General features: G+C 36.1%; 2 protein-coding genes and 1 pseudogene across 2 annotated transcripts; 1 reads left to right on the forward strand and 2 right to left on the reverse strand.

Annotated features, from left to right (window-relative positions):
* Positions 1-4,462: 4,462 nt before the first annotated feature.
* Positions 4,463-7,989, reverse strand: LOC143580987 (uncharacterized). Its single transcript, XM_077063878.1, has 2 exons — positions 6,386-7,989; positions 4,463-4,526 (listed from the first exon to the last, which is right to left on the reverse strand). The coding sequence occupies exons 1-2, from the start codon at positions 7,987-7,989 to the stop codon at positions 4,463-4,465; spliced, it is 1,668 nt and encodes a 555-aa protein (XP_076919993.1).
* A 1,404-nt stretch (positions 7,990-9,393) lies between these two features.
* LOC143580988 (S-type anion channel SLAH1 pseudogene) lies at positions 9,394-11,046 on the reverse strand (annotated as a pseudogene).
* Positions 11,047-39,278: 28,232 nt separating this feature from the next.
* Positions 39,279-39,872, forward strand: LOC143580989 (uncharacterized). Its single transcript, XM_077063880.1, has one exon. The coding sequence runs from the start codon at positions 39,279-39,281 to the stop codon at positions 39,870-39,872; it is 594 nt and encodes a 197-aa protein (XP_076919995.1).
* The last annotated feature ends 21,076 nt before the right edge of the window (positions 39,873-60,948 follow it).

Raw genomic sequence — 60,948 nt, forward strand, 5'->3', positions numbered from 1 at the left:
TTCAATTCCCCCTCCGGTCACTAGTCCACCATCATCAGAAATTCCGGTGACTTTGGGTATCCCTCCACCATATGCTCAAGACATTTCTCACATGTCATTTGCCTTTGATGCTTCGTTGTCAGATTCAGAGCGGATAGCGGCTCTAGAACGTGTAGTGGCTGACCAGTCAAGAATTAATCTCATTCAGACACAAGCTATTCAATGGCTGGTGGCTGAGAACCAAATTCAATCATCTCTTCTTGTTGAACATGGTAAACTTTTTGATACTCTTAAACAGTTCTTAGCATCTCAAGGGGAGACCAGTTGCAAAGGGAATGAAATGAGAACCAAGAGGAGAGAGGACAGAGATGATGATCTCAATGCATCGAAAGATGCAAGTGGTGAGCCGCCAAGAACTGAACAAACTCTTGGAGCTTCCACATCTCAGGGGGAATCTACTGATCCATCTGGCAGTGTAAGTGGTGAGACGGTTGTGGTGGATGATGAGGATGATATGGATGAAGATGTGTTTCCTCTTAGTGAGATTGAAAAGCTTGGTGAACAGATTGAAATTGACAGTGGCTTAGAGGAAGGTCAGATACCTGATGATAGTGTTGAACATGATATTCCGAGTGCTGGTCAAGAACGTGTGGGTCAAGATGATAATGTGTCGGGTGATTCTGAGTGGGAGGAACAGCCAAGGTGGAAAGAAGAATGTGCTCATTGGTTTATCAAGACAAAGAAGCCAGTGGTACCTACGATGTTCAAGAAGAGTTATAATATCAAGGGGTATGCTGAATCGAAAAAAAGTATTATCTGTTGGTTGTATGATGATCAGCTAAAAGTGTTTGTGGTGAAAAGATATGATGGGATTCGTATTTTGCTAACAAGTTGAGATCGTTCAATACGTTACCTGAGTGTGAAGTGAAGGATTTGGCTCGTTTAAGGTTGATTAATAGAAGTGGGGACAATTTTGCTAGTTGGGTTGGTAAAATATTGTGGAGTGAAGTTGTTAAGGAGAAAAAGTTTGAGTTGTTGAAGCCTCAAAAGGAGAAGTTGATTGAAGATACAGAACGGGGAATGCGGGCTGATGGCAAGCCCTGGATGGTGATGAAGTACAAACCGATTCGATGTATAAAAGAGGTTCCAATGAAGACTATGCCTCAAGATGTGTTGAAAGATCTTAAATGGTGGTATGTTGATTGCCAGACTGCTGAAGCCGTGATGGAAGATCAAGATAAACAGGAGATCTTAAGGGTGTATGATCCTATGCACTTGGTTAACTTGTCTCAAGCTGATTTGCAGGTACTAAACGAAAAGAAGATTTTTTATATTCCTGCTTGGAAAGATGAAGCAAAGAAATATCAAAGGGTGGTCTCAGTTTGTGTGAGACAAGGTGTACATGCTTGAATATGGAAGGTACGGCTTTTTGGATTACAAGACGAGGCGAAGGTGTAAGAGAAATGAAGCTACTGCCAAGGGGAATTCTGTTGGTGTATTATGCCAGTAGTTCATTTGTCTCGAGTCTATCGTGTCTGCAATCATTACGTTGCTTGTTATGTCTTGATGAACTAGTTAGTTTGGTTATTTGGTTTTGGCGAACTTATGTTCTGGCGAAGTTAGGGACAACTTCGCCTAGGGTGTTAGGCGAAGTTGTCGTATTATATAAACCTAACTTATGCCGTTCGAAAATAAATGGGTTTTTTGGGCAGATCTGTTTTGTAAGCTACAGCAAGTCTTTTGGTGTTAACATCTAATAACAAGTAACCTTTGTCCTACGTGTTACGTGTTTCTTTACGTGTCTCTCGATTAAATACTCGTATCGTATACGTAGGGGATTCCGCACCCTCGTGTTACGAGATACTCCTGTGTTGATCCGGCTGGGAACCTACATAATCTATTTTTCCGGGATATCCATTTTCTTCAAGGCTTCCATCTGGATAATGTTTACAGAGCTTCCCCCATCAACGAGTATCCTGCGTACAAAACAGTTAGCTATACATAAAGTAATTACCAAAACATCATGGTTGGGATCCACAAGGTCACATCTATCCTCATCATCGAAGGATATGATTCTTTGAGTTGTTAATGTGGAAGTTCGGAGAGGTCTTTCTCCGTTGTCCATCTTCGTTTCTTTGGAACGCTTCTTAGTTGCTGAATACAAGGTTCCACAGATGTCAGATCCTCCCGAGATGAAGGATACAACCTTAGCTCCAGGTGGTGGAGAAGGTGCCCTTTCAGGTATCTTGATAGGATCCTGACTCTTGTTCTTGTTTCTTCCCAACAGTTCTTTCAGGTATCCTTTGCTGAGAAGGTATCCTATTTCCTTCCGAAGTGCTATGCAATCTTCAGTGCGATGGCGAAAGTCTTCATGGAATGTACACCATTTTGACTTGTCTTTGCTGGATCCGGGTTTTTCGTTTTTCTTAGACCATCTAGACTTGTCACCTAAATCTTGCATGGCACAAATCACACCACCAATATCAAGGTTAAAGCAATATTCGGATATTTTAGGATACTCTTCGTCATCTTCGTCTTCTTCCACAGCGTTTATCTTGGGATTATCCTTCTTGGAATAAGGCTTCGGCCTAGAGAACTTTTGTGGAGAGTTTGGTTTCCTGTTGGTAGACTTATACTTCGGGATAACCAAGCTTCCATGAGCCTTTTTGTCATCCTCCAGCCGAATGTATCTAAATGCCCTGTTTCTGACTTCATCAAGATTCCTGCATGGAGTCATGATAAGGTCGTCATAGAAAGGAGAATCCTTCCTAAGTCCCATCTTGAAGGCTTCGACAGCAGCTGCCATGTCAAGGTTGGGGATTTCCAAAACTTCCCTGCTAAATCTGATTATGTAATCCCTTAAGGATTCATTGTTATGCTGAACAATTCTATATAAATCACCTGTCATTTTCTCAAAAGATCTACTACAAGAAAATTGATTATTAAACAAGTTAATCAAATGAGCAAAGGAAGTAATAGTATTGGAAGGAATACTTGATAACCATTTGAGGGCCGGCCCCGTCAGTGTTGAATCGAACCCCTTACATAGACAGGCTTCTTTGATTTCAACGGGGATAGGGTTGACCTCCATCCTCTCTCTGTATTGAACTACGTGTTCCTCAGGTTCCGTAGTGCCATCGTTCAGTTTCATGTTGGGCGTCTGGAATTTTCTGGGGATCTCCACGTCGCATATAGGCCAAGTGAACCTGGATAATCTGTGATGCCTATCGGAACTTCAGCTATGGGACGGATTATCCCCGGGATATTGGAAATCATATCCTTCATTTTCTGCAATTCCCTGGCTATATCGGGGGATATGCCCTTATCCTGCACAGATCCATGGTTAGTGTATAAATTAGAATTAAGTAAACTGTTACCGAGATCTTGGTTAGGTCTCTGGTATCCTGAGCCTTGACGGCTAGTTCCTCCATTGAGGGTATCCTCAGGATAAGGTGATGTATGCATAGGGATGTCATCTCCAACATGCACTTCAGAGGACACCAATGGAGATCCTGACGAGAATATGCCGGCTAGCATGGTTGAACGAGGCTGCATGTTGATGGATTTTGGCCTCGTTGGTATGGGTAACTCCGAGGATACCGAAGGATAAGTTCCCCAGTATCCTGACTGCTGCTGAAATGGAATCCTTGTCGATTGTGTCCCCAAGGATCCGGGATTCTGAAGGATAGATGATCCTGGAGAACCAAAGTCAAGAGCCCTGGGCATGATTGGAGTAGCCTCCTGCCCCGGCTTCTTCTTGATCCCTTCAATTTCCTTAAATAGCCTTGAGTTGGTTTTCTCTTGCTGCTCCATGTGAGTTTTGACCTGTTTCATCAAAGAAAAAATATCACTGTTAGAGATAACAGGATTTACTCGTGTAGAGGTTCCCAGGTACGGTAGAAGTTCTCCTTTGGGTTGAGTGTTCTTCTTCGGAACTGGTGGAGGTCCAAGGTTGATACTTGAAGCAATGGTGACCGGAGCAAAGATGGAGCTGGTTTTTGGTTGTGAGGCCATAACAAAGGGAATGAAAGTGACCAAGAACAAAGTGAATGATTTTTAAAGGGTTGAAGCACCGTTAGCCCCACGGTGGGCGCCAAATTGTTTTGGTCAAAAATTAACAACAGTGATATTACAACCAAATTAGTAAAATGGGACTAGATGCTTATAAAAATGGCTTGAACACAGAGATTTGTTGCGAGGAAAAAAATCGTTATCCTGAGGATAACAAGAAAAAACCCCGGGCGGTGAAAACTATCACCACCGGTTTATTAATAACAAAAATGGTTACAAGTGTGGAGCTAAAACTTGATCGTTATTACAGAGAATGCGAGTACTAGTAAGTCTCGTGTGTTCTAGTGTGTGTTTTGATCGAAGTTTGTAGCTCTATTTATAATAAAAATGCGTCTAACAATATCGCCTATAATTTAGGAAACAAGAGACCGGATCCAATTAGCCGTTAATTCTTCAATTTAACACGTTTTCCTTATCGGCCACGTTCTATTAACAGCAAGTCCGATTCTTCAGCTAATCTTGATAAGTCCTTTGACCTGGTAAACAAGGAAAGTAGCGAACAAGGTGTTAGTTGTATAACATATTTAGGATACCTATCATCTTGGAGGATACCGTGTTCTGAAGTTATCCTAAACATAGTGTTTGCTGAGGATACCAAAAATCCGAGCCCTAACACTTTCTAAGTGGTGTTAGAATGGCGTGTTTGTTGTATTGGTGTATATATTTTACGAGGACTAGTTACTTGCTAGTCTTCTTTTTCATTTTATTATAAGTTGGCAGTTAAAAAAATTTTAAAAAATACTAAATTTGGTAACAAACTGAAATAGATTTAATTTATAAAAACTCTATTATACAAAAACTGAAACATGAAGAATTTGGGTTAATGAAAAGTGGGCTAAAATTAGACTTGGGTCAACTTCTGATTGGCTAGTCTGATATCAGGCTATGGGTTGCCGGGCGTGGGTGGATCTATCGGGCTCTTTTTTTTTTTTACCGAAATTAATATACGTAAATTACCAAACTATAATTTGTTCTTCATTTGAGTATAGCAATGCGATTGTGAATTTAATATTACATTAAATTGGATTACATCGAAACAGAAGGCAAGCGGGCAACAAGCTGCGCCGCTACTCCTTTTTGAATCGCAAAACCCAATCTTTTAAAAACTATATTTGTTGATCTTGGAGTCATAACATTACTATGCATGACCCGCTGAACACGGGTAAGTAGCTCCACAGCTTCAGGCGCGAGGAAACCAAAAGTGTCAAAATCAAAAGGAATAAATACATGTTGGTTGTCAAGACACGCCTTTTCATGTTTTGCCACCTTACCTGAAGCAGCTTTTAATGCGGCTTGACCGACCACGAAACCACTACTCCCTAAGCCCACCAAAGGAGAAACCCCTGTTAAATCCACACACACATGTTTCCCTCCTATCCATCCGAACACCAAAATGTCAGCCGGTCGAAGAGATGATCTTCCCTCCGACGGGTCAGTCAGGAAATTCACAGGTGCTTCTTTCTTAACAGAAATTCCAGCTTGCCTGAATATATCAAAGAGCACATCCCTAACCAGATCGTGTCGGTACTTGAACCCTGGAAGCTCTTTACAGTGCACCGCGTGCTCCCCATATGAGTCTAAACACGCTTTACGACAAACAGGACATATCTCATCAACCGGAAATAGAGGAATCATAAGGCGATACTTAAGGATACTACGATACTCCACTGGAGACATATGCTGGCCTAACCCATCTATAGGGATAGCAAGAAGAAAATCTTGAGCATGTGGTGCTTGTAGACACTCAAAAATGGCTTTTTGTCTGCTTGTCATGTTAAAGTGTGACTCCATGTCGTGAACAATTTTACTAAAAAGAGTGCTCGCCAATGCATGCTGGGCTTTAGAGGGGGCGGTCTCTTTGTTAGAGAAACTGCTAAAACGGAAGCTTGGAATCATATCACGAAGACAAGCCAGAGCACAAGAATAATCAGAATCCATCCCACATATACCACTGTCTCGCAAAATGTGATCCTGAAGCACCCACGATTGGGCTCTCGAGGCCACAAACGCATAAGAGGAAGCCTCTACTGCCGAATACAACCCCAAACCCCCATTCTTAATGGGTAAGGAAGCAAGTCGCCATTGGAGGTCTCCAAAGAAAGGACCTCCACAAACTACAATGTCCTCGATCGCCTCACGCAATCCCTTGTCAAAAAACACAGCTGCCTCCATCATGTGTACAGGTTGGCATGTTCTCAAACCGAAGAAAAGTTTAGCAATACCCATACATGATCGAAGCAAAAGTAACTCACTCTGCGGGTCACCAAGTTTTGGGAGAAGACGCATCAAATCAACAGCATTAGTAGCTCTCTTATTTGCCAAACCCTTAATAAACCCGGTGTCTTTACTAACAGCTCCCCCAAGAAGCTTCACCCCTAATAATGGTCTCCCGTTGTCAGCAGGGAATAAACCATCACGAGACTTCGTACCATCACAAGAAGGCCAAAATAGCTCAGTTTTCTTAATATTCAGTTCAAGACCCAAAGTTGGACCCGTCACCTTAATGATATCCAGCACTTTAGCCACCTCCATTGAATCTCCAATGACTGTCCCATCATCAAGATACCAGGCATGAAGAAGAAGCTTGCAATTGTCTCGAATCTGATGCACAAGGGGGTGTAAAACCAAGGAAAAAAGGAGTGGTCCCAATGGGTCTCCTTGTTGAACCCATGTGGTGGACCAAATATTATCATCCCCAAGATATAGTTTTGATGGCTGCCCATATAAAAATTCCACCCACAAGGAAATAGAATGGCATCTGATCCTTACCTCATGAAGTAAAGCTGATCTATCCACCATATTAAATGCATTAGAAAAATCAACTGTAAGTATTGCAAGAGACCCATCAGTGTGGCGCTCACTCAATACCCTGTTGGCGCTATGTAATATGGCCTCCGCACCACCCGACACAATAACCCCAAACTGGAAATCATTAAGGTATTTGGTCATTTCTTTGCCAACCCCTTTCATAGCCACCTTAGAAACCAAACGCCTCCATATAGTACCCACTGCAATAGGTCGGATCCCGTTGTCGGGTTTTAAAAGCGGTGTAAGAGGAGCAGACGCGACAAACTCTGCCAAAGTAGACGGACATCTCCCTCCTAACCATAAATTAACCACTGCAGTGATAGCACATATGAGGTCAGTGGCAATAGCCGACCCTTCTCCACAAAGAGCATCCAAAATATGTTGCGCTCTCAAACCGTCCCTCCCACACGAAGTTCCTTTGGGAAACGATTTAATGCAACCAAGGACACTATCAACCTCTGCCACAAGAGGAGGCTCGGAATAAGTCATGTTCGGCATAGCCGGCGGCTTCTTGTACGGGTGTTTAGCTTCTAAAGCTTTTGTGGTATCAGAATTGTAAGGTGCAACACCAGATGAGCATAACACCTTTACTGCAGCAGTAAAGTGACCATCCGCAACTTTTCGAAGACACTGTTTAACGTTATTGTTGACAAGATCCCCCTCCTTTTGAATATCCATGTCACCTTGGCCTAAGGACCTCAAACTAGAACCATTTAACAGATTTTTAATTAACATGGTAATACCGTCAACTTTCCCCCATGTGGCTAAAGAACTCATTATTGAATGATGTTGCATGGCTTTCCTATTCCCGGACCTGCTTTCGTGCCTATTTTTGGGTCTGAACACCTGTAAAGTGCAACGAGGAAGAAGTAACAGCCTAACCCACGCATCAACAGAATCTGGTTGAGCAACCACTTTATAGAGTGTTGTTTTCAAAGCTTGCGAAAAGGCCATCCGACAACTATGAGGGATACTCTTGACGGTAACGATAGGTGCCTTAAGTACACGATCAAGGAGGGAGACATCCAACACGAAGGACTCATGAACAGTTGTCTCGGGGCCCTTGATAAAAGGTTTCGAAATCCCAATAATGTGTGTATCCGAGTCAATTGCATGATCGTTAAACTTCATTTTAGTTTTGGAAGATGAAGATTTCGTAAGAAATAATTTTACAGTAATATGAAAAGATGTAGGGGTATTCTTCATTTTAGTTTTGGAAGATGAAGATTTCGTAAGAAATAATTTTACAGTAATATGAAAAGATGTAGGGGTATTCTTTTAGGGTATGTTTGGTTGGAGGTAATAGAATGAAGGGGGAATAGAATGCGAGAAGGAATGGAATGAACAAGGGAATGAAATGGATCATTACCATTTTTTTTCCTTGTTTGGTTAACCTATAGGAATGAAATCAATTATTAATTTTTATTGTTTGGTATCCAAAAAAATTGTAGAAATGAAATAGAAATAATAAAAACACTTCTATCTCAAAATACTTTTTAACCTAAAAAAAAAATAAAATAAAAAAAATAACCCTACAATGGCGACGGCGGTAGCTCCGGCGACAAAAATGGTGGCGGTGGTGGTGTCGGCGGAGTTGGTGGTGGTGCCGATGGTGATGGTGATGGTGGTTGTTAGGTGGTGGTGGTGTTGGAAAGGTAGGGTGAATGAGGAATGAAATGAAAAAAAAGGAGGGTGGGAATGAATGATTTTGATGGAATGGGATTCCATGTGTAATGGATGATTTCATTCCATTGAGCAACCAAACACCAGTTTTTTCATTCCCACGTAATGAATCATTTCATTCCTACTGTCATTCTTGCATACCAAACGCTACCTTAGCATTTGGGTTTATTCTTAGCTTGTATCTCGCTAGAAAATGTGATTTTAGAATGTTAGCGATCAAGAGCAACATATTTGTTTGCAGAAATATTGAGATGGTGAGGTTAAGAGACATCTGATTCAGTTTTTACAAACAAGTTTGCTTATTCTGCAAGTGAATCCGTGTTGATGGAAAATGTTAAAAATAATACATGGTTAGCGTGACTCAATGGGCACATGACATGACAATAATCAAACCATCTAGTGGACACGTATGAGTGACCGATAATTTGCAATATGGGAATATCCATACTATCGTACATATGTTCATATATTTTTGAAAGTTTCACAAACCTAGCCACATTTTGTCATTACTAAAAGTTGTAATCAACATTCCACTTTGATTTTGTTTTTCAAGCAGTAATATTTTTTTTAAAAGGCGATTTGTTATTAATAAAGCCCTTATAGCAAGAAGCTAGAAACTATATATGCATAAAAATTAGCCAACACCAAGAAGTTGATAAGTTTTGGGTTTAAGTATCTCAGATATTCTCCATTTTAAAAAAAAAAGCATATTAAGTCTATTTATCATAATTTTTTAAATTATTTATTATTTATTGCATCATCAATTCTTAAATCCGGTCCGATAAGTTTGTGGTTCAATGTCTGGTGAGCTAACTCCATCAAAGAAGGAACCAACACTTAGAAATACTCATTTTAACATGCAGTTTCAGACCCTGAATCATTAGAGAATTTGAGAATCGGGTTGTTGAGAAGCACGTCAACCTTCAACGCGGAGAAAAGTAACAGGAACAAGAAAACAAGCACTGAAATTGCCGATAAAGCTGTTGCCATTGATGTTGCTATGAGTGACTTCACTTGTTGAGCATATGCTGTGGAAGCCAGAGCAAGAAAGGTAAGTGGGAAGGAGAAAGCCCACCATGCCACACTAAACTCTTTCACTGATTTTTTAAAAAGCATCGGGCGGCTAGCCTATTTCATTCAACAACAATACATCACAAATTAGAATCAAAAAGAAACATTTAACCGGCAAGAGCTGATAGAATCAACACATTCACCTTCTACTTTACAAAAATAAACATGTATACTCGTCTACCACGTGTACATGGGAGTGTGGAATACGCTGGCCACATGATCAACCTAGGAACGTGCCACGTTACTATTTAGACAAAAATGCTTGCGGCCAAACAACTCTTTCAGGAAAAATACCAGCCAATGTTACGGCTAGATGTTATTAATTGTTTCGTCATTAGTTTTTTCGCCTAAAATGCACATGTGACATAATTCTAGGGAGTCCACGTTCCCCCAAGTTTCAGACTACAAAGTACACGGGGCAAAAATTACATGTTTATTTATGAAACTGAAAGTCAAAAATGTTAATTTTATCAACTTTGACCCTTTAAATGGTCATTTGATGATTACCACATATACTAATAATACATATCCTACCATAGGAACTCAGACAAACTTACCAAGGATGTAAACAGAAATAATGATAGAAAAAAGAGCATCTTGCATTGGATATCAAAGCTTCCATTAATGGATTTCCAAGCTAAGGCTGCCATGCTCGGGGTGGCCACAAATTGGAAGAAAACTGGTCTGAGCCTGGGTGGGAGGTGATTACGGCCCGACAACCGCTGATAAAGGGTAATAAAAACCACCATATAATGAGCAAGTCCCAAAGTAAATAAGCAAGTACCAGTTTCTCTCCACCCCATTTTAATGGCTGCATGGGCTCCTACAAAATTCCCTATCACTGATAGTTGGCTTGTAGGATTAGCCACCATCGACAGAAACCTCTTTTCGGTCGTGAACCATTGCCCGTACACCTTAACATCAAGCCCTACCACAGGAATTATAAGCAGCCACCATACATATGCATATGAGTATTTATTTTGAAAAATGAATGATGGGGTTGATTGAAGTAGTAAGAGCCATGATATCCAAGGTGCGAAAAGGTAATTTACTCCCACATGGTGTTTGAATTCGGCCTTCACCATGTTGAAGTAGAAAATGCACCGCATGGTATAGAGGCTAGAGAGGCACACCAATACACCAAGTGACAGACACCATATGAGGATGAAAGCAGTGGATGGTAACTTGATGAACAAGTTATCAAAAGTTGATGAGATGGCTCTTTTTTCACTTAATGTTTTCCATAGCAAAGCTTGCCCACCAAGGGATATGCAAATCCTAAAGTAGCTTGCATTTATATTAGCTATAATTGACGGTTTTGAGGTTTTTTCTTGATTCTTAACAATTGATTGCTCCATGGGTTGTTCGTGGTGTTTGATGCTTGGAGGAGCGATGACGATATCCAATATTGATTCGGGTTGAACCATTGTTGGACTTGTGGTGTGTCTAATTGTTATATTAGTAGATAAAAGCCACACGGCTTTCTTATATAGGACATGGATTGAATTTAGTAACAGTGAAACTTTACTAGAACAAATCTTGAAACAGATAATATTCTTTTAGTGGGAGTCTGAAATAGACCCAATAAAAACGGGTAATCTGACATCCAAGCCCCACCTGGTTAGTGCTCAAAAGCAAAATCACTTTGCACCACTCAATCTCTCACCTCAATCTCTTCAATATATCTTTACATACATATAGTTTATTGATATAAAGGTAAGTTGTGTGTGTTTGTGCATGCATGCTCAGAAATCCTCTTTGTTATGTCAAGGATAAGGCAACATTAATTAGGTTTTATTCCACAAATGCAACAAGATTTTGTGCAAAATTATCACCAAGAAAAAAAGTATTTTTTTTGAGCAAATGGTTCAATAGTAGGATAACTATATATCATGATATATAAAACAAGATTTAGAACAGGAAGATACATTACTAAAACAACTTTTACAAAATAATAATAATAATAATAATAATAATAATAATAATTATATCAAGGAGGACGACATCATGATGCATGCCGAGTTCATAGTAACGGGAACACAGGCGACAAATCTTGGGATGAATTGTGATATGCAAGACCTGTTGATTGAATTAAAATTTATTCACTAACTTTAAGAAGACATTTAATATTGAAACAAGGGCTAGTGAAAAAGAAATTATGTCATTGAAGGAATTGGTAAAGTAAAGTTAGAAATTGCGGATTTGATGAAACCCTAACCAGTCATTAATCAAGTATAAAAGGTTGTGTTTACATTGTAGGGTCAATATTATATATTGTTTTTAGGATTGTATATGTCGTTTTAGTTTGCATTTAGTTGGTGTAGTACGTACTCGGTACGTTTAGTTTGCACGTTTATTTTGTATGTATTGGAGAAATGGGGACCCTATAAAAGGGCCACTTACCCATTTCTCCACCTTTTTAACTCTTTCACAATTCAAGAAAGAAAACTTTTAGGAAATAAACTTTCTCTCTCCGTCTTCTTCCTTCTTTCTAGCAAATAAACCAAACAAACTAAGATTCGAGATCCGAGTGTCGTTGGTGATTTCAGCTAACCAACAACACGGATTGATCAGAGTCAAGTCTTGAGATCCATCTAGAGGACCTACAAGTGGTATCAGAGCTTTTGGCTCGACTTTTTGTGGTTTTCGGGTAAAACTTTTCGGATTTTGATCTTAGTTTTTGTTGGATTTGAGGTTGATTTCGTGTTACTCACCTATTTTGGAGTTCCTTACACCTTAGAAATACACGAAAATCACCAAATCTAAGTTTTTAGTGTTTTAAATTTTTGTGTCTGAGCTCAGATTCGGCTTAAAAACTCAGATCTAGGTCGATTTATTGATTTTTAGATTAAAGTTTTTTTGACTTTTTGGAAGTTTGGGTGTTATATTCTCAAAAAAAAAATCGCATCGGATACTGTAGCAGTCGCTTCCAAGGTACTGTAGCAATCGCCCGAGTACTGTAGCAGTCGCATCGCCGAGGCACTGTAGCAACTCATGCGAAACACTGTAGCAACTCATGCGAAAACACTGTAGCATGCGAACAATGTAGCAACTCGGTACTGTAGCAACTCATGCGAAAAAAAGGATTTCGCATGCACTGTAGCAACTCGGTACTGTAGCAAAAAAAAAAATTCTCTTTCTCTACAAAAAAAAAAGAAAAGAAAAAGAAAATAAAATTGGAACAAGTGCTGCCGGTAAAAGCAGTCATGCATGTCCTTTCATTCCCGACACATCACCAGCTGATGAGGTAAATCACAATCTTTGTTCTCAAGCATGCATCAACAAAGTCACATACTCTATATATCATCAAGATGAAGTTTTGAAAGAAAATGCAAAACTTCGTTAGTTAAATGCTGAATATGTAAAAGCTGACAAGATCTACGTTGAAAAAATTAAAACTCACCATGATGATGTGGCAAATCTTAAACTTAAGATTTTTATAAAGGAGCATGATGTTATCTATTATAAAAATATAATTTCTGAACTAAAAGAGGAAATTGAGAATTTGAAACTTGATGCTTCTGACAAAAAGGAAAAGGAAAAGAAAGTTGAAAGATTTGAAGCATCATCTGAGAAATTGGATTAGAGCCCAGAGAAGTATTAAAGTTAAAGCGGGGCTAGGATATGATTATTCAGCAGTACCTCCACCGATGAATGATAATTACACTAGTTTGCCCCACTTTAGCTATAATACTTTTCCAGACAAGGAAATGGAATACGGGGTTGGTAGAATACCAAAGCCTGTGAAATTTATTCCTGCTGCCTCTCAAACTGCTGCTCCAGTCCCATCATCTGATAAATCTGACATCAATGCGTCTTGTGTAGCAGGTGATGTAAATGGTGGTGAATGTGGGACGGTTGACCTAGGTTGTAAGCTAAAAAGAAAGTTAGAACCACGTTTTGAATCATGTGTGGATCTAACCAAAACTATTAACAATCCAGTTTGTAATAAAGTTTGTGAATCCACGTTGGGAAGTTTAAAGTCATGGTCAAATTATGTATTTTGTGAAAATTTAAGTGATGATAGTCGTACAAACGTTTGCAATGAAAATGAATGTCCTTCTTCTGACTCAGATTATGAAACCATTTGTGATGAAACTTTTGTTGAAAAATGTGTCAATAAAAGTAGACCTGTTGAGGTGAACATATCAAGTTGTTCATCATCAACTTGTGAGACTGAGAATAATTCAAGTCAAAGCAAAGTTTTTGAAAATGAAAAGGCAAGTACTTCTTGTAAATATGTTCCACCAAATAAATGATCATTTTCTCAAACAACCAATCAATTTAGAAATCCTCAGCCATACAACTTCTGTGACAACAACTACTATGGTCATTATCAACAAAATTTTGTTGATCCATATTACACAAATGTGTTTTATAATCATGTTCCTTTCCAAGGATCACCTTTCCCACCACACCAACCACATTATAGTTCAGATGAGTTTTTTGGCACTCCCAGGAGAAAGTGTTGTTTTGTGTGTGGTCACTCATCTCACCTTGCAAGACATTGCAAGCACTGGTTCAAGCAATAGCTTGATATTCAAAGGCGGCTTAGTCAGTCCCCAAAAGGAGCTTTTAGTAGCCCTGATTCAAGGACTGATCAAGCTGATAGTGAACCCAGTGAAATGGATGTGAGATCTAAAGTAAATAAAGTAAAACACAAAAAGAAACCTTTTTGGAAAACCAAGAAGGATAAAATCAAAAAGGATCCTAAGACTGTAAAGTTTGAGGATTCATCAAAAACAGTTTCAAAATCAAGAAAAGAAAAGTCCAAAATTTCCAAAACCAAGGAACAAGTTTTTACTTGGATTCCTAGGGACTGTTCTTCATCAAGTGAGGATCCAACAAGAAATAAATGGTTTTCAGGAAATAAAATCAAGTTTGGTCGGTTTACGGTTGACCTTCCCGGGACAAAAGTGTGTCGGGAACCCATGTCTATTTAAACGCGTAGTGCTTGCAGGGTCAATCAAAGAGGACTATCAATAGTATTAGGTACCTAGATAGTGATTGCACCCGACATATGATGGGAGACGAACCCTTGATATTTGATGCTAAACCATTCGATGGTGTGTTCGATTCTTTCATAAGCGACATGGGAGGACAAACTTCAAGGAAGGGAAGCCTTGTTTAAATGGTTCAACAACAACTTTTCAAGCGTTTCTCAACTAACCTCGTTCAACTACTTCTCTCTCAAGTGATGGATCTAGCATCAGCTGTTGGATCTCGGTTTGAATCTCTTCAACTTTGTTATATAATGTGATAATGGATGCTTAAGATAGTCCATCTGACAACAACTTTGCTGACCTTTTCACTAAAGCCATCGATCATACCCGATTTGAATTTCTGGTCGAATCGTTCGGCATGATCAATTTTGATTAAAACAACCTATCTATCTTTTTGTATATAAAATTGTAAATATTTTTCAAATATATCACAATTTTAGAGGGAGAAAATTGAGTTAAGTTTAACTCACCAAAAAGATTTACAGTTTGCTTTCAAGAAAAACTAAAACGAGTCATTTGACTTAACAAAAAGATTTTACTCCTATTAAAGAAAATTTTCAAAAATTCAAAAAGTATTATCCCGCTTAGAGGGAGCTTCTTCGTAGAGGGAGTCGGATATTTAAAATTTTCAAATTTTGAGAAATTGATCCGACCATTGGAAAATGATAGTACATTGATATGCAATGATCCTAGCGCATGAAAAGAGTAGATCAAAAGTCTACAAAATCACTCACAGATGTGTAGATAGGCTTGACAAACAAACAAGTGTCGGGTGATATAAACCTAAATTTCTGCCGGTACTAGTGGATATACAATTATGAAGCGGTTGCATGATTCCGTGAAGTCATATTCATGAAGGCAAAAAATGTAATTATACATGTCATACCCAAGCCTCTCTTTACCTGATCATAGTTGTCTTATGAAATATGTGTCAATTTTTAATTTTTCTCTGAGTCAAGAAAAGAAAAAGAAAAACGGAAAAACAAAAGAAAAAATCAAGACAAAGAGTCGAAAAAGAGTCTATCTTAGGATTTTAATTCTGCTTTATTTCTTCATTTATTTTGATTCAAGCCTTGGACTTTCTCTGTTTGTAGTCATACAAGATCTGATTGTTAAGGCCCTGAATCTTCTGCTTTATTTTAATCTTTCTAGTTTGAGTCAAGTGTGCAAAGCACATAGTGTCAGGTGTACAAAGTCAAAGGTGTCAAGTCTGTTAATAAGAGTACTGTGATCAAATAAGAAAGGTTTAAGTCAAGTTGAGGTGATATGTTAACACAAAGTAAGCCCGAGATATGATGGAATAAGTAACATGTCTGATTAAGTGGAGACCACATAAGCACCGTGCCTAATTGTACTTTAAACGTATCACTTTGGCATCAAAACACTTGTCAAGTTAAACAAACGGACAATATCTACAGTCGGTGATAAAATTGTGACATGATAATATCAAAATGGAAACACGATCTAGGGCTTTGCAAATCAATATGATTCCATGTTGTGATCTTTCTCACAAAAATATTAAAATCATTAGAAAATTTTGTAAATATTTTTGATATATAATATTAATTTCATCTTTACTCACATCTTATTTTTGTTTTATTTTATGTTTCAACTTCAAAATATTATGTATATATTTTCGTTATTTTAAAATATTAAAAATGCCAAAAAGATTTTAAGTTTTTATTGTGTTTGTATATATTTTATTAAACCTTTGTTTTATTCAAAATCATGTGTTTTATTGTCAATGTCGTCCATGCAAAGTTTGTTCGAAACCTGGGACTTAAATAAATCACTTACAGTTGAGAGACTGAAATTGGGAGGGTCTGTGAACAAATTCTTCTTTGACCCTCGAGAGGGTCTGTGAACGAATCTTATTCGTTCTAAGTTTTGTGCAGTTATACATGGACAGGTAGATCAAGATCAAGTCTGCTTGGAGTTGCAGATGTTGAAGCACTTAAAAGAAAACGAGAATGTGAAAGTTGGTGGTTGAACCTAAAAAGGAACTGATTGTATCTGAAGACAAGGAAAGAAACCAGTCGGCTCAAGAAAGTCAACAAAAGAAAATTAAATGTCGAGCCTCCCGCATCTGATGTTTCTAAAATTTTCTGTTGCCGATCCTTCCCAGAAAATAAGATAAGAACGGAAATAAAGATTTGTCCAAGATCCAATCTGGTTCAAGCTACAGGATCAAGACAAGTACTAGTTTTAAGAAATAAAGACGAAGTAAAGAACTTGACGAAGGTTCCTCAACATACTCAATCTTAGAGGGAGATTGTAGGGCCAATATTATATATTGTTTTTAGGATTGTATATGTTGTTTTAGTTTGTATTTAGTCGATGTAGTACGTACTCGATACGTTTATTTTGTATGTATTGGATAAATAGGGACCCTATAAAAGGGCCACTTATCCATTTCTCCACCTTTTTAACTCTTTCACAATTCAAGAAAGAAAACTTTTGGGAAATAAACTCTCTCCATCTTCTTCTTCCTTTCTAGCAAATAAACCAAACAAACTAAGATCCGAAATCCGAGTGTCGTTGGTGATTTCCGCTAACCAACAACACGGATTGATCCGATTCAAGTCTTGAGATCCATCTAGAGGACCTACATACATCGATACAGAAACAAACAAGCCACCCTATTTCCCTATTTTAATGTGAAACATGTTGAGTTTAGATCATTTATTAAAGCAAGGATACGAAGTTGTGATGGATCATTTTATGTGACGTCTTATAATTAATATATATAGATTGCTTCCATTAGATCGATGAGACAAGTTTCTTGGTGCCATTTATTCCCTATAAAGTCAATACCCAGATTTTGTATCATGAACCCGTTCAGATATAAGTAGTGGTAGGAAGGATTCGCTTGAAAAAGATGTCAATTTTAGACCAGAAATAAGAATACCTGAGCAGAACAGTCTGTGCCCCACAGTCCAATTAGTAGTGCACAACTGCACACCTTCTTAGGGTTGATGATGAGTGGATTTTGCATTTCATCCCTCTTTTCGTTTCCTTTTAATCAAATTAAAGGAAAGTCGTTATTTCGAAAAAAGGGCATTTACATATATCTCTTTCCTAAGTTCACTTATTACATATTTACCCAACCTTAAAAATCAATTACATATATCCTCTTTCTAAACCATATTTATTACATATTTATCCATTTCATTAAATTAACTAATTAAATGATAATTTACCCTTAATAAACTAGTTAAAAAACTATTTATCATTGCTATTTCTTCTTATTGTTGTCGTTTTCAAGCTCGGGCAAAGTAGAAGGGTTTATAACAGAAATATTTATTAAGGGTCCCCGACATTTTAGTTCGCTTAGGGCCTCCAAAAGTGTTGGACCGGCCTTGACTCCACTTAAATTAGCACAAACCTTTTTGAACTAAATTTGGTCAATAAAGTCAAAACGTGATTTAACTCAAGCCTTTGAATATAAATAATCTGAATAGTTAATTAAGAACCGGCCATTGGGCTCGCAGTCGCACTGAAACCAGGTCATGTGAAACAATATTGAGAAAAAAGGTTATTATGTACTTTTTGTGTTTAGAAATTAAAATTGCGATACATTTTCAAGTTTAATTAATCAGAAAATTAAGCATTTTGTAAGGCCAAAAAGTTATGACTTGTGATATCAAATTACGAAACCCATTATATATTCACGGTCAAGTTAATAATTAAAGTGGGCGAGAATTTCGGACACGAAATGAGAACGTTGGGCACGCGTTTAGCTTCAACGGGGGGAAAGCTTCTAGAATGTTTTTGTTTTAGCTATAAATAGGACTTGTATTGTTAGTTTATGTGTGTGTAGTGTGTTTGTATGGTGAAATCACCCACCCAAGGGGAGCTCACCTTGGGTGGGGTCGGTTCGTTTGTCATATATGTAATCTTTTGCAACCGATAACGAGGTCGTTCACTACTTATTATCTTTATTTGTTTTTTGTTCGATCGTTTGATTTACCGCACCCGTCTCGAGCGTTTATCAAGAACAAAGCCGTTTGTTGTCGGATCCGGCGGTTTCGGGACCTACACATTTTTAATCTAAGATAGGCAGCGACAATGTTTTGGTCGAGCCATGTTTCCTTATGTTGTTGTTGTCATCGTCATTGTTTGGGATTTATTCGTAGTCAACATTGTTTCTTAGTTCTTATTCGTCACATATGTTCTATTCACAGTTCCTGAATATATGTTCTAGTGCTTTGTAAACCAACATCATGAGCCATTCTCCAATGGCGGGCCACAATCAGTTTCCTCAAGCTCGGGCTCAGGCTTTCTTTGTTGCTCTAGTTAAACCTAACGTGAAACAATCTGCTTCATGACCCAATTTGACTGTAAAGATTGCGGAAGAGCACATGGCGTTACTTGGCGGGAAGCTAACTTCATCAAGTTTGGTGCAAGAGGATATTCATCAAGAGAACTGGGAGAACCAACTTTGCTTCGAATCCAAACAAGAAAAGGCATGATTTTGGATTAGTTATCAATGAGGTTTTGTAATTGCAATCAGATTTGTTCAGTAGAGGAAAATTCCATTACACATCAAATGATTACAATGAAGTGGCAGGTAAGCGGGCAACAAGCTGCGCCACAACCCCCTTTTGGATAGCAAACCCAATCCTACTTAAAACAAAATTTTGATTCTTATGAGCCGATAAATTGCTATGCATGACTTTTTGAACTCTGTTTAGAAGGTTCACGGCATCTGGAGCTAAGTAACCAAAAGTGTCAAAGGCAAAGGGGATAAACACATGTTGATTCTCCAAACAAGCTTTCTCGTGTTTAACAACCTTACCCGAGGCCGCCTTCAATGCTGCCTGAAAGGCAACAAACCCATTGTCCCATAGCCCAACAAGGGGGGAGACCCTATGAGATCCACACAAGCGTGTTTCCCCTTACCCACCCAAAAATCAGAATATCGGCCGGTCGTAACGTAGATCTTCCTTCAAGAGGATCCGTAAGAAAGTTTATGAGAGCCTCCTTTTTAGCTGAAATTCCGGCCCGTTTAAGAACATCGCATAGAACATCCCTCACCAAATCATGTCTGTATTTAAACCCAGGTAACTCTTTGCAATGAATTGCGTGCTCGCCAAAAGAATCCAAACAGACCTTGTGGCAAACTAGGCATGGCTCATCTACCGGGAACAAAGGAATCATTAGCCGATACTTAAGGATGGTCCGGTACTCCAAAGCCGACATATGTTGGTCCAGTCCTTCAATAGGGATAACACTTAAGAAATCTTGAGCCCGTGGAGATCGAAGGCACTCAAACACCGCTTTTTGACGAGGAGATAAATCAAACTTCACTTCCAAACTCTGAATGATTCCACTATAAAGGGCACTCGCCAAAGCATGTTGGGCTTTAGGTGGGGCGGTGTCTTTATTAGAGAAACCGCTAATATTAAAATCAGGAAGTGAAATATGCAACCGATCTATCGCGCTCCCATAATCGGAGTCAAACCCATCAATACCATAATCTCGAAGAACGTGGTCTTGCAATTTCCAAGATTGTGCCCTCGAGGCCACAAACGCATATGTAGATACGTCTGAAGCTGAACATAAACCCAAACCTCCAAAACGAGTCGGAAGTGATGCCAACCGCCATTGAAAATCTCCAAAGAAGGCACCACCACAAACCACGATGTCCTCAACCGCCCCCCAAAGGCCATTGTCAAAAACAGAAACAGCTTCCCCTACATACTCGGGCTGACACGTTCTGAGGCCGAACAACAACTTACCTACTCCCATACATGATCGAAGCAAAAGGAGCTCGCATTTTGACATTTTGCTAGGGAATGCCTTGAACCTAAGATGACTGATCAGGGAGTAAATTAAAAGAATGTGGATGTGGAGGTTGAAGAAATTAACTCAAGAACATATATAAGAGTAACAAGCCATTAACTTATGCATTCAGAGCCTAGATTGGTCTCGCAGCAGACAACAATTGGTTATGATTGGAGTGACCAACTTCAAGAGTGGAAGATCAAAAGGAATCATGCACACAGCATACATGGCTGAGAGTTCCGATACACCACCCGAGATAAGTGAACATCTCTGCTCTAAAGCTTGTATTGCTGAAGTTACCAAATATAGAAGTCAAAGAAGTCAAGCTGTTAAAATACTTTAACCAAGAATTTCTAAAAGCAGAGAAGGTTGATAAAGATAAAACTGAAGCAGAACAAAAGGCTGTTTCAAAATTAAAACTGATGTTAAGTGATAATTAAAGAATGTCTTTATCAGGATGCCAATAGGAGAATTGATGAAATTACATTGAAACTCAATGCTACAACCACACTGAATTAGCACTTGGCATTGAAAAAATTGAGATTTCTTAAATAGTGGTTAATGGCATGCATTATCAATTCTCAAATTCAAAAGAAAAACAATAGAGGCATCGGGTGTAATGATATTCCACCACCTATTAATCACAATTGCACAAAATTGCATCATCTTAATTAAAGTGATGTGGGTATGGTGTGTCTGGTGGGTTATATATCAACCGAAACCAGCTTGAGAAATAGAAGTTTCTAAAACAAAAGTGTCACTAGCCTTTGGAATTACACATGTGTGCTGATCATGCAAATGCCTATCGTGCATTTGAGTATTTAATAGAGTCGTGCATATGTGGATTTATGAGACCAAATCTTTAGGAAGTCTCCGCTATACTCTTTTAGTTTGCTATCCTTTCCTATTGTAGTTCTATTTAAACATTGTCAAGCTTCAATAAAATGTCAAGCATTCGCGTATTCTTTAGCGAGTGTGTGATCCTGATAACCTAACATCACTATGTCTATGAAATTTCAATTGCACACAACTAGACCAGGTGAATTAGCACGTATGCTCAAATGTTTATAGGCACGCGGACACGCGATGCTAGATGACAATCATGAAACATGGTAATGCCCTAAGGCCCCGTTGCGTCTGCTTTACTCCTGGTTGGCAAATGGTCATTCCACACGGTGTAACTTTTAATAAGTTACATCCTCTTCGCACTAATTAGGTCGGAGATCATTTAATAATCTAGCTTGTTTTGGAGATCACTATACGTACTTTTTTTGTTTAGACATCCGAACTTGATTTATAGCATGTAGGATTTACATATTTCACAGGATGAAAAGATACAAATCAGCATAATTATTTTGATAAAGTTGACTCAAGTGATAGTTTATATTTATAAAGAAAATAATTAAATCGTTTTATGAAAAAAAAACAGCCACAAGACTTACAGATGAGCAAGTTATATGTAATTACATATCAACAATAAATAGAATGAATATCTATTCTTAACAATTGCATCTAACTTTGCAACTTTTTTCCCTTTACGCATAACTGCACATCCCGTAAGTGCATGAACTCCTTCTCTTGCATCTATTGTTGCACCCTCCACAATGTCTCTTATCTTTCATCAGGTTTACACATTTCCCGTTGCAGCAAAGCTCTTGGTGCTTGCATTTTCTCCCACAAAGCCCACAATTTTGATTATCAGTTTTAACATTGACACATTTCTTCTTGCAACAGTCTGGACCCGGGCTTCCTTTGGCTCGACATAGTCTTGGGTTCTTGTTGCATTTCATCAAACCCCTCGAGTGTTGAGCAAGGAATCGACTTGCACCTCTTAGTGAACCAGTAGCAGGAATAAGATCTTTGTCATCGTCTTTGATGGGTGTTGCAGAAAGATTAATGGCTAAAGCCATTAGAATGATCAAGGTTATCAAGATTTTCTTTATGCTAGTACTCATGGTATTTTAGAGAGAATAATTTGATATGTGTAGTGAATAAATGTTTGAATGGAGTTATGGATATTGAGACCAACTCGTGGTGCATGTATATAGGGGGAAATATGACTTACCTAGTTTGAAAATTGTGGCTGGTCAAGTATTAAAAAAGTTATGCTTTGGGATGGTATTTTTGTAGCAAAGGCTCCACTAATAATAGTCAATAATTTTGACCTTGGATGGTATTTCATATTCATAAGTTTTCAAAATAGGAATGAATTAAAAAACACAAGTTGCATACGGTTGACATCTGATTATCGGAATGTGAATTGAATGTGATTTGTGTTTCTTAATTCTAAAAGCACTCCTTAGGTGTGGATATGGGTACTGTTATGCTCTTAAGTCTTAACAAATACTGATTAGTTTTTTAGGGTGGTTATTCGCTTGTTTCTTAAAAAGAGACCCAGTGTTATGGTTATGGATGGGTGCGCCATTACCATCCACATCAGCAACCACCGCCATGGCCACCAGTACCATGGTTTAACGAAGACCCCCCCCCCCCCCCTCACCCTCTCTTTCCCCTTGGAGCGCTACCCACCCCTTCACACCCCTCTGTTTCGGGCCCTCTAAAGTTATGAGTTGACTTTGGCGCTGGTGGGTTACAAAGGTGTTCCAATAATAACTTAACTTTAACACAGTTAACTTTCCTTAAATACCAGCATCACAAATATTGAATTAAATATTACCCGATGTCACGTTACACTAGTAACATTTTAGACCCAAACGTAGAATGGTGTTTTCTTAATTTTATGTTAATTATTGGCCCACCTTTTGTAAATTATTCTAAAGGGTCGCCTTTAAAAATCAATTAGAATCATTCACTTTCATATTGAAAAACACGGTTTCCATAGGACAAAACAATAATACACTGCAAGATATATATATTGTCAAGAAAAATAGTTACAGGAGCACTTAGTTTCTATTATTTTGACTTCTATCTATGGAAGTCAGGGCGACTTTCTAAAATAGATGTGTATTAATTAGGCAATATGATTTAGTCATGTGAAGCTGCATCTGATTTAAACTAGCAACTAATTGAAAATAAAATTTATCAATTCTGAAAGTGGAGTTTTCAAATATTAATCTACATTGATCCAAAATAGTCGTTGAAAAAACAAAATATTACTCTATATGATACCAGTGATCCGAAAATTAATGTTAGTTGAATATATAACCTCCAGGTAAAAGTTGAGGTAAAGGTTGAGAGATATCATCAACATAAAACAAATATGGGTTCGAACAAGAATCACATCAACACTGGGAACCACTGGAACCTACAAGTTGAATATATTACCCGATGAAATTGTTTGCAGTATTTAAACATTTTGTCGCAACTTCGCAATATATTTTACTGTTAAAAAGACCGTAAAATCACATGAAAGTAATATTCTTTACAATTATGCCAAGAAAGTTACATTGTTTACAATTAATTTAAACACTCGGTGACAGTGTTTGCAATATCCAAGCAACTTCAATGGCTTCATTAACAAGGACACCGCCCCTACCAAAACCTAACAGGTATTAGCGGGTGCCCTTTTTAGAAAAAAATGTCCGGGACATGGAAGGACGTGTTTCCATGACCAGTAGGCAAAAAAGTTGTGTTTAAGTGTCTACCAACACCACATGCTCATGATTTTCTTTTTACTATCCCTATAGATGGGTTAAACCAACATATGTCGTCAATGGGGTATCTTATCGCCTCATGATCGATTCTTCTATTTCCGGATGATGAGATATGTCTTGTTTGTCGCAAGGCATATTTGGACTTCTTTGGGGAGTATGCGGTACATTGAAGACCGTAAGATCATTTCCGCTAATGTATTATCGATTTGAGCATTTTCAATATGTTGGTCTTCCATGAAAAAACATGTGGTGACCTTGTTAACCACATAATCCACATTATAGTTGCAAATGCAGGCAGCTGCCTAGCCGTATGGTAGCAAGAGCTATTACATGAACTAGTTCATGAATAACATGGAAGAACAATGATCTTTTGTGATAGCAATTTAATCATTAATTTGACAAAGAACCGAGGGTGTCATTGTGATAAGTAGCCTGTAGAGTAGGCAAATCTCCAAAGAATAATAAGGAAGAAGATAAATACTTGGGACAATTTTCTCTGCTTTCTATTAATGAAAAACAAGTGTTAAAATAGGAACAATGCATGAATAATGGAAACGTGAATGCATGAGCACTAACTAAACATGGGCCACTACTTCCTAAATGCATGCAACTAATAAGGAAAATGCAACAACCACTAATCCACTAATTTAATATGTAGTTATTTCTCTTCGACTGATTCATGGGTTGATCCGGAAGACTTAATGTGTCTTGGGTCCGAGCCGATTGCGAAGTATGTCGGGTCAGAGATGGATCCGGGATCGCATCACATTGCCGTGGTAAACATATTGACAGAAGGTTTCACTACATTTGAAATCTAATTGAGGATCTCAACAAGAAGAGCTCAAATCATGTTGTACACAAGAACAACTGGCTAATATTTTCATAAAGACGTTGGACAATATCATTTTGGTTATCTTCCATCAACACTTGGAATTTTGATGTTATGAATTAAGGGGAGGTGCTGCAATATTAAATATTCGTAGCCAAAAGTAAACATTGGAATTATGTGGTCAGACGTCATGTGAGTCGTTGGAATCGCACATGTTTGCCGAGTCATGCAGACGTCTATCATGCATTTGAGTATTTAATAGACTCATGCATATGCGGTTTTATGGAACCGAATCTTTAAGAAGTGTCCGCCTTTCTCTTTTCGTTAGTTATATATCGCTCAATTATTTCGTTTCCTATTGTAGTTCAATTTTAACGTTGTCAAGTTTCAATAAAAAGTCAAGCATTCTCGTATTCTTTTATAAGTGTGATCCTAATAACCTAACATCACTATGTCCATGAAATTTTGGTTGCACACAACGAGACCAGGGAATTAGCACGTATGGTCAAGTGTTTCTAAGCACGCGGTAACCTAGATGACGCATGGGAATGCCTTAAGGCCTCAGACTCTAGTTTAAGTCGGGTTGGCAAATGGCCATTCCTCACACTGTGTAACTTTTTATTAGTTACAGCCTCTTGGTATCAAGAATAGTAATCAATACATCCCAATAATCAATTCAAGAACCATAGCTAGTAAAAGATGAAGAAATTCTCTCCATAAGTTAAACCTTGCATATATTTGTAATTAATGTATTTCTAGAATTAGCTTTCAGTTCTTGTAATTAATATATTCTTGTCATGGCAAAACGTCCTTCCATGTCCGGATAATTTTAGAAATATACAATTGGAGAAATTCTTGATTATATATTCTGACAAGAATATAATATGGCAAAACGTCCTTCCATCTAATATTGTGGTTGTTAATAACCACGATTGTCTATTACAATTTTAGAAGAAGAATATAATCAAACGCACTTTATCTATGACAATAAGACATGTATATACAAGAAATGAAAGCTAGGAATACATTAATTACAAATATATGCAAGATTTAACTTATGGAGAGAATTATTCTTGGATTAATTCTTGGGATTGTATTGATTAAAATTCTTGATACTTGGCACTAATGTCGGAGATGATTTAATACTCCAGCTAGCTAGTTTTGGAGCTCACTATACGTATTTTTTGTGTAGACATTTGATTTTTTTTGTGAGTGTGTGTGTGTGTGTAGGAAGTAGGTGTTACATTAATTCACATGATGAAAAGAAACAAATCAGCATCATTAACAGAATTATTTCGGATATAGGTTACTCAAATAAAAACTTTTTATAAATAAAGAACATAATTAAATGGTTAAATAAAAATACAGCCACAGACATACACATGAGCAAGTTATATGTAATTACATATCAACTTTGCAACAATAAATAGAATGAATATCTGTTCTTAGCATTTGCATTTAACTTGGCAACCTTTTTCTCTTAAGCATAACTGCACATCCCATAAGTGCATGAACTCCCCCTCTTGCATCTATTGTTGCACCCTCCACAATGTCTCTTATCCGTCTTTGGGTTTACACATTTCCCCTTGCAGCAAATCTCTTGGTGCTTGCATTTTCTCCCACAAAGCCCACAATTTTGGTTATCAGTTTTAACATTGACACATTTCTTCCTGCAACAGTCTGGACCAGGGCTGCCTTTGGCCCGACATAGTCTTGGGTTCTTGTTGCATTTCATCAAGCCCCTCGAGTGTTGAGCAAGGAACCGGCTTGTCCCTCTTAGTGAACCAGAAGTAGGAGTAAGATCTTCGTCATCGTCTTCAATGGATGTTGCAGAAAGGTTAATGGCTAAAGCCAATAGAATAATGAAGGTTATCAAGATTTTCTTTATGCTGGTATTCATGGTGTTTAGAGAGAAAAATATGGGATGTGTAGTGAATAAATGTTCAGATTGAGTTATGGATATTGAGATTAACTTGTAGTGCATGTATATATAGGGGGGAAATGTGAGTTGAAAATTGTGGCTGGTCATAAGTCTTATGTATTAAAAAAAATTAGGCTTTTGGATGGTATTTTTTTGTAACAAAGGCTCCACTAAAAATAGTCAATAATTTGACCTAGGATGGTATTTCCTATTCATAAGTTTTCAAAATAGGAATAAATTAATAAACACAAGTTGCATACGGGTTGACATCCGATTATTGGAATGTGATTTGTGTTTCTTAATTCCAAAAGTACTGCTTAGGTGTGGACATGGTACTGTTATTTTCTGAACAAATTCTCATTAGTTGTTTTAGGAGTGGTTATCCGTACGTTTCTTAAAAAGATTATAAGAGTGCATTGTTACCATATCTTAACTCTTAGATATTCAGTGAACTTTATTAACGTGTCAAGCGGGTTTGTTTATTAAAAAAAAGGAGTATGTATCTTACTCATCCAGAGACATCAAGAAAAGTTACGGTCTTAAGGAAGATGAACAACCTATTACGTACGGGTCGATTATGTATAACTTCTCAGTCACAAAATATTGGTGATTCATTCCTAAAACTTTTTGGGGTCATCATGTTACAATCTTATTGTAGCTAGCTAGTTTCGTGCTGTAAAGCATAATAACTTAGCCATCTTCAGAAACAGAATTCCTATCGGGGGTAATGGTGATAAGTCACCATGATTGTTATAGGTTTGTCGTCCCATCTTACCATAATTTTTTTTTTGGTACTTTATAAGTTCCGATTTCATGATGGTCTATAAGTATTCTTGTTTGAAAATAGATGGTGTCCACCCACCATCATATATGCAAATACTAGTTTTAGAGCCAGTGTCATACACGGGATAATTCAAATTATAAAATTATAAGTAAAACAAATAATTATATAGCATATATGAAAAAAATATATTACATCTATACTTGTATCTATACAATGTGTACATAAATTGATTTTATTTATATAACAAAATAATTTTTTTAAATGAACTTAATAAAAAAATGTCTGTGCAAAAACGTACCCGAGAATGCTTCTTTCTATTGAAAAATTCGTTCTCGGTGTCATATATGTATAATTGAAAGAATTTTGGTTATGAACCAATTTCAGAAATAAGACTTCTCATACGATAGTAGTTCTAACCATTCAGCCTAAATATAAAAGGAGCGTTACCTTTATTGATATATTTATCAATTTACCACCCATCAAAGGAAAGTAGAACTTTAAATTGTAACAATGGATGTTCTTTAAGAACTATGTTTTTCTGAGCTACACCATGAAAAAGATTTTGATAAGTTTCAAAGAGTTTCTCGACTTTGTCATAATGACAACATAAAAAATAGCATGTTAACCAATTCAATTTTGTGAATATTTTGTTTCATTTGAGCATAATTTTGCATGACATGTTTCCCATACAACGTTCTGATCATAATTGAAGAAAAAATTAATGCTGACATAAATATTTCAAATTTGATAAAAGTTAAGCATTAATAGGTATGGGGGTGGCATGTCGAAAGTGTTCGTAATATTTTCTTAAATTTTAATAGTTTAGGGAAAAATAGTCAGTTTGCCAAATCCCGAACCTTTTGATTAATTCAAAAAATGCCCTTAAAAATAAATTTGAAACCCGAATCATGTTTAAAATTCTAATTTTTATACTTTTGACATTTTAAAGTCAATACTTTAAACCCATAACAAATTTGATGAAAAATCTATTTTGCATTCTCAAACTTTTAAAAATACTCAAAAATTTTCGTTTTTGACCCATAACAAATTTTGACTCAAATTTAGTTGACTTGTACCAAACAATCTATTTACCAACTTTTGGCCCATAAATCAAATTTAAGTTCCACAAAAAAACCCGAAACAACTTCATTTGAGAGACATGATTTGTTGTTGATTTTTAAAATTCACCAAGTATTTTGAAATATATAGTAAAATAATATGTTAATATTTATGTTTATAAAAATATATAGATATTATATAAATATAGTGTAAAGGAAAAATAAATAATTATTGATTTATTACATATATTAGGGTATATTAGGTTTGGAGGGAAAAAATTGTAAGAATTAACCAAAACATGACAAGTGTCCACATTTATTTTACTTTATTAGAATAGGTAGATATTTCATAAACAGAAAGTTTACTATTGTTAATAGTTACTCTATAGATCCATGGTTACCAAAGGACCAAAGATTAATAAACTATTAGGATTAATATATTGTCAAGAAATATAGTTGCAGGAGCACTTAGTTTCTATTACTTTGACTTCTATTTTTGGAAAGGAAGACTTGGTCGTGTGAAATTGCATCTGATTTAAATAAATCGTAACTGAATTAAACTGATCAATTCTGAAAGTTGGTATTTAGTATTCAAATAATACGTATAATTCAAATATATATTGTGTTTATATATTTTATATTATTTATAGAAAGCTTGTATCGAACCAACGCATGTCCAAACAACACATGTTGCCCCTCGCTCCCTCATGTCATCGCAAACAATATTTATGCTTTTGAAGGTGTGTTTGAAGTCCAAAACCCTCGGAATTGGGTTCAATTTAGAGAATTCTGAAATAGGTTCAAATGTTTGGTCTTGTTATAGCTCAACACTCCACGGATTTCGTTATGGAAGCGATCATATATCTCTCAGATCTCAAGAGCTAGTGCTTTCAAAATTGTGGTTCAAAAGCTGGATTAGACACTATACCAGAGGTTGGTCAAGTGGGTTGGTCGAAACCTAGAGATTGGTCAAGCGGTGAATCGGAGTTTCAGAAGCCACTCGATTCATAGCTTGGTGCATGGATAGATTAGATTATCAGCATCCACACACAAGTTTAAATGCTGGTCAAGAGTTTTGATTGGAATTCAGTGGTGATCAAGAGCAACAATGACTTGATTTTAAGTGTTAACAGTAATTTTAAAATTCACATCTTACATAGCTCTTAATGCCATGAGATCGAATTCATAGTCTCTTAGGAAGGCTAGTCTCTTTGTTTTCCACATTAATGTATTATAAGTGTGTTTGTTTTGAGTATTGGATAGTCATTTCTCAATTATAATGGTCAATTAGTTAGGGGGTGGGGATTTGACACCATCATACATATATTCTTTTCAAAAGATGAAAACTCGTATGAGACGACTATATAAATTTACAATATTTTTTTCCATGTCTAGTTATATTGTAATTTGGTTGTCAGTTTTCTAATCATGTAACTTTCCCCTGTTTTGCTATTTGTTTCTTTTTCTTTCCGCTTGTCTTTTTACGTATTTGCCACTATAATGTCATTAAAACATGCATATAATATGTATTGCATATATGTATTATAACTACACAAATGATCTAACATCTTGTCCCAATTTTCAAATGCATTACGTATATGCAGTATAAAGAAATATGTTCAAATACAGTATCATTACTCTGTTCAGCAATATATAAGTGCAATATAACTAAAAGCTATATAGTGGGATGCACCATTAATGTATTACATATGCATAATATTCCAATAATCACGTAAATTAGCCGATTACTATCGTTGAATGACAATATATGCACAAATCCCTCATAATTGGAACTTATTATACGCCTAATCGACAATATAAATGCAAATCGTGCATATTCAACTAAACATAAACCTAACCAGCACTCAAAATACGCCTAATTGACACCAGATACATTCATCGAACAGTTGGAGTGCATCCCAAATGAAACAATAAATTAAGCCTATAATAATTAGGCACATACCAAAATTGAACAATTAAATATAAATATAACTAAAACGAGTTCATTTACACATATGTATTATCACTAAACGTATACAATTACATTAAAATTACTACATCAAACATTACACATATGCAGTATAACTAAAAATATACAGATTATGCACTGTAACTAAAAATATGTAGTAAAATATACATGGATACATCAACATTATTTGGTCCAAACATATTACACATATGTAATACAACTAAGCATATACACTTATATTAAAATTACTACTTTCAACACTACATATACGCAACATAACATAAATATGTTTTAAAATACATCGTGTATGTATTGCATAAATCTAACGCACCAGTATTGCGTATATGCAATACATCAACATTGTTATTACCAAAACGTGTTCAATTAGACATTTCATCAAACAGTTGGAGGGCATACCGAATCAAACGATAATCATGCCTATAATGATCAGTTGCACACCAAAATTGAACAACCATATATACAATACTAAAACAAGTTCATTTACACATGCGTATTATAACTAAACGCATACAATTACATTAATATTACTACGTTCAGCATTACATATGTGTAGTATAATTAAATATATGCAGTGAAATACATCATTTATGTACTACATATATGTAATATTCGACTGATAACCACAATATATGAGCTGATATCAACATACGCATTGTTATTGACTTTCTTATATAATTACTACGTTATATTGTTCTTCAATTGAAGGAGAAAAACAAAAATTGGGACTATCGGTGTGATTCCCGAATTGAATCATAGAATGTGTGAAATCAACTATTACAATCACTTACCTGATGGAGTTCTTAGTCTATGTGCTTGATTTCGCAATCGATTTGCTTGATTGTGCAGCCAATTCGACGATCTGCAAATGAAACCCAAGATTGAAAGAAAGAGGCGAATGACAAGGGTTAGGGGAGCAAGAATTGAGAGGAAACAGGTGATAATAATGAGACTATTTTACCCTTCTTCATTAAAAACCCACTTTCTTTTCTTTTTTTCCACTTCTTTTATTTTTATCCATCGATCAAGTAAAATCAATTGTTCTAATGGAGTTCTCTAGTTTTCTCTATAAAATGAGTTTTCTCTTGATCCCACCCCTATATATATATATATATATATATATATATATATATATATATATATATATGAGAAGTATAGAATGAAAACCCATTTAAGTTGTGAAAACCCGTGAAAACTCTATGTAACATCGTTTTTTTTGTTTTGTTTTGTTTTTTTTTTTGCACATATAATATATGTTGTTACATTTAATACAAAATATCGAAAAATAAAAAAAAAAATTGTTTTGCTATTTTTTAACATTTTTTTACTAATTTTATATATGTTTTCAGGAGAGAGAAAATGTTATATTTAGTTTTACATTTTTTATTAACTTTAATTATAAATCACAAGTTTCAAACTTTAATTAAAAACATGTAATTGAGAATGGGTTTCTAGAGTTTTCACAACTCAAGTGGATTTTTATTTTAACCTTATCATATATAGGATTAGGTTCATTTCAGAAGTATTTTTATTGCGAGAAGTCATTTCAACCAATCAAAATTTTCCTTTTTATTTTATCTTTAAATTATATAAAAGGGTATACTAGTAATTTGTGCAAGGGTTTTATTTTGGTAACTATAAAATGTTGGAGGATGTTTCAAATTATATTATTTATTTTTCTTTGTTTATATAAATTCAAAAAACTTTCAAATTACTAATTCATTAGACCATTTCCACAATCCTAAATTTCAAGCACCACCGTCACTAACAATATTCTAATATTCGACAAAAGTCAATTTTTTTCTAATTTTTTTGTTTCTTTTAAATCTTAACAATTAATCATTGTTTTTATTTATGATTTTCAGACAAAAAAAATGCAAAATCAATTGTATTTCATGTATTTCATCGATATCCATTTTTTCTATTTGCACAATTTTATTAATAAAAATCTATAACAAACCTAAATAAATCATATAGGATGAAAATTTGTATTGTTCTCTTCTATATTCTCTAAAATGAACCAAAAACCTTTAAATAAGTCTACATAGACCATACTAAAAATCTCTACAACCTAACTTCATACAACAAATCTATAAAAAAAATATATATATATACATATTACCAAAATAAGCATACACAATAAACAAACCACATACACAAGCTCAGTAAACCTAACAATAAATAGACTTTATACACAACCATAGACACCTCTACACAACAGTCTCGTTAACCCTACACGGAAAACAAACTGCATACATCTACACAAGCAACAAGCCTAAACATAAAATAATTTGTAGATTACCTAAATAAGCATACATAATAATATACACGAAGCTCAATAAACCTACACAACACACAACCTGCATACACAACAACAATAGTCACCCCAATATAATAGTAAATTACTTACACAATAGTCCCATTAACACTGCATATAACACAAACTAAATACACCTACACATAAAACAATCTGCATATTGCCTAAATAAGCATACACAATAAACAAACCACATACACAAGAAGCTCTGTAAACCTACACAGTAAACAACATACATATAGAACAACCACAGTCGGCCCTACATAGTAACAAATTACTTACACAACATGCTCATTAATCGTACACGAAAAAAAAAATTGCATACGCGTCTACACAGGAAATGAACCTACACATAAAACAATCTACACATTAGCTAAATAAGCATACACAATAAACAAATCACATACACAAGAAGCTCTAAAATCAATTTTATATGTATATAAAAACCCTATATTTGTCCAAACAATTGTCTCTCCATAATAAAGACAATGAATAATAATAGAATCCATGTATGTAACTATTTTATATGAGATAATAAATAGAACAGTAGACATACCTTGATTTAAAAAAGTCAAAATCCTTAATTTTTGCAGTTGACAAATACTATGAATATTTGTTATGATTAAAGCATAAAATGGGGGAATAAATGAATGAATTGAGATATAATTTAATAAGCCTAAACCCAAAAGTTACATATACCCTTTTTAATGTAGAGCATATTAAACTTTTGTCTTACTAATTACTGCATTACCACTTTTATTGTGTACCCTTGATTAAACACAATCAAAGGTCTAGATCTACGTCTCGCACTTCTCGCTATAATTTCACTTCTCGCATGATCCATCCTCATCCTATATATATATATATATATATATATATATATTACCATATTATTATATATATATTAAATAGAGGATTTGTTTTGTGAGTAGGTTTTACTATTCATTCTTAGTGTGAGACAAAAACACTATTCCATTCTTAGTAATTTTATTGGTTCAGAACGCTACCTGTAAGTAATATATTGATCCACTAATGTTTTATTATTCTTTTGTCACGTTACAAGGAATATGCGTACGGTATAATTGTCGCCAACCACAATCACCGTATTTGGTTTGGCACCGACGAAAAACCACCACACCACGACACCGCCGCCAGCAACAAGTAGAAGCAAGAAGAAGCAAACTTGGTGGTGGTGCGGTGGTGAGAGAGTAGAAACGAATTAATGAGAGTGTATTGCTTTAAATCTCATCACAAGAATTTGAAGTGGAAGACTATTAGTTAAATTATTCGATTTTTTTACATTTGAATACACATTTTCATGAAATTAACTTACTCTGAAACTAAAATTCTAATGTTGAACTTTGATCTTTATAATATTTCTAGAAATACTAGTTTTATGTTAATTTAGATAATTTATGTAAATAAATAATTCGAATGAATGGGTTAATTTATGTTTTACGTGTCATTCTAAATTTTTATAAGTAAACGTGCATCCATAGTTCGACCTTGAGGTGTACATTTTGTTTGGTTTTTAGTCCAGTCATAACGTACGGATTGCAAAAACTAGTTATTATATAAAAATAGAAACAACGTACGGATTGCAAAAACTAGTTATTATATAAAAATAGAAACAAGTCAATAGTAAAACTCATTCTTTCTTTTGACACTTGATCATTTTCTTTTGGACTTTGTTTTTTAAAGCCACACGTTTTCCAACAGAACCTAAAGTTTGGTTTGCCACCAATTAACCTCCTCAATTTTCCAACCCAAGAATCAAATGTAACAGCAAGTTTCTTGTGTTTTGCGTTAAGACTAGCATTACAATCTTTTAATATATTAAATACGTAACATCCAACTTTTACCTACAGACAAATCCTTGGTATTTTATCACGGAAATTGATTCCTAGCGTAATCCATTGGGATACTACGAAAATATATCGTAGGTAAAACGTTTACACCAGGTTAACGACACATTTTACCAACGGTGGTATTTGTAGCGTCGAGATCATTCACGTTGAACTTGAGACCAATTATTTTTGCAAGAGTATATCATGCGATCAAAACTATTTGAGATTAATTTTTGGACAAGATTGTTAGTAACCAATATTGGGACCGGAACTATTCACGATCGAACTCTTTACTGTCAAATTGTTAACAACCGGAATTGCATCCAAAACTATTGCGACCGAAATCATTACCAGCTTATTTTGCAACCTTGGATTTTTGTGACCGATTTAGCAACCAACAAGTGACCAAGTAAGTTTCATTTCAAACTTTTGAGCATCTATGTATTGTATAGCTAGTTTCCTAGTTTCTTTTTTCTTTCTTTCTTTTACTGAATGGCAAATTAATTTGCTTTCTAGGACACCAACCCAAGATCTTTTCTTTTGATGATTAAGAAACTGTCGCCAACACCAGACTTCAAACCACAAAACAAATATGTATAGTTAAAATTAATGCCTTTTTTTAATGTTCTTTACTATTTATAATTTCAATACTTAGAATCAATCAAATAACTTTAGTCAATTATATATTATTATATTTATAAATTTTTACGATACTTACATGAAATGAAGAAATCCAAACACACAAACTAAATAGGTTCGAAATAACCTAACATGCATAAGGTTATATAAATATCCATACATTCCTACGATATCATGTTTTCCAAAGAAAAATTAATATATGCTTAAGTTGAGAAACTTTTTGCTATATATGTCCCTTCACAGAAGTTAATCTTATATCTAACTTATTTATATCTATTATGACTGATTACAAAAAATAATAAGCAATGTGAGTGTCATATGGTAAATTCCACACTCTCGTGTGACGCTTAGACACTTGCTAATTATGCACAACAAATTAAGCCATTGATTCGAGCGAATTTTAAGAAGGGAGCACCGAACACTACTAATTGTATGAGTGTTATTAGGGTGAGAGTAGAACTGTTATTGGGTTAGCTTGTTTTCATAGTCTTGTTTAGTGTAAATAAAGATGTATATATGGTTGTGTATTTTGGTTTGGTCTTTGTTCTTTATAATATTGGAAAGAGTCGTTAGAGTTTCTCAAAATATCCGTGTTTATCGTGTCTGAGATACAGTTATGGGCCAGCATGCGCCCTTTTACCATCCATCTTCACTCGAAGAGCTCTAGTTAAAGAGAAACTCATGCAAATCTTAGAATCTACAATAATTAATTAAATTGCACTTGAAATTGATGAACTTGTCATATAAAAGTGTAACTTGTATGAAACTTTAACTATATCCCCGATACCCTTAATTTAGTTTGTTGAAACATATGTAATCTTCAATGTTATTAAAATTTTAGACCGAGTATTTACATCCTCATATATTGTCACGCACGTACTAAATATTGTTGGAGATGATAATTAAGTTTATGATCTCGTATATGATATACATGCTCTTTATAAGTTTTAACTTGATTTATAGCTTATATATATAGTAATTGTTACATGCAAATAATAAATAAACCTGCATCGTTAAGCTTATTTTGGAAAAAGTTTTCATGAAAAAATAAGTTTTTATTTGTAACGAAAAAATTAAATGGTATACATTTATATACACCCACAGGACACGCTAGCAACGTATACGTAGTTAGTAATTACATATCAACTTTGCAACAACAAATTGAATGAATTTCTCTTTGTGACATCTGCATTTAACTTGGCAACTTTTACGCATAACTGCATATCCCGTAAGTGCAAGAATTCCCTCTCTTGCATCTATTGTTGCACCCTCCACAATGTCTCTTATCCGTCTTTGGGTTTACACATTTCCCCTTGCAGCAAATCTCTTGGTGCTTGCATCTTTTCCCACAAATGCCACAATTTTGGTTATCAGTTTTAACATTGACACATTTCTTCTTGCAACAGTCTGGACCAGGGCTGCCTTTAGCTCGACATAGTCTTGGGTTCTTGTTGCATTTCACTAAGCCCCTCGAGTGTTGAGCAAGAAACCGACTTGCCCCTCTTAGTGAACCGAAAGTAGTAATAAGATCTTCGTCGTTGTCTTTGATTGGTGTTGCGGAAAGATTAATGGCTAAAGCCATTAGAATGATCAGGGTTATCAAGATTTTCTTTATGCTAATATTCATGATGTTTTAGAGAGAAAAATATGAGATGTAAATGTAGTGAATAAATGTTGAATGGAGTTATGGATGAGATTATTGGTAGTGCATGCACGTATACATAGGGAGAATGAGTCTGATAAAGTTTGAAAATTGTGGCTGGTCATAGGAGTCTTGGTATTAAAAAAGTTAGGCTTTCGGATGGAACTTTTATAGCAAAGGCTCCACTAAAAAAAAAATAGTCAATAATTTTGACCTTAGGATGGTATTTTCCTATTCATAAGTTTTCAAAAGAGAAATAAATTGTTAAAACACAATTTGCATACAGGTTGACATCCGGTTATCGATCAGAATAGTGTTTCTTAATTCTGAAAGTACTGCTTACTGCTTAGTTGTGGAAGGGGTACGTGTTGTGTTTTGATTAGTTTCTTTAGTAGTTACAATATTCTCATCCTACTTCCTATCTCCTAACTAAAAATTACACTAAAACTCACTTTATTTTCTTTCTCTATTTCAATTAAATAATACTTTTTATACTTTTTATTATTACATTTTCTCTTTCCTTCACTCACAACCACTCTCAAAATATATTAAAAAATTATAGGAGATGAACAGTAACTTTTCAAATATACAGAAAAATCACTACTTTTTCTAAAATATAAAAACTTTTCACCCACAACACCCTGAATCACTATCTAAATTATAAAAATACCCCTCACATAATATGAGGGGTTGGATGAGAATGCTCTTATATATGCATGTTTTTAATATAAGAAAACTTGTAATTTATCTTACGCGTAACGCCGGGCAGATTATATCTATTTATGTACTCGTCGCAGCAATGCGTTAATGTCGATTGGTACGGGTTAAGTTCATTAAGATACTGACACCTAATTAAAAAAATTACCTTGTCACGCATGAAACAATAAATTGACATATTAAAATGGTCGTAAAGGTAACATCACTAAATTTGCCACACGCGTTGCGCCGATAATTTGGTCGGTAAAACCTGGATATTTTAGCGGCGAGCCAACGTGAATTCGTTCGGTATTGGTTGCATTCGTTATGGTACCGGAACTAAATCTAAAAAAATTAAGTTCGTCAAATTAGCATATTTAAAATAAAAGAAACCCGAAAAACGTAGTGGCACTCGTATAACTTATTACAAACTTTTTTTAAACATATTTAAAAAAAATGTTTATCATATCGGTAAAAACCCGAGAACCCAAGCATTGAAGCGGCAAGTTAATGCATATTCAGTCGGTATCGGTTATGTTTGTAACGATGCCATAATTAAACAAAAAAAGTCGAAATAACCTATAAAAAGACTAACATATACAAATATTTAAATATTTAAAAACGACGTTTATTCAGTCGGCAAAACACGGGCGTTCTTAAACCCAAGCATGTCGGTGCCCGGCGTTGCGGTGGTGTGCTGACACGAATATGGTCAGTTTTGGCTATGTTTGTTATGATACAAGAACTAAAACAAAAAGGCAGGTAGGCTTTGGTAAAACCCGATCATGTCGGTCCTGAGCGTTGCCACAGTGGGTCGGTAAACCCAAACGTTAGTCATGGGCTCGTGGATGTTACGGTGGTGAGTCGTCATGAATAATCGTTTAATTATCGAATTTGATAGAAAAAAACAAAGAAAAGAATAAAAGAAAAAAAATATAAACTACTTGGCTAGCCCAACGAGACAATTAATGCCATGTGGACCAATGGTCCCACAGCACCAAATTTCACTTAAAAATATACCGGTAACAAAATTAGTCGTGTTGTGGTTATGTAACGACACGAATTCAGTCGGTATTGGTTAAGTTTGTTATGATACCGACACTAAATTCAAAAATTCCAAACGCATGACATGAATTCAGTCAACACTGGTTAGGTTCATTACCAGCATAAAACCAAAAACTAAATAACATCACTCATATAGTTTTTTATTATAATATTTTGGTTCGGAAATACGATCCCAAAATATACTTTCGATATCTATGTCAAAATTCAACTTTATCTTATAAGACAACAGCACTTTTACACTACCGATACATTAGTTAACTAGTTTTTAACAACTTTTGACAACTTTAAGACCTCTTTATAAAATAATGAATTCATTAACTCAAAAGTGGTCTATGATAGCGTTCCGTTCGTACCTTGATTTCTATGTAAAGGAATTCACCTTTATTAAAAACCCTTTATTGAAAACTAGAGTAATAATTATTACAACTATTGTTTTCGTTGCTACAGATTTGTCAAAATGTGCAACTTGGGGATGGTATGGAAAAGTCATGCTGGTCCATTAATGATTTAAGTGATTTTTCTGTGGCCGGACTGAAACAGAAGATCCATGAGTTAACCCGTACGACTCCAAACTACAAGTTCGTGTGGAATAATTGGCTCCCGAGAAAGGTAGGAATATTGGCTTGGAGGATTGAGTTGGAGAGGATACCGGTAATGACATTGTTGGCCAAGAGAAACATTGATGTGGGTTTGATTTCTTGTCCGGCTTGCGGCGATATGGATGAGACGGTTGAACACCTTTTCATGTCTTGTGGGGTGGCACAACTAGTTTGGCAGGCGGTTTCGTCTTGGTGTAAGATTCCAAGCATCCTTGCTCTCAACATTCATGATCTTTTGGATGGGTACAAACTTACTAATTTTCCAAAGCGTAAAGTGAAGATGTTTCATGCCATTTGTTTAGGGTCGACTTGGTGTCTTTGGAATACAAGAAATGATAAGGTGTTTAATGGCAAACCGATTATGGTGGAAAGCATAGTGGGTGAAATCAAGACGCTTGGTTACCTTTGGATGAAACATAGATCGGGTGGAACTTCATTATTGTGGGAGGATTGGTATAGGTTTGATGTGTAACCAGGTTGGGCAAGAATAAACGTTTTCGGGTGTATGGTTTGTTTCGGGGGTGGTTGTGTCTAGCTTCTTGCTAGGCTAGTGGTTTTTTGTATCGTTGCTTTTCTATATTAATGGTTATCTTCGTTTGTCTTTTCAGAAAAAAAAAATAAATATAACTTATCGTTTAGTTCTTCAATGACGACACAAATATCGTTTGTGTTTTCCTTATATGGGTAGCCAGTCCTATCGATCAACCTTCCACAAGCAAATTACCTGTGAACACACAAAAACACATCGGTTTATTAGCAATTGGCAAGTAAGTTAATCACCAAAGAATGATATGCAAATCTTGTAACATATCGCGCAAAAACTGACACCGGTGTAATTGATGAAATTTCCCTCACATGGTATGCTGTTTCCGACGTAGCTTATGCTGGCTACTACATTGCAGCCCACGTTTCCTTTTTATTCATTTAAATCCGCTCATTCTATCTTGGGGTTCTTATACATGTTTCTAACTAAAAACTTAAAACTGAAGAAGTGAGATGCGTAATTTGATTCACAACACAACATCATTATACTATTACCAATTAACTGATCAATTTATTTATTTTTATCCACGCGTACTACACAACGCTACACTACGTTTTATAAGGCAAACTTACTTTAACGGGTCAAAACAGCTCGTAGTCTCGTACTCTTCTTTTAAGTCATAAAAATCAAAATATGATCTAAATGGGCCAAAGGGATCCAAATCCACTTTATAAAATTATGATAATCAAAACATAATAATAAGTCACATACCTTCTTAAAATAATTGTAAGGTTAACTTACCTTTGCCGTTCGAAACTTGATAACTTATTCACCAACTTGTTTCATTGGATTCCAAGCTTTAGAATACCTAGCTTGTATGAAAATCAACATGTAATCATCAGGATACATAGATGCAACCTTTGAAATCTAACAATGTATCCTGTTAAAAACAACGCCACACGCGTATTTATTATTCAACAAGATCTAACATGATCAATTTATCCATTTGACCCGTTTGTACAAAGTATGTACAAGGTCATTATTTAACGATTTCAATACTTGAACACAATCCAATATGTACAACAAACCATTAGCAATTATTATTTCAAACTTAAAACAAAGGTATCCAAACATTTGACATGAATAAATATTTTATTAAACTTTTTTTTGTGTAGATATATTCAGTGTCGCGTGATTGTCGACTGATTTAACCCACTAAAAGACCATATCTTTCTTTGTTTAAAATTCTGCTGAAACTAGACTCATCAAGGTTTTCAAATATAAAGATACACCTTAATCGAATATTCGGTTGATTTCATATGAAATTCCAAAGATAGTCAAAATTCTGCACAGTTTTGAAAATTCGGCATCAAAACCGTACGACTCGACTTAATCTTTAGCCTTTTTAATCTAACAAAAGACCACTTTTAACATCCAATTATCATCAGCATATATCAAGTTACTATTTCCCATTATTGTAAACTTATTTGGGCGTTAATTCACCTAAAGAATCAACCTTTATAATCAAGTTTAAATCATGGAAATCATTAAGTGATTTTCACTACTTATATGGTTGTGACATTCAACCAACAACTCATGTGCATGTGCATACTTCATTAGGCATGTTAACATTTTTATTTTTGGATTTTTAATCATCCAACCAAGAAAGTACTAATGAGAATTAAGTAATCAAACGAAAATCATACAATTTCATTAATTTCTTCTAGTTGAGGCATTTTCACTAACACCTTATAAGCATGCATCTTATCGATCTTCTACAAATCATGATCATACAAGTGCCAAATAGCAATGAGATTATCATTTCACAATCACCAACTCATCGAAATTCTCCATAACTTAACAGGAGCTCATATTTTTATTCTAAAAGTCAACCCTATCATAAAATTCCAGAGTCAAGTAGAGATTTGGTAAATATAATCACGAAAAGACAAAAGGGATTCATAATTAGACAATTTTCAACAATAACTGCAAATTGAAATCTCTACTTCATTAACATGATCCAGAAGATGTACTACCCAATAAACTAGGGCTAAAGATCGTGCCTCGCCTTTCCTTAACTAAAATATCGATATAATCTCTTTTTGTAATTGAATCTTCCAACATGCAAATTGAGAAATTATGACATTGAAGCCCAATTTTTGGTTCTTTTCCTCCCCTCCCCCCGACCTGGAGTTCAACGGTCAGCTGACGGAAAAAATACAATTTTGCGTGCCAGAAAACAGGAGGGTATAAATCAATCAGTTTAAGGATTAAAACCTGTAAAGTACATCCTCCTATAAACCATAGAGAAGAAAATCATATTTTTCTCATTTAGAAAACAAAAAATACATGTATCAAATATAATATTCAATTCGTGCACCGATTTCGATTTTAATCTTGTTATAATGATCAGAGGATGCACCGTGGCCTATAACTTCGAATATCTAAAATAAAACTTAAATTGATGTTTTATAGACTTCATATACTTATATTTCAGAGATGGTGTATCATATTATTTATTATCCCATATATTAATTTACGACTTCTTGACAGCTTTAGAGTTGTGCTCTGATCGTTGTCAAAGCATATAAAGATTTTATTTCTACTGATGAAACATAGATATTACATCAATATAGCAGGTAGGCGGGCAACAAGCTGCGCCGCCACCCCTTTCTGAATTGCAAACCCTAACCTGCTAAAGACATACCCCTGCCCCTTTGGAGTCGACACATTGCTATGCACAACCTTTTGGACCCTGGTTAGAAAACGGATAGCTTCCGGTGCCAAGGAGCCAAATGTATCAAAAGCCAGAGGGACAAATGGGTTGTTTCCTTTTCTGAAACATTTTTGAGCTGTGTGCGTTTCTAATAGGACCACCACTCCACGTGTCAGTTCTCAATCATCCCCCTCATAATCCAGCCAATTCTCAAAAGAAAATAATTAAAATCCTCTTTATCTCATCTCGTGAGGCATAGTTTGATGATGGTGAAGGCAATGATCACCGGTTTCGATTGTTGCAGCTCCGATTCGTCTGATGTCGGGTTCCGTTTTCGAAACCCTAGGCGACGGCGATGCTTTGATTGTTGCCGGATTCCATTTTGGAACCCTAGGCGACGGTCACCGGCCACAGTGACAAGCGTTTGTTTATGGCAGCGGTGTGATTTCGTGTTCCAAAAGCTAAAGCGTGGGATAGCCATTTGTTGGTGTGGCTTTTTACAGGTTCGAGTGATGTCCACTCATGTGTAGTTATGTTTGGAAACCCTAGGCAGCGATGGTTGGTGGTGCCAGTGGTCCGGTGGCCTGTCGCAGCAAGCGTAAAATGGTGAGCTGCACGTTATGACTTTTTACAAATTCATCTTCAATTTCTGTTGCTTAGTTGTGACTTTGAATGTATTTCATTATCATTCAACTATAATTTCTTGAATAATTTGAAGGAGTTAACTTTGACTCGGAAATGATGTTTACCATGTGTTGTCTTGGATGGGCAACTGAGATGGCTTGGTTGTCAATAGAAAGGAAGACCGCCTCACTATAAACCAATGGCATATTCATTTTTAATTGTGATGATGTTTCGGTCATAGGCATGGCAACTTATGTTGCAACCATAGTGCGAAGCTGAACCTATTGTGATTCTGCCTCTCAAATAGGTTTATGGCTGTGATGATGTTTGGTTTATGGCGTTGAAATCTATGTTGCAGCCGTGATGCTGATCTGAGCCTCGAGTTGACTTCACGTTTGTTTTTTAATTGCGACACCATATTTGTTTATGGTTGTCACTAGAATCATTAGAAGGGATTGACTTGACTTTGGTTGGGCTTTCAGAAATATAATGATTATGTATGTGATTTTGTCTCTTTAGATCAATTTATGACAATGATGATGTTCGGTTTTGGTGCAGCAATCTATGTTGCAGTTGTGATACCAACCAAAGCCAAATCCTAGATTCTTTGACTTAGTTACATATCCGGAAATGTTTACGTAATCTTTAATCCATGTTTTCATCCATGATGCGTTCTTATTATTTCTAACCACGTTTATATTAGTTCGTTACGGAAAGTTAATTTTGTGCTTTCTTTCTCGGGTGTTACCACAACCCAGCACGTCTCAGTTCATAGCAAACCAAGTTTTCAGTGAGCTGACATTTGGCGAACCAAGTTTTTAGCATTAGATGAGTCAATTCGGTCTTTCATTGAATCATTTTCTAGAATGGCCCACATATATTATCCGCTTTAAAAACATGACTTCATGGGTCAACCTGTTTGCCTATGTTGAAGTTAAGACGCGTGATACAATTTGTTTTACTACATAAGACAAGAAAAAAAAAGGCTGCATTTGAGTCTGTAAAGTTTCTTATGCGATATGCGTTTGAGTAGAGAAACTGTATTATCATTCTTTACCTTAAACAGGTCAAACTTTGTTATACAAATTGATGCCCTTCTAGCTTATTTCTTTTATTTAGATCGGTTTGTTTTCCTTTTCCTGCTATTGTTGTAATATTTTTAGTTTTATGTGTGACTAGCTTTAACAGGATCATCTGCTGGATGCTATTGGTTCTACTGATATAGAGGAGAAGGGTTCATAGTATGTTATTTTAGAACATGTGACCAACAAAGATATCATCTAGTGTTTCAGTTGGGCAGATGGGCACTTCAGATGCTTTTTAAATCTTTTCATTGCTACACGATTATTCTTTTACTCACCTCTAGTGTGACCGATTGGTCGGAGATCTATCGTTGTGCGAACCCGTGCTTATGATTTGCTGGTGCTTTACGGTGGGTATTGGCTGTTAGGATTAAACGCACACACGAAACCGAACACGACACGAAAGCAATAAACGAACACGAGGATTTAACGTGGTTCGGTCTAAACTGACCTACGTCCACGGGTGGCAACTAGGTATATCTTTATTGAGTGACCAAATATTACAAGTACATAATGTTGTTTATATAGAGACTGAACTAGGGTTAGTAAATTATTATGCAAGAAATCTAAACCGGGCCGGGCTTGGGCCCGACCGCCCACACCCGTCTCCTCTTTTGACTTCATATAATAAATCGGGCCAACAAGGCCTACGAACCCAACAATCTCCCACTCGGAGGCCTTGAGTACTCTCGTCTGCACTCCTGATTGTACTTCTGTAATCTGAACATTAAACTTCTTCTAGTTGCCACCGCCTTCTCATCAATTAACCAGAAGGCCCGTTGAAGCTCCCCGGAGCTCCAACACGTCAGTCACGGCTGAAACTGCCCCTGACCCATTCTCTGTCCCTACCGGCTCCCACTGTAACGAACTACCGGATCCTGAGATAACCTGAGAACAAACACTCTCCATATTCAGCAAGTAATTCATTGGAGAAACTTTTACAGCTTGAATACTGGTTTTCTTAATCCACTGTCGACCTGGAACTGTAACTGAAACACGACCTGTGCTCCCACTGTCACGATGTCCCCCAACTGATTTAACCTTCCTAGCTCGTTCATCCTGAATCTTCACTTTGGCTCTGGGTTTGTTACTTGCAAAACGAACCTTCTTCTGCCCACGAGATTCTGTGAACCGGACTTTGTCTTTCACCAAAACTGGATCCACTCCTTTCGGTGACATATCGACCATATACAACGAACCCATTTTCTTGCCACGAGCAACCACGAGATTCCCTTTGACTACTTTCCACTGCCCATTCCCGAACTTAACATCGTGCCCTTGGTCATCCAACTGCCCAACTGAAATCAAACGTTTCTTCAAACTTGGAATAACCCTCACGTCTTTCAAAGTCCAAGAAGTACCGGCTGAAGTTATCAAATCAACGTCTCCCATACCCGTAACCTCTAAAATATCATCATTCGCTAGTTGAACCTTTCCAAAATCCCCAAATTTAAGATTCTTCATCGTTTCACTACAGTGAGTGGCATGAAACGATGCACCAGAATCCATCACCCAAGCATCAACGCTACTCTCAACACTACAAACCAAAGCCTCATCACTACTGACCCTGTCATCTGTGTCGTCTTCTGTAACGTTCACCTCTTTCTTACCATTCGGACACTGATTCCTGAAGTGTCCTTTCTCTTTACAACCCCAACATTCAATATCCTTACGAGTCTTAGACTGACTCCTCTTCCTGCTCCCACTGCCTCGCTGTTTTCCCCTACCTCTACCTTCTGTGACTAGCATATTGCCTGATGATTCACCTGAACTTCTGCGTCTTGAATCTTCTCCCAGAATCAGATCTCGAATCCCATCGAAAGTAATATTTGTAGACGAACTACAAACTGCAGTCACTGTTTGCGACCAACTGTCGGGCAAAGAGGATAATAACAAGAGGCCTTGAACTTCATCATCAAACTTAATGTCAACTGACACTAAGCGGGACAAGATCGAATTAAGATTATTGATATGAGTTGTAACTGACCCACCCTCTTTCATTCGAGTTGTCACTAGCTCTCTGATAAGATAGACCTTATTCGCTGCCGAAGGCTTCTCATACATGTTGGATAGTGCGTCCATCATACCACGGGCTGTGGTTTCTTTCATGACGTTAAACGCCACATCTTCCGACAACGACAATGTAATACAAGCCCTAGCTTTCTTGTCTAACTTCTTCCAATCTGCTTCTGACAACTTTTCTGGTTTTTCATCCTCGAACACTACATCCAAGTCTTTCTGACAAAGTAGTGCCTCAATCTGCATCTTCCACCAACCGAACTTCTGTCCGTCAAACTTCTGTATCGAAACCTTTCCGTCTTCTGCCATAACAATGACTAAAACGAAAAACTGGATAAAAAACAGAGACAGACACAGCAACACGAGCCTGAACTTAACGATTGTTCTACTGAACTCTGTTAAACAATCAACCTATTTAACGTGCAGCGGAATAACGAACTGTAAATCAGAAACCGAAACTTTAAACTGAAACGATAAACCTGACAAACGCGGTTGGCACTGGTTCTAAGTTTCTTTAAATTTCTTCTGACTTGAAACTGTTCTTCAACGAAAATAGGATCTTGATTCGCTGTTATTGACTCGTACTTTGCAAAGTAGGATCTGGACTCGCAAAACTTCTGCCTTCTTTTCAACCTTCCGGTCGATCGCTGGATACGTCGGCTAGCTGCCAACACCGAAAACCTAGATCGACAACCTGAATCTGACCTGTGGCAACTGGTGGCAGCGAAACCCTAGCAGCAGTTAGCGGTAACGCGGCGGAACCCTAGCCCCGATCACTGGTGCGGCGGCGACACGCGGAACTGGTTCACCGTGTTCTTCGTGTGATCCGAACCTAAGCTCTAGATACCACTTGTTAGGATTAAACGCACACACGAAAGCAATAAACGAACACGAGGATTTAACGTGGTTCGGTCTAAACTGACCTACGTCCACGGGTGGCAACTAGGTATATCTTTATTGAGTGACCAAATATTACAAGTACATAATGTTGTTTATATAGAGACTGAACTAGGGTTAGTAAATTATTATGCAAGAAATCTAAACCGGGCCGGGCTTGGGCCCGACCGCCCACACCCGTCTCCTCTTTTGACTTCATATAATAAATCGGGCCAACAAGGCCTACGAACCCAATGGCCTTACTGATTGCTATATTTTATATGATTTGTCTAAATTAGATTTTTAGGTAGTATATTGGTGAAATTTAAGGTGTTGGAATAATGGTTTATGTATCGTTTTCTTGGTGCAGACCATCTGGAGTGGAATAAAATTAGAGATTAGGTTTCTTATTTTTCTAGATGTTTAATTCAACTGCTTGATACTATTTGCTTTGTTTGTGGTTATTTGTATTTTTTTAAAATTCTATTATGAGTTTTTAACAAAGTTTTGGAATGCTGCTTTAGGTAAGTGGTTTACTGTTGCTGCAACCTCATCATTCTGGAAGATTATGTAATAGAAGTGTTTGGCATACTAGGGTGATGGCTGCAATTTTGTACTTACTATGAGCTTTTGCTATGGTTTCAGCGCCCCCCCCCCCTGCGGCAACGCGGGGGGTCGAAATCCTAGTTATATATTAATTAGCAACTACCGTGAGGTGAGGTATCAAAAATTTCAATTTAAAACAGGGAGGTCTCGAGTTTAAGTTTCTTTTGTGACAAACAAAAAATAAGGGATTTCAGGTTGGCCGACGGGATTTTCTCACCTATGGTCAATTTTCTTATTAAAAGAAATAGAAATAATCAGATGGACCAGTGGCCCGCCAATGATCCAGCAGCCGTTAACAAAAAAAGAGTACTGGTTCACTCACAACTTTTACTGTTTGTTTAACATTATGCTTTTCACACACATAGTAGTGGTCTCTAGAGCATCCATAATAACAAATCTTTATAAAATGTCATATCGGTGTCACATTAGATTCCAAACATTTCTCAAAAATCTTCACCTTCATTTTCTTTCACAACAATAAACTTTCACAAATCGTCACATTATTACTTACTCCTACAATTAATTTTTATATTTAATCAAATAATTTTATAACAAATTTAATTTTTATATTACACATACATTTATTTATATTAGAATACGTATTTAAAACAAATTGGTTGGAAAATTATAAATAGTATAATATGAGCGGATCCATTTTTGAGCAGTCCATCATTAGAATGGTTTTTTTTTTTTTGATTAAACGCAATTTCATCCATTTGCTCATAAAATTCATCCTAAGATGACTTTTATTGCATTTGCTTGGTGACCTTTCATTTTTCACTTTCTTTGTCACTCTTGTGTGTGAATTAATTTATAGATTTTTTTTAACAAAAAGCAATATTTTAAAAATCGGTGTTTTACTCGTATTGGATTTGGTTTAAAAATGGTATAACCGGTTGAACCGTGATACACCGGGAGGTTCAACCGGGTTAAATAGTTTACCCTGTAATTTAATATAAATGCAACTTTAACTCAAAAAAACAACTCAAAAGCACATTAATAAACCCTAAACATGAATCAGACATCACACATGAATAATAGTAAGTCAAATAGAAACTTAATCCATTACAAAAGATGTAAATAAACCAAACTTGGATTTGCATGATACAAAATATTTTTATTAGTGATTCGTCGTTTACTATGATTACCCGTTTCAACCTTACCCACTACGTTAAAAGTCATTTTTAAAAATATGGGCCGCAAAAAGTATCAAAAATATTTTGGTTTAAAACCGGTTTGCCGGTTTAAACCGATAATTAAAAAAAAAACACAGACGGTACAATGTTCTAGCAAAGCACCCAAAAATACCGGATTCTAAATACCGGTTGCCTTATCAAAATCTGGTATAACCGGCTCTACTGACCGATAGCAGTTTTTAAACACCGACAAAAAGTATGCACCAAAGAATTTATTATTATATTTGTTTAAAAAGTAGTTGAAATTTGGGCCACCAATACATGCATGTTTGCAGAGTGCCACATGATTTTAGACCTTGGAAGAGGAGCCAAGGTGACTATTCATTCATTTGCCATCTTCCTTCACACTTTACATACGCCTGCCCTATACAACTTTACCATTATTTCATTTACTTTGCTGTTGGATCTGGAGATTCCGATCGAGATCGAAACAATCCTCCGCCGGTGATCGAGAGGCAGAGAGGTAGAGACGAAGTGTAAAGATATGGAAATCAACCTCTATGTCGAGAGAGGTTGTGGGTACTATTTTTAAACATAAAATGTACATGATTTATTCGTGTGATTAAGGAGTTTACAAAATAAGAATATTACAATTATTTTACAATTTATTATATTCTAATATCCCCGTTCAATCGGAAAGGTGGCGGACCAATACGAAGCATTGCACGAAAAGTCTCAAAAGGAGCACGCGGAAGACTTTTTGTAAAGAAATCTGTAACTTGAAGATTGGTTGGAACAAACTTATTGTATAGCTTTCCAGAGGAAACAAGTTCCCGAATGAAATGATAATCCAAATCAATGTGTTTGGCACGTTTATGTGATATGGGATTTTGGGTCATGAATAAAGCACTTTTGTTATCACATAGCAGAGTTGGTCGATCAGGAGGTAATGCACGCAACTCTTGTAGAAGATGAGTAATCCAAATTATTTCTGCAGCGGTGTTGGCCATTGCTCGATACTCAGATTCACAACTTGATCGAGAAACAGTAGGTTGCTTTTTAGCACTCCAGGATACTAAGTTACCACCAAGAAAAATTGAATACCCGTATGTGGATCGACGTGTTTCAATGCAACGTGTCCAGTCAGCATCAGAGTAACCAATTAATGAGGATTTGTGAGGCTGACTGAAAGTGAGACCGAAACCGAGAGTACCCTTAACATACTGTAAAATACGTTTTACTGACTGAAAATGATCAATTGTTGGAGCATGAAGAAATTGTGATACTTGATTTACAGCATAGGATAAATCTGGCCTTGTAATGGTTAAATATTGAAGTGCTCCAACCAGAGATCGGTAACGGGTCGGATCAGCATAGGATACCCCGTTCATGGTGAATGATTCGTGAGGTGCAAGAGGAGTTGCAATCGGTTTGGAATGATATAAATCAGCCCGTCGAAGTATATCAGTAGCATATTTTGTTTGATGAAGAAACAACCCATTTTCAGTATATGCTACTTCAAGACCAAGAAAATAATTTAGATCGCCAAGGTCTTTGATTGCAAACTCGTGATTAAGACGAGAGATGAAGGTGGTGATAGTCGTCTCATCGTTACCCGTAAGAATCAAGTCGTCAACATAGACAAGGAGGTACATGATGCAAGAGTCACGGGTAAACACAAATAGGGAGGTGTCGGCACGGCTGCATGTAAATCCGTATGAGACAAGAAACACGCTCAATCGTTGAAACCATGCACGCGGTGCTTGTTTTAAGCCATATAGAGCTTTAGATAACCGACACACATGATTTGGATAATTAGGATGTATAAAACCTGGAGGTTGTTCCATGAAAACAGCCTCAGTCAAATTCCCATTTAAGAAAGCATTTTTGACGTCTAATTGGTGCAATTTCCAATTGTTTAAGACGGCAAGAGATAAAACTATTCGAACACTTGAAGCTTTGACCACCGGGCTAAACGTGTGAGAGTAGTCAAGACCGGGAATTTGAGTGTAGCCTTGCGCCACTAAACGCGCTTTGTATCTTTCAATGGACCCATTGGAGTGGTATTTAATACGGTACACCCATTTAGAGCCAACAACATTTGTGGCTGGTGGTCGAGGTACCAAGGTCCACCCCGTTGTGGTAGAAATCAGGCAAGGGGACCACCCCGTTGTCAGTTATGTCGTGCTTATGGACATTATGCAACTCAATGCTCTGATACCATGTAAAGATATGGAAATCAACCTCTATGTCAAGAAAGGTTGTGGGTACTATTTTTAAACATAAAATGTACATGATTTACTCCTGTGATTAAGGAGTTTACAAAATAAGAATATTACAATTATTTTACAATTTATTATATTCTAATACGAAGCCTCTGCCATGTGTCAGCCGGAGCAAAATTTACTTCATCTTCGATCGAGAGTAAGCTGCTTTTGCTTAAGTTTCCCCTAATCATCACATTCACATACATACAAGAGTTGTGGATTATATCATTATTCATGGTTGTTAGATGAACATTCAAAACTCAATTTTTAGTTTGTTAGTTTGGAGGGAGTTCTGATTGAAAACACCAAGATAATTTATTGGTTTTTGAGACTCAAATCGAACCGTGCCTGCTTTCTTTCTTTCTTTGTATATAAACACCAGCATTGAGCTCGATCTGTCACTCAGCTTGGTTGTAGAGTATGCCAAGTACATCTTAGGTTTTCAGCCCGGGGTCTTAAAACTATATATACTTAACATACTAATTTGCAAGTTTAGGTGTCATCATTAACTCAAAATTACTTCTATTTTCTTTTCGTTTTCTTCTATTTTAGTGTCAAAATTACTTCTTCATTCATGTATATATCATGACAGTCCATAATTGTTTTCAGATGGGGGTATTAGTTAAGAAAGCTGTATTTGAGGTACTCCATAATCCATTATTTTGGTAATGGATTATTAGTTAAGAAAGTCATATTTCAAGTACTGGAGTATTAGTTAAGAAAGTTTGTATCTAAATAGTTATTATATATATTTTGGTAAATACTATGTACTAATGGCAATCTTTTGTAGTCAGACATGAATGTTGCTATAATTCTACACTTGGACTACTAGACAAGAGCGCAAATATTTCATTCGCTTATTGGATTGATACATTGTTTTGCGCATGGTGGTTTTGCATTTCCTATACAATTGGGGGTTTAAACTAGTGTTGTTCTTGAAGTATTCAATATGACACTTATTTTTTACATCTGTGGTGCGTAATATCCATGGTTTATGTGCTACATGTACTTTGATAGTCTTTGATTCTGCATTAATTTCTGTCATTATCATTAGCTGCTTAAAATCATGTATGATCGTTGTATGAATGGTTAATATTTTTATCGTTTTAATTTTAGTTGCCTTTCGTTAAGAATTATGATATTTTTATCGATGCTTTTACTATTTGTCATCTTTGCGCTTGAGTGTCAGATTGTTTTATGTTAAACATATTTGCTGATGTTTTTTTGCCAATCAGTTTCCTATTGTTTCAAAATGTCATAAAAAAGCAAACATGAATTCTGTTGACGGTAATATTACAATCACAAACTCTGTGCATTTACATGTATGCATATTCACTTAGTCAAAGTCAATTAAGTTGTATATTTGCAGTCACTGAGGTTCATTAATTGTTTTCTTTTCATACTATTAAAATAGTAACAACTAACAATAATCATAATATGTGTATATCTTATTCTTAAATCATGTAAACTGAAGTTGTTTGCTATTGTTCAAATCCGTACGATTTTCTTTATCTTTTTTGTCTTTGCTTTAGACTTTGAAGTTAACTGTTTGTGTTCTCTTGCAGCTGTTCCGGTGTAATAAATCTGCTTGCGTAATGACTTCGTCTTTGACAAGGTATTTTGTATTTAAAGTTCATTTCCTTTATGTTTAGGTGTTTGTTAACATTTTAAACGAAACCATATGCTTCGCTTACATATTTTAGTTTATGTAAATGTCATCTGCTCTCTATGAACAAGTATGCAGCTTTATGTAAATACTAGGAGCCTAGGATAAACATTTTGTAATGAAGACTTGAATGCTTCATCTAGACATAATGCAACCAAACTCTATTACCTGTAACTTTCGCACCAACACAAAAAAATTAAAAGTTAATTTAATTAAGCCACATCAAAATAGACAGTTTTGATAAACCATATCATAAAAACTAATAAAACTAATATGCAATAAGATTAAATAAATCATAGTTTCACTTACAGCGAGCCGGGGGTCTCACCGGAAGCAGCCTCTCTGTTCCTGGTTCTTACCCTCCTTAGACCCTACCATAGCTTTGCTATTGGTGGGATTTACTGAGTACGATGTTGATGATATAGTTTCACTTACAGATGGTATAGGAGATCTAAAGTGTGATAATTTATTAAAATGCATACATACAAAAACGTAAGGTACTTAAAAGACATGCACATATACCTTAGATAAAATACCCCATCTATATCTACAAATTTTAGTCCTTCAAATGGCCTTGTAGAAAATGCATCCTTGCTGAGAAAAGTAACAACATAAAATTTTCTTATAAACGGCTTTCACAATACCTTGAGAAGCTGAAATGACGAATCTTATGTAAGTTGTTAAAACGATATGGTATAGGCAAATCGAACACCTGGAGGGCACTACAAATACAGTAGCTATAAAAATAAAATCTTTCCACCGTCACCTTTTGTTTTTGCAGGCTACAGCAGATTACACTTTTGTTGCGAAAACACTTGAAAGGTGTTTCAGTTATAAGAAAACTTGCACACCAATAAAATTATGTTATAAAAAAATAAAATTAGAAATTCAGGGAACTTACCTTACACCATAGATTGAAATTTAAACCTTGTTGCAATAGTTATAAATCTTATCTATAACCCGAAAATCAATGAACAGATTGATTTTATTACAAGCTACCACCAATTTACTCAAGAAAAACAGAATTGAAACATTTCAAGGTAATTTAAAGTAGGATATTGCATTTAATTTGCAAAAAGATGGCAACATGACCATAAAACTTTGATCACTTTAACAATAGTCTCGGTAGATATTGAACATATAAGAGAAAACGATGCAAATTTTGGATAAAATATTAAAAGATATCTTTCCTTATTATCTCACTTCTGACCAAGAAGCCAAAACGTAGCCAAAATGATCCCAAATATCAGAATTATAATAAGGACCAGAACGCCCTGATGCTCACAATTTTTTTTTTAAATTTACTTACCTATGCTTACAAAAATTCGTTTAATATATGTAACTTGGCATAATTCCCATTGTCTAAAATACCCTTGTCATGCAAATAGTCATTAAGATCATGTATGAATGGTAACACTGGATAAAAAGTCAACTTTGACAAAAATAAGTCCAAGTTATCCAAAATTTAGTTTTGACCCTCAAAAAGTCAGGTTTGACAAAGTGATTGTACCTTTTGTAAAATTTGATAATTCTGCGAAAATACAACCTCATATATTGCTAATATACAGACGTTTCACGTTAACATTACAGGAACTAAAAAAAAGAAACACTATACTAATAAGTTACAAATAAAAATTGTGTTTGCCCGAGAAAAATTGGAAATGAAGGCCTAGGGTTGGCTAACAAAACCTTATCGAAACAGTTGAAAAAAGAATAAACACAAACCTTTTGAGAAGAATAAGAAGCTTGTGGAGATAACACAAGAGTAACATCTAATGGTTTAACAAACCCCTGTTCTAATTTTTTTTTTACTTTTTAGCATCTATTTTGCAAGTTTTCAATTGATTATACCAAACTTTGTTGAAGTGTTTTCTCGCGCCAGTTCCATGATAAAACTCACGGATCAACCATGTCTTTATTATATATCTTTCTTGGTGTTGGCATGGCTTATGCCATATGTTATAGCCAGCAAAAAAATTAGGATATAAGATGAATTGAAAAAGAAAGAAAAACTTTACTTACATTCGTAGACGGACTCGTTGATCAAAGAAATCGACCGGCTTCCTATGCCGAAAACAAAATGTGTTGCACGTGGGTTGGGATTTTTCTAGCGTTAATTCTACAGGCAACTTTAATGGTAGTCATCTCTATGGGCTTGATGATGACTATGACATGTCGCTATATATGAATATACTCAGAACTAAAAACGATTTACGATTTCTTCATAAGCTGCAATTGAAAGGCGATATATGGCAATCTGTGTAGAACATCAAGTATCTTAGGCAGCTCGACTTGAGTTGCAAAGATTTTGCAGGGACTCAAACTTCTAAATTCATTGGTTCTCTTATGAGCCTACGGTGTCTTATCCTTTCCTAGAGTAACTTTAGTGGAAGTCTTCCCCCACAAACAGGAAACCATGCAGAATTATGGGTCCTTGGTCTTGGGTAGCTTTTTAAACAACTAAGTAGGATGAACATGATCAAGTGATTAGCAATTCTGCGTTTGTAGCATCACATAAATATGATTCATGTGAATCTTAGCAAAATAAACGACTAGCTCAAGGTGGTCAGCAACCTTCCTTCTTTGGATAAGTTACAACTGGCTTATTCTTCACTTTTATATACATAAGTCAACGTTCCTGGTTCTTTATCTTACATCCCTTTTGATGCTTGCTCTTTTTGAAAACCATCTTGATACTTTGGCAACACAATAATGGATATCCGGTATGACCGGTCTATTATCACTAGATCTAATTACTTTTTATGGTACTATTAGTTTTCATAATTTGACGTCTCTAAAGGATCTTACTATGTGTAAGGCCCCGAACCCGGTAGCCCTACTTTCGTGTTGGATTTACTCATAAACGCAGTTCTAAATATCAGAGTTAATTAAAACATTCGCGGAATATAAAAGCTTTCATAAAACATTTCATAACAAAACACATCTTGTCTTAAAACAACATCTTATCTTTCAAAATAAACAAAACATTAGACTTAAACGTCTTGAGTCTTCCGATGCCAGCCTCTTATTCAGTACCACGTGTCTCCTCAAGCGAGCTGCCTCATCCTACTCACCTGCGTGCATACTAAAAGTCAGCTACGCTGAGTGAGTTCTAGTTAATCATACACTATACAATACACATAAACTTATATTCTTTCATTCATACTTTCATACTTTCATACTTTCTTTCGTATTAACTTACTTTCATATCTTACGTTATAAAGAGCATTACGCCCTACATTCCTCGAGTATTATTAGGGCTCGGTACCCTCCTTCCTCGAGTATTATTAGGGCTCGGTACCCTCCTTCCTCGAGTATTATTAGGGCTCGGTACCCTCCTTCCTCGAGTATTATTAGGGCTCGGTACCCTCTTTCCTCGAGTATTATTAGGGCTCGGTACCCTCTTTCCTCGAATATTAGTAGGATTCAGTTCCCTAGTTCTCGAATATTAGTAGGGTTCGATTCCCTCTTCGTTACCATACAACCATACATCATACCTCGAGTATTATTAGGGCTCGGTACCCTCCTTCCTCGAGTATTATTAGGGCTCGGTACCCTCTTTCCTCGAGTATTATTAGGGCTCGGTACCCTCTTTCCTCGAATATTAGTAGGGTTCGGTTCCCTAGTTCTCGAATATTAGTAGGGTTCGATTCCCTCTTCGTTACCGTACAACCATACATCATACCTCGAGTATTATTAGGGCTCGGTACCCTTTTCGTAACCATACAACCATACAACCATCATTTCCTTCTTTTATTTACTTTATCACGTTCATACACATAAGCATACATATCATACTTACCTTATACATAGCGTTACAACCTGACAGTACGTGCAATATCCGAAGATCGTTCACGTACCATAAAGCAATCATTCATACATATCACATCATTCACATAAGGCATACACTTATCTCTTAGGATAAGCGTATTAACAAACATATCGAGTATGCACACAGCCCCGAAAACATAACACATAAATGGGGCTAGAAACCCACCTGAACACGGTTACGTTCACCGTTAATCGTAATCCCTTTCTTCAGTTGTGCACGGCTGACTGTATAACAAGTATACGTATCAATTAACTATCACTACTCATATCATCTTTCTAGTCTTAACTACTACCCACAACGAACGGGGGTTCGGGGGCAGCGCCCCTGGCAGCGGGGTCTAGGAACGGCAGCCCCTAGCAGGGTCCAAGGGGCAGAGCCCCTGGCTGGGGTCGAGCTGCCAGGTCAGCTTGGAAAAATTTTATTTACATTAACTGTCTTAACACATTTTCCATTAGGTTTTTAATTTATTTTCTAATCGAACTTGACTTTAGGCGAAGTTAAACCTTAGGCGAACTTAGCTTTAGGCGAAGTTAAACCTTATGCGAACTTAGCTTTAGGCGAAGTTAAACCTTAGGCGAACTTAGCTTTAGGCGAAGTTAAACCTTAGGCGAACTTAGTTTTAGGCGAAGTTACCAGCTAGGCGAACTTGGCCGTAGGCGAATTTAAGCTTTGAAGGCGAAGTTAAGCTTTGAAGGCGAAGTTACCAGTTTGCAGGCGAAGTTATCAGTTTGCAGGCGAAGTTGCCCAGTTCGCAGGCGAAGTTGCCCAGTTCAGCTACGGGTTTGGTTTTTATCAAGCATTTTGGCGATTTTAATACCCTTGTTATGGTTCGACATCACCCACTAACGTTCCCTAACCATTTCGTTCGTATATATATCCCGTATATACTATAAAGCTTGGATCTTTAAGCTTAAGGACATTCAATAAAACATAAACTTTAAAGGTCAAGAACATACCTTTTGTGCTCGTTTGGATCTCGTTTAACTTGTTTAATCACAACTAATCGTTTACTCTCTCTCGGATCTTGCTCGTTTCTCTCCCTCGGCCGCCGGCCGTATATGGCGGTGTGTGGTGTGTGTGTGTTTTGGAGTGTGTAGAGATTATGATGGAAATGAAATGAGGGTTTAGGGTTTTAGGTTGGTTTAGGGGATATTTATATCCCTTAAAGCCCATGGACCTAAAGCCCATTCTCATTTAACCCATCTCAATTAATCTAAATCCATGATCCGTTCTTTACTCGATATTAATTAATTAATAACGCGGAAATCACTAAACGTAACTTTCTTTATTCAACATTATAAATTTTAGGATGTTACACTATGTTAGATGCCAATATCATGAATTCTTCATTGGTATTATAAGAGTTGTCTCATAGCAATCTCGTGTCGTTAAATCTTCAGTTTTGTTATATTTCAAGTTAACAACTAAGTTTCTTTCGCAACTTAGACATCTTTTCCTAGCCTTGACCTATATGGAAATCAACTCACTAAAGAAGTACCAAAATAGTTATGTAACTTTTGTAATTTAAGAGAGACTGATCTATCAGCTAACTATTTTGCTAATAGTAGCATAACATTTCTTCTTGAAAGATTTTTTGAGTGCAAATCACCTGACTTGGAGTCATTTGTCTTGCAACACAACAATATAGGCAGTACACCTGCTCCACATGTAACTTCATTTCTTAGGACACTTTATTTTAGTGAAACTGAACTTTGTAGTGTCATTCCATACTTAATTGGAAACTCTTGGTCAACTATCAAAGTTGACTAGCGATCGTGAAATATTTAGTTGGGGGGAGGGGGGGGGGGGGGCGCACTTTAATCCTAAGGCTGGAAGATGTAAATTGGATTCTCACTTTCCCCTTGAAATTGAATTCTTGGGTTTTAGGGCCTTAAATTTCCTTTGTGGGCAATTGCTAAAGTATTTTATGGCTTTGGGAATAAACAACACAAATATTTCATCAACCATGCCCGAGTCATTCTTAACTTTATTACCCAATCTACGTCATTTAGAAATGTCAAACAATAAGATCAAAGCAGTGTCAGCGTATTTTCAAGCATGCGTCGAATAATTGAGTTACTTGACATGATCTATAATGAGTTTTTGACCATTAGACCCTTTATTGTGTTCTAGTGGTGTGAAATGGACATATCATCTTAATTTGGGAATTAATAAGTTATCGGGTGTGATTTGAGAGTGTTAGCAGAAGTGGCCAAGTTCGAGAGTCCTATTACTAGGTAATAATAATTTGTATGGTGAAATATTTGAATAATTGTTTTCCTTGTCTCCTCTAGAAATATTGAACTTGCACTGGAACAAGTTATCAGGAGAATTATTGGCTTCTGTAACGAATCAGTCAAGATTACGTGTGCTTGAACTTGGAAGTAATGATCCCGTTAGACACATTCCACCATAGATCGAAACGAAACTTACTCTTTTGAGAACCCTAAACTTAAAAACAATAAGTTTGACATGATTATTTAACGAGCTTTATTATCTTACGTGTGTCTATAAAATAGATATTGCATAAAACAGCATGTCCGGAAATATACCAAAATGCTTCAACAACTTAATTGTCTTGGCCAGTAGTGCTGATTGGGGGATTCTTTTTCATATCCAGAAGCAAGCATATGGATCCCACAAAGCCTATACAGATACATTAGTGATTAATTCATGAGGGGGCATGCATGCCAAAATCTTAGAATGGTGATCTTACTGAACTTTTCATGTAACAATCTTGTTTGGCACATTCCAAGTGAGCTAACATCTTTCAGGAAATTAATATCATTGAATCTATCGAGATATCACTTAACAGGAAATATTCCAGAGATGGTTGGAGACATGCGTAAGACTTTAAACTTTCGACTTATTGGTAAACAATCTTTCTGGACGCTCTGTTGCGCTTTACAAGGTTGAGTTCACTAAGCACCTTAAATGTTTCCTTCTGAAAGGAAGAATTCCAGCAACGCCCAATTCATTGTTTAAGTGAGCCTAACTTCTTCGGAAAACATTTATGCGATGTTCCGTTAAATAAAGACAAGGATTGTGTAAATGTGGCGGCTTATAGGCAAGAAAACATGATGGATTCCCCGACAACTAAGATAATAAAATTGCATTGTTTAAATCCATCATGTTTTTTTTCCACCATGTTTCTTGCCATCGCCAACTATCACATTTACATGGTCCTCATCTTTAATTAATGGAACATCACATAGATGGTTTCCAAAGAAGTTAGACTCGCTTAAGCTCTGAAAATGGTCGCTTGCTGGAATTATTCCAGTTAGGTTGTTGTGTTCCTGAGTTTTAGTTAACGAGAGAAAGGAAAGTTGTTGTGTTCCTTTCTATTCTTTTTCCTTTCTTTTTCTTTCCCTTTCCTTTCTTTTCAATTCTTTCCGTTTTGGAAAGAAAGATTTCCCTCACTTTTCTTCTTTCTTTCTCCCATTTTCCTTTCCTTTCTTTCCTTTAATGAATCTTGGGAACACAACATGATGTTTCTTTCCTTTCAAAAAAAACTTAGGAACACACCAACTCTTTTCTTTCCTTTCATTTCTTTTCCTTTCTCCCCTTTAATGAAACTCGGAACACAGTGTTAAGGTGCTCAGTGAACTCAACCTTGTCAAACTCAAAGGAAGTGTCCAAAAAAGATTGTTTACCGACATGTCAAAAGTTTGAAGTCTAAGCTTTTATCCAATAATCTCTCGGATTTTCTCGTTAAATGTTATCTCGATAGGATCAAAGATATTAAATTCTTGAGAGATTAGCTCCCTTGGAATGTGCCCAACAAGACTATTGCATGAAAAGTCCACGAAGATCACCATTCTAACCCGTTCAACATACATGTCCTTTTCTTGAATTTATCACTAATGTATATGTATAGGCTTTATGGGATCCATATGCTTTTGGATATGGGAAAAAAATCCGATCATGTTTAGCACTAATACCCAAGACAGTCAAATTGTAGAAGCATGTTGGTATATTTCTGGGCATGTTGTTTTGAGCAATATCTATTATATAAACATACGTAAGATAACAAAGCTTGTTAGGAATAATTATGTCAAACTTGTTTCATAATATTAGAGTTCTCAAAACAATCATTTCTGTTTCGATCCATGGTGGAATGTGTATAACGAGCTTTTGTTACTTTCAAGTCCAAGCATCTGTAATCTTGACTAATTCGTTACAGAAGTAGATAATTTTTCTGATAACTTGTTCCCTTGTAAGTTAGATGAGACGAGGAAAA

The sequence above is a fragment of the Bidens hawaiensis genome, unplaced genomic scaffold (assembly GCF_021521415.1).
Source record: "Bidens hawaiensis isolate Kalapana, Puna unplaced genomic scaffold, B.hawaiensis_p1.1 tig00030780_1, whole genome shotgun sequence".
Lineage (NCBI taxonomy): Eukaryota > Viridiplantae > Streptophyta > Magnoliopsida > Asterales > Asteraceae > Bidens > Bidens hawaiensis.

What these genes read in the sequence shown, in the direction of transcription:
- LOC143580989 (XM_077063880.1), top strand. Translation starts at nt 39,279, where the DNA reads ATGGAAAAGTCATGCTGGTCCATTAATGATTTAAGTGATTTTTCTGTG.
- LOC143580987 (XM_077063878.1), bottom strand. Translation starts at nt 7,989, where the DNA reads ATGAAGTTTAACGATCATGCAATTGACTCGGATACACACATTATTGGG. An exon ending in GCTGTTAGTAAAGACACCGG is followed by an intron (nt 4,527 to 6,385) that starts GTTTATTAAGGG and finishes CTTGTTTACCAG; the next exon opens with GTCAAAGGACTTATCAAGAT.